Genomic DNA, 72,089 nt, shown 5'->3' with positions numbered 1-72,089 from the left:
TAGTTGGGTGGTTCTATCCTTTTAATTTTGCCTTTTCTGGTCTTGGCTTCATCTTCAGGTTGGCTTTTTCTATGTGGTGGCAAAGATGGCCTTCAGTATCCCCAGTTTTTATGGTCCCAGAAGGCAGAGAGACTTTTTAGCATCTGGTTGGTTCTGCCAGCATTTGCTTGTCCTTTGACCAGTCACTATAAATGGTGTCTTCTATTCTCACTGAGTCACATTTCTACCCTAATGAAGAGGGATGGAGCTTTGTGATCAACTCATTCTCCAGGTGGTGAAAGAGAAGTTTCTAGAGGAAAAGGGGTTCTGTTACTAGAAGCAGATGAAATGACTGCTTTTTAGGCAAAAACATAGATGTCTGGCTAGAGATGGATGAGGTATAACTTAACCTATTTCCCTGTATTGATGGGGAGTCAGGCTTTCAGTTTTTCATTATTACAAATAGACACACATAAAAGAATGCTCAGTGTAACACTTGGGACTTCTCTAAGATTTTCTGTGGTTAAGTTATTGGATAAAGAAGACTTCCAGTTGAAGGTTATAGATTTAAATTTTGATCGCTATTGCCAGACTTCTCCAAGAAATTGAGCACTGGTTTATACTCCTGCCCACAGTGTATGGGAGTGACACTTTGCCATATTCTGATAATAGCAAATATTGTCGGTTTAAAAAAAATGCTTATTCATGAGTGAAAAAAATATTTGGACTTGTGTTTATTTGATTACTATTATTGGTTTGACATTTTATCATTAACTATGTTTTCATGTATCTATTTTTCTGAAAATTGCCTGTTCCTATCTTTTGCCTATTGTTCTGTTGGGTGGTTTGACTTTGTTATTGATTAATAGGAGTTTTAGATACTGCATTTTTTTTTTAGTATTTATTTTAGAGAGAGAGAGAGGGAGGGAGGGAGGGAGGGAGGGAGGAAGGGGCAGAGAGGGAGAGAGACACAGAATCTGAAGCAGGCTTCAGGCTCCAAGCTCTCAGCACAGAGCCCAATGCGGGGCTCGAACTCACGAACTGTGAGATCATGACCTGAGCCGAAGGCAGATGCTTAACCAACTGAGCCCCCCAGGTGCCCCAGATACTGTATGTTTTAATCCTTTATATTGCAAGTATATGTATATACACACATACATATATATAGTATACATATTACATATAAGCATACTTATGGTTATATATAAGTATATATATATATATATATATATATATATATATATATATCTCTTGAGCCATCTGAGCTTTATTTATGGTATTTTGTTTTACTGAATTTTTAAGTTTTAATTGCAGTCAGATCTGCTCTTCTGGGTCTTGTGTCCTGTTTACATAGATCTTACCAGATTAAAAAAAATATTTTGTATTTTAGTACTTTTATAACCTTGTTTAATTAATCTTGTTAATTCATCTTGTTTAAATTTATATTTCTAATCCATTTGGTTTTGTGTGTGGTATGACATTGAACTCTTTTTCTCTAAATGGTTAGTGAGTTCTATCTATACCATCTACTGAATGGTTCATTCTTTTCCCACTTACTTGGAAGCATACCAAGTTCCCCTGTTTGTCTACTTCTGACACTCTGCTTAAATACTACTGGCTAATAATCTCCAGCTAAATGTACATTCTGTTACCAGGATCCAAATCACTAGCACTCAATCAAATGTGACTGGAAAAACTCTTTTCTCTGACACTACCCTCCATATATCAAGGTGTTTTCCTAGTGAGATGACTTAGGGAAAATGTAGTCTCACTACCACTCTGTTCTTATTTTTCAAAACCTTCTTGGGTATTGAACTTTTTTTTTTTAAATCAGCTTTTATCAGCTTTTTTGATATGAAACATTATCAGTTTTAGGTATACAATTCTCTGGGTCTTGACAAATGTCCTTAGTTGTATAACCACCACCACAATCACAGTATTGAATGTTTCTATCATCTCTAAAATTCCCCTCATTTTCCTTTGCAGTCAATCCTCTCCCCCAACCCTTGGACACTGGAGATTATCTGTCTGCTTTCTGTCATTATAGTTTTGCCTTTTCTAAAGTTACATATAAAAAGAATGACTCAGTAGGTAATCTTTTGTGCTCATCTTCTTCAGTTTAGCATAATGTGCTTATAATACATCTGCATTGTTTCATGTGTCAGTGGTTTGTTTCTTTTTATTGTTGAGTAGTTTTCCATTGTGTGGATATTGAGTATTGTCTATTCATTCACCAGTTGATGGGCCACATGGGTTGTTTGCAGTGTTTGGTTATTATGGATAAAGTTGCTAAGACTATTTGGGTAAAAGTCTTTGAACATATGTTTTCATTTTTGTGGGGACAAATACCTATGAGTGGGATTGCTAGTGCACATATTACTTTGTTGGAAAATCCCAAATTGTTTTCTGAAGTGTCTATCCCATTTTGCTTCCCTACCATCAGTATATGAGAGTTCTAGTTGCTTTACATCCTTGCCCAATACTTGATATTTGATATATCCTTTAAATTTTAAGTTTTCTAATGGGTATGCTGTGATAGCTCATTGTGCTTTCAGTTTGCATTTCCCTTATGATTAATGATGTTTAGCATCTTTTTAATGTGCATATGTGCCATTTCTTTATCTTCAGTGAAGTGTATATTGAAATCTTTTGCCTATTCTCCCCCATCTCCCCCTGCTGTCTCCAATCAGGTTGTTTGTATTATTGAGTTGTAAGTTTTGTTTGTTTTTTATTCTGGATACAAGTTTTTATCAAATATTACATTTTGCAAATATTTTCTTTCTATCTGTGGCTTGAGTTTCCATTTTCTTAACAGTATAATTTGAGTAGCAGAAATTTAAATTTTGATGATGTCAGTTTATTAATATTTTCTTTCATGGTTTGTGTTTTTTATGTCTTATCTGACCAATCTTTGTTTTTGTTGCCTTCTTTTGGATTAAGGGTTTAAAAAAGAGTTTTTTAATGGATCCATTCTACCCTTACTATTGGCTTATTAGCTATACTTTTTTTTTTTTTTTTTTTTTTTTTAAGTTGTGCTCTAGGGCAATAGTTATCAACCACAAGCAAGTTTGCCAAAAGGACATTTGCCAGAGTCCAGGGACATTTTTGGTTTTCACAGCTGGGAGTGGGGTGCTAATAGCATTTGTTAGGTAGAAGCCAGGGATGCTACCAAATATCTCATAATGCACAAGACTATCCTCACATCATGGAATGACATTTTGGCCTAAAATGTCAAATGTACCAAGGTTGAGAAATCCTACTTAAGGACCAAGCTTATTAGCAACTTATTCTCTAAAGAATCAGATAGTGAATACTTTAGGCTTTGTATGACATATATGGTCTTTTTTTTTTTAAGTTTATTTATTTATTTTGAGAGAGAGACAGTGAGTAGGAGAGGGGCAGAGAGAGAGGGAGAGAGAGAATTCCAAGCAGGCTCTGTGCTGTCAGCATGGAGCCCAATGTGGGGCTTGAACCCACAAACTGGGAGATCATGACCTCAGCCAAAACCAAGAGTCTGATGCTTAACCGATTGAGCCACTGAGGAGCCCTGACATATATGGTCTTATATCTCCTTTCCACTCTCCACTCTGTGAAATGGTACTGTAATGGTACTGTAAAAACCATTCTTCATTCTGAACTGTACAAAAATAGGTAGCAGGCTGGATTTGGCCTGTGGCTTGAGTTTGCTTGAGTTTGTTTACAATATACATGTACTACCTTCAAATAATATTTTATCACCTTATATGTAAGGTCAATTTCCCCCTTCTATCCTTTGTGCTATTGCTATCAAATATTGTACTCATATGTGTGTTATAAGCCCCTCAATATTTTGCTGTTATTTTTGCCTTAAACTATTCAACAAGATTTTTAAAATATGTCTTATATTTATTAACATATATACCATTTCTAGTGTTTTTCATTATTTTGTGTTGATCCAAAATTCTATTTGGTGTCATATTGTACTTGAATAACTTCCCTTATCATTTCTTTTGGTACAGATCTGCTGACGGAATTCTTCTAGCACTTGTCTGAAAATCCCGTTATTTTGTCTTCAATTTTGAAAGATGAGTTTTGCTGCTTAGAGAATTCTAAACTGACAGTTTATTTCAGTATCTAAGGATGTTGTTCCACTGTCAGTTGGCTTACATAGTTTCTGACAAGTAGACTGCTGTTATGTGTCTTTTTCTCCTGGCTGTTTTAAAGTTTTTATCATTGGTTGTCAGCAATTCATTATCCTGTATTTTGTGTGGTCTTCTTTATGTTTATTCTGCATGGAGTTCATTGTACTTCTTCATTGTGTGAGAATTTTTTTTCCAGATATTATTTTGTCTCAGTTCTTTTCTTGACTCTTAACACATGCATGCTGCTCTGTTTTGTTTTGCCCAATGGGTAAAATAATGTGTTTCATTTTGGATAATTTTTATTGCTGTGTCTTTAAGTTTACTTATCTTTTCTTCTACACTGTTTTAACTGCTATTCATCCCATCCAGTGAATTTTCATTTCAGATATTATATTTTTTATCCCAAGAGGGTGTTTTGGGAGGACTCTTTTTAATATCTTTTCTTTCTCTTTTCATCATGATCATATTCTACTTTCTTGAATATGTAGAGCATATTTATAATAGCTATTTTAGGATCCTTATTTATTAGCTTTATCATCTTGTGGTAAGGTCCCTTGCCTAAGGAGAGAAAAAAAAAAAAAAACGGAGAGAAAACTTCAAGGGAACCTGGCTATGCACCTTCGTGACAACATCCCTCATGACCTTGTAAACTGAAACTACTTAATCAGAGTACATGTTTGTGTGTGTTACCATATGTGGGAGACAAAGAAATAGAAAATGTGTAAAAATCTATGCCATGGGACATTCAGTGCTCAGTTCTTTGGGTACGAACCCAACTGAGCAGTGCCAGCACAAATAAAGTTGCTTCCTAGAAATTAAAAAGTCTTGGTGTCATGATTCTGTGCATGAATCCTGCTATAATCTCTGTTTCTATTGATTGGTTTCTCTCTTGGTTATGGATCATAGTTTCCAGCTTCTTCTCTGTCTCATTATTTCTGATTAGATGCTAGACATTATGAATTTTATGTTATTGCAGTAATTTGTTTTGTTCCTTTAAGTAGTGTTGGATATTTTTCTGGAATACAGTTATTTGGAATCAGTTGGATTCTTTCAGTGTTTGCTTTTAAGCTTTGGGCAGGACAAGAGCAACTTTCATTCTAGAGCTAAATTATCCCCACTTCTCCCCATTTTTAGAATTCTATCTGGTGCCCCGTGTATTATGAGATCTTTTCATTCTAGCTGCTAAGAGTTAATTTTTTTTCTCTTATTCTTTTCTGGCAGCTTTTCCCCAGCCTTGGGTAGTTCTCACACATACACAGGTTGGTACTCAACCAATATTCAAGGGGATCCACTGCAGGTTTCTGGAGCTCTCTGTGCCTCTCCTTCTTCTGGTATTCTGCCTTGGAAAATTCTGGTTGCTTAGTCTCCTAACTTTGATTTCTGTTTCTTTACCTTCCTGAATCACCTGGGGTCTGTTTCTCCTCCATGTACTGAGGCCTGAAAACTGCCTCTAGGCAGAAAGCTGATATAATTATAGAGCTCCCTTTTTTGTTTTCATTCTCAAGTATCACAGTCCTGATTTGACTGTTGTCTGATGTCTAGAAAACCATTGTTTCATTTATTTTGCCCAGTTAAGGCAGGAGGGTAAATCTGATACATGTTATTCAAGCTTCACTAAAACTGGAAGTCTTTTTGGATCTTACCGGTTGGAACCATTTCTAAAGGAAGTAAGGGACTCTGTTAGCAACCAATTGGTAACCAGCTCAAATTTCCAAGTTTCTTTAGCTCATTTCTGTTGAAATCTTTACTAGAATGGTTGGTATTTGAGCATAAAAATATTTTTGGAATATTTAACTAAAGGGAAATATGGGTGGGTGATATCACAGGGCATTAACTCTTTCAACTGAAAACATACAAATTCCAGAATCTCAGCCAACCCTAATTTGGTTTACTTATTGCCAGACTTACTTATTGCCTAATTTGGTTTACTTATTGCCAAACTTTACTTATTCTGCATTTAGGCTTATTTGTGTGGGTAAGGTCAAGGCTGGTTGGCAAATAATATTCTACCTTACTAAAGAGCCTGTGTGAGCTCACCATGTGTACATACTTTGGGAGTTTAGCTTTTACTACTTTCAGGCCAGGTGGGCTGACAGCTTTCTTACTGAAATATTGGAAATAATCTTGGTGTGTAGCTCTTTAAAATCCATTTTGAATGAAATTGGACCAATTTAGCAAGCAATTAAAAACTAAAAAAGATTAGAATCTTTGCATTATTTTCATGGGAAGCATAATACATTGCAGTTTCTTGTGAATGTTCTTGCAAAATCAAGTATCCCTAATTTATAGTTGGCCCTTGAGCTAGATGCAGCTCTCTAGTGATAGCTGGTGATATTTTTCATCAAGGCTTTTAGGAACTCACATGCTGTTTTATTTTAGATCTCTTAAAAAACTTTCTGAATGTGTTAGGCATGCTAACAGTGATGTGGCTTTTGGTACGTTAATAAAGTGCTCCAGCACTTAACTTTTCTTCAGTGCTTACAAGGTACCAAATGAGCTGCCAAGGAAGATGAGCAGACAGTGTAACACTTTCTAAAGTAATATTAAGCTTAATAGCACTAGAAATCTATTTAATTCCCTGTCATTGCATCTAAAATGCATTTAAATCTGTTGTCATGGGTAAAATGCTCACAGTCATTGGAGAATTATTTTTGACTTCGTGTTTAGATCTAAAATTTGCTAGTGAGACAAATCTCCAGTGCTGGAGGAAGTTAACATTTTGGCTTTTCAACATAGTATCGATATTAGGTTAGAGTTTATGGTTCCCTGGTGTCTTTCAATCATATGGGTTTAGAAAGGCTAAGGGATTTCATACTCCTTGTTTTTGGGAAGTCACATTGTTTTGGTCACAGAGTTTTCCTCTAAATCCAATATTCTCTTCTTTTAAATAATCATTTTGTTTAGCCAAGTCTGTGTAATTCCATATTACATAGATGTTGTCTCCTAATTTCAAAAGCAGAATCAACGGCTGTAATTCTTTTTTTAATCAGTGTAAAATGTGTATGTCCAGACGGTAATTGACTATTCAGCAGTTGACAGGGGAGGGTTCTGCTTGACTTTGTGGAATGTAATGACTAATTTGCTGATGGTGTTATTCTGCCATAGGGGAAATGTGGAAATCTGCTCTGTAGAACACAATACAGAAAAGCTTTTCTGAAGGGGAGACTGATAGGAACTAGTAATGTTAGACATATGCCCACACTATGAAATTAACTGCATAATTCATAAGGAAAGATCTGAGAATATTAAAGCAAACATTGACAGTAGTAAAGCTAAGTCATTTCCCCAAAATAAAAATGTTGGTCTACATGTATTTTTCTGTAGCATGTGTTAGGGCACCTACTAACTTAAGGAAAGAGATTGGATCTTCTTCCATATCCAATTTTTGAAGATTTAAGGGCATGGAAATGGCAGGGAATATAGGAGCCTCTCAGAAGATCCTATTTTTGAGATGGTGGAAATGTCTGAATATCTCATGTCTATCCAGCACTTTTGCTTCTAGAGAGTCTAGGGATAATTTCCTTAGAACATGAAGGCAGAATTTTTTCAGGTTTGTCACTTATGTTGGTTATGAATGCATGTGAATTTGAATCTCTCATCATTGCTCTAGCTATTTTTAGAGACCACACATGTAGGGACATTGTTTCAGCCCGTTTATGTTCCATTTCCATGCCAGCTTAATAAAATGATACCAAGCTAGAGCATTAGGTGATATTTCTCAGCACTTGGCTGAACATTAGAATCACTTCATGTACTTAAAAAAACAAAAAAAATGACCCTATACTTAGGCCCCCACACTCCTCCTGAGATTCTGAATTAATTGGTCTAGAGTTTGTTTAGGCATAGGTAATTTTTCAACATTTTTTATTTATTTTTGGGACAGAGAGAGACAGAGCATGAACGGGGGAGGGGCAGAGAGAGAGGGAGACACAGAATCTGAAACAGGCTCCAGGCTCCGAGCCATCAGCCCAGAGCCTGACGCGGGGCTCGAACTCACGGACCGCGAGATCATGACCTGGCTGAAGTCGGACGCTTAACCGACTGCGCCACCCAGGCGCCCCTAGGCATAGGTAATTTTTAAAAACATTCCAGGAGATTCTGATATGCTGGTGAGTGTAGCTGTAATGAGGGTACAATCCATAGCAATTGCACTGGAGAACCTCAGATATCAAGTAAATTTCTAAGAAATGTTTTATTTTTAATCTCAAAACTCACACGGGCCTTGTTATATATTAAGTTACTACCATTGATTTTTGTTTTGTCTTTTGAAGTTTTTTTTTTAATTACCTTTTAACCCATTCTCAAAAATCATCAGTTTTCTTACAAAATGGGCTTCTGAACTGGCTCCAGATCTCCTATCCTCTGGGTAGCGGATGGAAAGGGTACCAGGAAGTTTTGGGGGCAAATCTTATTTCATTTTCTTTAAAAAAAATTTTTTTTTAACGTTTATTTATTTTTGAGACAGAAAGAGACAGAGCATGAACAGGGGAGGGGCAGAGAGAGAGGGAGACACAGAATCTGAAACAGGCTCCAGGCTCTGAGCTGTCAGCACAGAGCCCGATGCAGGGCTCGAACTCATGGACCGTGAGATCATGACCTGAGCTGAAGTCGGACGCTTAACCGACCAAGCCACCCAGGTGCCCCAATCTTCTAACACTGATGAGCAGCAGAGTTTTGGGGGCCAGGACATGGGGCTAGTTTGAAGGCCACTTGTGCAAGATTCCTTTGGCCTTTCCCAACGTCTTTCTTCATTAGTCAACTTGCCTTCAGAGCTGCTTGGTCACAAAGTTGGCCCTCTCAGAAGGTTCTGAAGAATGGAGCTCAGTGTTTTTAGTGGGAAATAACTTAGTCTATTTGGGTGGAAGATCTGGACCCCCAGTCCTGGATTTTCTGCTGTCTGACCATGTGGCTTGGGCAAATCCTTTCACATTTCCCTAGCAGGTTTTCCTGCCTGTGGTGGGGGAATATGGGAATAATCCTGCCTGTCCTGCCTCTTTTCACACATTTGCCGGAATAGAGGTAGGCAATGTCTCTGAGGGGCTCTCCAGTCTGAAAGCAACATGCTTTTTATGTTAGTTTCTCTCTTGATTGATTCTAAACCTTTTATTTCTCCTCATCTTCTTTTGGGCAGTTAAATGCCCCTTAGTTACTAATGATGATGATACTCAGTCCTCAATGAATGTTGGCTAAATAATTATGTTTCAGGAACTGAGCTAAGAACTGTCATGTTGGCTTGTGAGGCAGAACCTGGGCCAGTGAGCCTCAGTGAGGTTAGGCCACCTGCCTTGGGTCACACAACTGGAAATTAAGCCCAGACTCTCAAACAGACTCTCAAGCCTGAACTATTAACCCTTTTATTGGCTGGCACTTAGGTCAGACCTGACTATAAGAAGGCATCCTGGGATCTATAAGGGAAATAAAACAATGACCCTATATTATCCACCTTGGGACAAAGTGGACAAGCCAATTGGGACTCTTTTTTTTTAATTTTTTTATTTTTTAAATGTTTTATTTATTTTTGAGAGAGAGAGAGAGACAGACAGAATCTGAAGCGGGCTCCAGGCTCTGAGCTGTCAGCACAGAGCTTGATGTGAGGCTCAAACTCATGGACTATGAGATCATGACCTGAGCCAAAGTTGGACACTTAACCAACTGAGCCACCCAGGCGCCCAGAGACTCCTTCTTTACCACACCACTGTCACTGGCTCCTTGTTCTTCTTCTTCTTCTTTTTTTTAATGTTAATTTATTTGAGAGAGAGAGAGAGAGCAAGGGAGGGGCAGAGGGAGAGAGGGAGGGGGAGGAAGAATCTCAAGCAGGCTCTATGCTCAGTGTGGAGCCAGAATGTGGGACTGAATTTCACAACTGTGTGATCCTTACCTGAGCTGAGATCAGGACTATGGCACTTAACTGACTGAGCCACCCAAGCGCCCGGGTACTCCTTTACCATACCATTGTCACTAGATTATCCTCAGGAAAGTCATATGTGGGCATAAATCTGATTTTCTGCTAGGGGTGACAGTTTAAAAGGCCAAGGGATTGGGGCTGGAAATGCTGCTTTGCCACTTTTCATCTTTAGGGTATGGTCCCAAGTTTCAAGGGTCTTTTTTGAAACCACTGGAAAACCCCAAATCCTTGGTGAGTGAGGTGGAGCAGGACTTTGGGCCAGCATGGAAGTTTAGAAAGACAGGACTGGAATGATGAATTAGAAGTGATTGAGTCCAGCTGGCAAGCTCAAAGGCCTCTTCTTGCACAAGAAACAGTGCAAGTGACATTCTGGCGGGGGGGGGGGGGGGGGCGGGCTGTAGCTCACTTTGCTAGTTAGGGCTTTCCTTGACTGGGGTGACTCTGCCCTGCTCCCATATCTTGAAAAATTCCTTCCTGGAGAGAAGCACTTCCTAATTTAGATTTTGTAATAAAAAGGCAGGCTCTCCACTGAAGCTGCAGATATTGGGAGAGTGAACTGACTGACCTAATTTTTTTTTTTTTAAGTTTATAGAAACGGAATTCATGGAATGAACCACCCAATCATCTCAGTCCAATTTCCAAGTTTTTGTTTTTTATTAAAAAAGAGGAGATGTGGTTAAATATTTAAAAACAAAACTAAAAACTTATTAAGTCTAAAAGCAAAATGCAAGATAAATGAATAATGGCCTCCAGCCTGGAATGATTTCATCTAGAAGAAGGGAAATGAACTACACAGGAAGCCAATACCTGAACAGTGAACTGGACAGACCCTTCTGCCCACTGTCTGCCCACTTCCTGTACACTGCTTGCTATGTGAGGTCTCCATGTGCCTGGGGAAGTATGTATGGTAGGATTTTACTGAAGGGAGAGGATGATGAGCTGAGATGTGCAAGTTCAGCATTTCTCAATTTGATCTTCATGATATTTTTGTATCTTGATGTTTACAGGCATTCTTTGTAGCAACAAATATGTAAGTTAATTTATTTAACTCAGTGTTTCTCAAAGTCAGGCCTTTAACATGTAAAAGACTCTGAGAAGTCCTACAGAAAAAGTCCCTTGTCAGACTCCCAGAGGAAGATGTATGCAGTTTTTCCTAAAATTTCTGGTCACCAGCTCTTTTACACACATTTTCTAGCATATCTGTCACTGAGAGTAGTAGAAACCATGGTATTGCTAGTCAACATTTACTCTGCACTTTGTACCTGGTACTGTGCTAAGCCCTTTCCTCTCAATGTGAGGATTGTTTCCTTTACAAACTGGAGATAGCAATAGCAGCTACCTGCAGGATTGTTAAATTTCCCCAAGATCACACAGTTGATGAGTAGTGGGTGTCCATATCTGAACCCCCAAAATGTTGCCTGGCATTTGGGCTGTTTTCCTGTCCTGCCTCACTTCCCCAGTTCCCAGGCTCCAACCCCTCATTACTTGGGGTCACTTAAACAGGAGTCAGTTCCTAGCAGCTTGGCAGAGCAGCTGACATTCTGTAGGTGGTCACATGTTCCTGGGCTGTTAGGTCCCAGGTCCCCTCAGACCAGTGCCATGCTCACATCTTCACCAAGCCCTGTTCTTCCCTAGCCCCGATGGAGTTGCTGTGGGCATGTAAGAGAAGAAACGTGGTTCTAAACTCAAACATCTTTAGTAGCACGGAGCCTTTCCCCTTTTCTGGCTTGTAGGAGACATCAAAGATGGGTGGAAGTTTGCCGGTCTGGTTACAAAGTTGCCTGGAGGAGCTCTTGTTGCCAAGCTTCTCCCAAGGTCAGAGACCCCTTTGAAAAGGCTGTGTGGGGTTAGCCAGGGAGAAAATAGCAACACCTCTGAAGTGTGCTGAACTTGGCTCTAATTGAGCTCTTCGTGATGATTAGAATTTATTTGCATTCATTTTCCAGCAGAAGGGTTTCTCTGCCTCCTCAGATGGCATAGCATCAGAGCAGGGCCACATGTGCCACTGATGATTCTTTTTGGCAAGATTAGCCAAGGTACATTAGGCAAAAGAAGAAAAGATCAGAGATCTTGGGAGGCTCATACATCATGTTCTGTGAGCTCGCTGCCTCTGGTCCTCTTCTCTTGGAGACAGTGGTCTTGGTGAAGTTGGAAGGACCAGCTGATGGAGGGGGTAGGAAGAGAGAGACTATTTTGGGAGATAAAAGGCTGTTTGGAGGTGGTGAAGCTGCTCCCATTAGAGCACCAGGAAAGCTTCTGAAAACATTAACTCATTAAGCCTCCCACTCTCGTTGACTGGGAAGCCACTCTCTCAAGCCCCATTAAGCAGCCTAGATCCTAGGTGATGATCACCCCTTATTACCCTGGGCCACAGCTGTGCTGGGCGGGTGTGTCAGCAGGATTCCCAACTCTGAAGACTTTTTGAAATCTCTCATTTTCAAGGGATATATTTTCTTTTTTTTTTTTTTTTCCAACGTTTTTTATTTATTTTTGGGACAGAGAGAGACAGAGCATGAACGGGGGAGGGGCAGAGAGAGAGGGAGACACAGAATCGGAAACAGGCTCCAGGCTCCGAGCCATCAGCCCAGAGCCCGACGCGGGGCTCGAACTCACGGACCGCGAGATCGTGACCTGGCTGAAGTCGGACGCTTAACCGACTGCGCCACCCAGGCGCCCCTCAAGGGATATATTTTCAAATTCTCCAAGAGGATTTTTGAGTTCAAAGTTTGTTGTTTCCTTGTTCACTTGGCAATCACTAATGAGTTATTTGAGCATTGCACTGAACTTTGAGCATGACCCCAAACTCATCTCTAAGTGTCTGCTCTGCATCTGGTCTCCCCACTGCAGGTGGGGATTTGAGAAGAAGGTGGGAAGGGAACACAGTCTGGGTTCCATATCATAATATGCTTTCTTAAATGAGGAGTCATACATGTATTCCCATGAAATATCCTCCCCCAGAATCAGTGTGGCTATCTGTGGATGGATGGTTAAGGTCACTGGAGAAACATCTGATTTTGCTAAGACAAACTGTTGCTCCTTCTCTCCTTGGATGCAGTTTTGGAGGGATGGTCATTGCTGGTTTCTTGTTCTCTCCTGGCCCAGATGTGGACCAGTGATGTAAGCTCAGGCTATCACACACAACTTGGATATATATTTTTTTCCATAGTTCTAACATTATTATTATATTATTATTATTATTATTATTATTATTATTATTTTAAAGATAAAGCTATAGTTACATTTCAAAACATTTCAAGGTTGTTAATTTGTTACTTTGGATGAAATTGTGGATGGTGGGCATAAATTAAAGTGTCTGACTTGTAGGACCAAAAGTGGTCCTAGATTGGCATTGGAAACAAAAAATGAAATTGCAACAAGGTAAAAGGAAGATGCAAAATAATAAGTGTTTTACTGTGTATAAAGGCTCATCCTGTTTTATGCAGAAAGAAGTCATAGTACTTCCACTGTGGAGGTTCAGCTCTACATGAGCCTGTGGGACTGTCCTGAGGGTCCAGGCCAGTAAGGTATCAATTCTCCTTTTCTGAGTTAGGATAGCTTGGGGACCATGTTATTCCTGGTCTTGCCAAGTTGTGGGCCCAACCACTTAATCTTCCTCTGTAAAATCAGGATATCATTGGCTCCTTTCCTGTGATCTTGGGAGGGTCTTCCCAGAGATATATCTGTGAATTGCTACAGATACTCAGTCAAACTCCCAAGAATTTGGTTCTTGAGCAGGATGACTGAAGAATGAAAATGGGATTTTGCTCATTCCAAGGGTCATGCTGAATCCAGGTTTCTGCTCCTGGGTCTCCAGGATGACTCTATTTCTGTCCTTTCAGACAGCTTTGCCTTAAGCAATGAACATAAAGGAATCTCCTGGAAAGATACACGGTAGGAGGCTCAGACTCCTCTGTAAAAAAGGCTATAAAACTTCTCAGAATTTTTGTAAGGATTAAAAGAAAGATGGCATGTGCACACAGACTTATTTCCAACAAACATGGTACAAGTGTAAGGCTTTGTTGTTGAAAGTAATGGTTAAGTGGCCATAGGTCCAGCCTCTCACTTGGCTGTGCTGTCAAAAAGACTTCTGCGCAGTTAATGTTTGAATACCTTTGGTGATGGGGAGCTCACCACTTGTAAAGCATTCTGCTTCATTGTTGGATGCTTCAAGTTAGAAAGTAGAAATGGCTTAAGACAGATGTCATGGGTCTTTATTCCACCTTGTTCCAGGGAATGGAACTGGCTCCTGTGTACCGTGTATAACGATCATATCAAATTCCTCCAGTTTAAAGGGAGGTTCATTTTGTTACTTAGTGCCCTGGAAGCCTCTCCTGAATGGAGAGGGAGTCTGAAGCATTCTCCGTGTGCTTGGTATAAGAAACTTTGGGGTGGGGAGGAATTCAAGGGACAGCAGGGGCCTCAGGCATTTGGGGGAGGGACAACAGTCTGGGCAATAGCCAGCATCTGCAGTGGCTATTAGACCAACACATCATTCCTCTGTGCCAAGCTCAGAGGAGAAGTCATTTATTTCCTGCTCTGCCAAGCTGTTTTAGATCTACACTGGCTGCCCCATCTTTGTTGGAATCTGGGGTAACGTGAGGTAAGGGAATCCACATCATGATAATCTACTAATAGTTTCTTAAGCACCTCTTCTAGGAATAGGGCCTAGAATTCTATTATCCAGTTGACTAGAGGGGAAAATTGTTTTCGGGAGTGTAATTAATGTGACTTTCAAAACCAGAAGTGATCCAGAGAAGACGATGACTTGGTCTTAAGAAACCCCTGGCCCACTTCCTGCCCTGGAGTGTGTTAAGAAACTCAGGAGATAAAAATGAAAACGAATTCAAGCCCAAAAGGTCCTAGGATAGCAATTTATTCAGGTGACTTGTTAGGAGTAGAAAGATCTGAAGTCAACATCAAACTTAAGGTAAAACGCTGAGACTGAAAACTCGTGGCCTACAGATGTTTTTTTTTTGTTTGTTTTTTGCCTACACAGTGTTTAAAAGATCTAATTAGCAACTAAGAGAAAAAAAGAATGGGAGTTTACATAAAAATCAGAATTTCCATTTTTTTTTTTTTTTGTAAAAACCTAGAAGACCTGGCCCTGGGACCCCAAGTCTGGCATGTCCGGAGCTGAGAGGCTGCAGGTCTCTCTGTCTGGCACAGGATCTCCCACCCACAGTGTCTCTGAGATGGGTGAGGCAGCCAGGTGGGAGAGGAGCCTCTGCCCTTCACAGTCTTCCTCTCATCCAAGTCCTGCCAAGCCGATGTTATGTATGGCTAGACAGGACTGCACTCTGGTAGACATTCCTTATTTAACTGCTCCAAAGCAGGAGTCATGGAGAACAGAAGTGACATAGAGAAACTAAAACAATATACAAGAAACTGTTGTGTCAAATGAAAAATTGTTCCTGGGTTTGCTCTTCTGTTGTTCCCAATCTGAGAGTCAAAGAAAATGATGTTTGTTGTTATTAAGACCCTTTAAGAGAGAAGTAGCTTTCCAGTAGCTTGGAAATAGCAAGCTAGTGGATTGTTTTTCCATTAATCATTGACACACTGGGTTGTTTCTTCCCCCTACTGACACACACGTGGGGGCTTTAGCCAGTCAATGTCAGCCGCTGGAGAATTACTGGATAGATATCAAAGAGCCTGTTGTTTATTATACCTGAATGCAGACAGATCCTCGATAACTGGGTCAGGAGTGGCCCACCAACACCTGTGGCTGTGCTTGAACATTATCATTTGAATTTCACAAGTAGGTTTGGATATATTTGGGTAAGTCCTTTATGTCAAAGAGCTAAGTGGATTTAGACCTTCAGAACAACTAAAGCAGTTCAATAAAAGCATCTAACATGTCCAGTTAGCAGTCTTCAAAATTATATTGTAAGCAACATTATGAAAAATTGTTAGAAATGGAAGTAGTTTCATCGTACTAAACTTCCTCTTGAAATTTAATGGATGTTCATAGATATATTCATCTATCCAAGATTCATTGAGCACATGGTATGTGCCAGACTCTAGGAGCTCTAGGAGCTACAGATTTGTGAATACAGCTGAGACAGAAAGCAAGTCAACTTTGCCCACAACTGACATGTGAAATGAGTGGTCAAATGTGTAGTGTCATTTTGACTGGTCAACAATTATATTTATTTATTTAAAAAAATGTTTGTTTTTTTGAGAGAGACAGAGAAAGTGTGCCAGGATGGGAGGGGCAGAGAGAGAGGGAGAGAAAATCCCAAGCAGGCTTTGTGCTGTCAGCTCAGAACCAGATGTGGGGCTCAATCCCATGAATCATGAGATCATGACCTCAGCAGAAATCAGGAGTCTGAGGCTTAACTGACTGAGCCATCCAGGTACCCAAGCAATTATTCTTATTATTTATTATTTATAAAGGTTTATTTATTTATTTTGAGAGAGAGAGCATGAGTGTGCACAAATGAACAGGAGAGGGGAAGAGAGAGAGGGAGAGAAAGATCCTCAGCAGACTCTGCACTGTCAGCACAGAGCCCAATGTGGGGCTCAATCCCATGAACCATGAGATCACGACCTGAGCTGAAATCAAGAGTCATACACTTAACGCACTGAGCCACTCAGGCGCGCCTATTTAGCTACTCTTGCTAGACATTTAAGTTATTTACACATTTTCACTATTATATGAAGATAATAGTGAACATGCTAAAGTGAACACTTGTACCCATGTATCACTGTGTGCTTGTCTGATTATTTTCTTAGAACAGGGTTTTTAACCCTGGCCACTTTGGCCTGGACAGTCTCTTGAGGGGAGCTGTCCTGTGCAAGGTAGGATGTTTAGCAGAATTTCTGGTCTCTTTCTACTAGATGCCAGTAGCAGCTCTCCAGTTGTGACAACCAAAAATGTCTCTAGACATTGCCAAATGTTCCCTGGGAGAAAAAGTTGCCTTCAATTGGGAGCCATTGCCTTAGAATAAATTCCAATAACTAGAAATTGCATCAAAGGGGATGTATAACTCCAAGGTTTTGTTTACGTGCTCCAAATTAAAGGCTGTGGGAGATTATACCTTGTTGTTGATGAAGGTGTGGGGGAGCAGGTATCCTCCTGCACTGGTGGGGGTATAATTTTTTTAAGGATTTTTTTTAATGTTTATTTATTTTTGAGAGACAGAGATAGAGTGTGAACAGGGAAGGGTCAGAGAGAGAGGGAGACATAGCATCCAAGGCAGGCTCCAGGCTCTGAGCTGTCAGCACAGAGCCCAATGTGGGGCTTGAACTCCTGAACCGAACCGTGAGATCATGACCTGAGCCGAAGTTGGACGTTCAACTGACTGAGCCACCCAGGCACCTGGGATATAGTTTTTTTTTTTAATTTGAGTTGAAGTTTACATAACACACAGTTACCATTTTAAAGTGTACAGTTCAATGAGATTTAGTGCATTCACAATGCTGTGCAACTATCAGTTCTGTCTAGTTTCAAATATTTTCATTATTCCAAGGAAAATACCCATTAAATAGTCACTCCAGGTTTCTCCCTTGCCCTATCTACTTTCTGTCTCTGGATTTGCCAATTCTGTCAAATATTTATTTTGCCAAATAAATAAATCACACAACATGTGATTTTTGTGTCTGGCTTTTTTCACTTAGCAGAGTATTTTTGAGGTTCTTCTAAGTTGTAGCATGTATCATACTTTACTTCTTTTTATGACTGAATAATATTCCATTGTATGTATATATCACAATTTGTTTATCCATTCATCATTGATGGTCATTTGGTTTGTTTACATTTTTTTGGCTATTGTGAATTATACTGCTACAAGGTGCATACATTTAAACATTTTCAACCTATCAGATTGACAGAGGTTAAAAACAACATTGAGATATTTTAAATGCCTTTGTTATAAGTGGCCAGTAAATATGTTTAAGAATATTCAGATTCCTTGGTGTGGACAATGGCAGCTATTTTGATGTTTGTCATCAATAAGTGAATGTGAAAATATGTGCTGAGATTTTATTTATTTATTTATTTTTGGTCTGGTCCTGTGTTAAGTGTTGGGAATGGTGGGATTTTCAAAAGAAGCATAGAGTTGTTTATTACTTTACTCACCCACTGCACTTACCCTCAAGGAGTTTATTCTCTGGAGTTGCATGGGGGACAAGAATTCTGAGTTTGATTTGTTATTAGGCTATTGCTTTTGTACCTCTTGGCCTTAAACATCTGTCATGAGGCAAATGATCCTCCCATGAATTAGCCCAATGACTGAAGTTTCACAAAATTCATTTCCTCAAAGGCGCCAGGCAGAATAGCCTGCGGACATCATGTTTGTAGAATTCTGGGCAGTAATCTTCCAATGTTTACCTTCTGTGCATCAGTGGAATTTGCAAGCTGCTTTAAAAAAATATTCCATTGCTTTAGAAAGAATTTCAGTTTTACCTCTGTGGAGAAAAAAGCCTCCGTAGAGTTCAATGTTACATTAAGGATTTAGGGAAATAGGATTAAAAACCCTGGTAGTGGTTGGTTCACTCTTTGCTAGTTCACTATTATATGCTTCAGCATATGATAATTATAATTTAAAGGGAGTCAGATACTGAATTTAATACATTAATACTTCCTATATTTGCTTACTATGGCTGCCGTAAAGTACCACAGAATGGGTGGCTTAAACAGCAGATATTTATTTTTTCACATTTCTGGAGGCTGGAAGTCCAAGATCAAAATGTTGACAAGGTTGATTTCTTCTGAGACCTCTCTCTCTTTGACTTACAGATGATTTTCTTCTCTGTGTATCTTCATATGGTCTTCTCTGCTTGTCTGTTCCCTAGTCTCTTTTTGTAAGGACATTGGTCATATTGGATTAGGGCCCTCTCATATGACATCATTTTACCTTCATTATCTCTTCATTAAAGACCCTATCTTCAAATGCAGTCACATTCTCAGGTACAGGGATTAGGACTCCAACAGAAGAATTTGGGGGAGATACAGTTCAGCCCATACTCTTCCTAATGTGGACAGTGATTAGAAGCCATATAGAATGTAAAAAAAGGTTGGTACTTGAAAATCTTCAAAAGCAATTCACCTTTATCACTTTCAAGTCCATTTAGTTAACTTTAAACTATCCACCTCAAGGTGTTGCTAAATTGGGCTAAATTGGACTTGCTTTATTAAATAGATCTCTTATTTGTATTTGCTGCATTATTTATATTTAAGATGATGAGAAAATACATCTGCCAAATAGGGTAACCGCTCCTATCACAGATATTCTTTCTTTTTATTGAGATACAATTCACATATAATAAAATTCACTCTTTCAAAGTGTACAACTCAGTGGTTTTCGTATATTCTTAAAGTTGTACATTCTTAAAGTTGTACCATGGCTTTAATCCCAAGATGTTCATTACCTCCAAAGGAAAACTGTACTCCTTAGTAGTCACCCTTGGTCACTCTCCACCTTTCCTTCCCCAGCCCTGCTAATGACTAATCTACTTTCTACATTCTGGATTTGCCTGTGTTGGACTTTTCCTATAAATGGAACCATACAATATGTGGTCTTTTGCATCTGCTTTCTTCCACTGAGGATAATGTTTTCAAGGGTCACCACAGTGACAAGGGTCAGTACTTCGGTGGGTTTTTTTTTTTAATGCTGAATAAAATTCCATTGCATGGAAGTGCCACATTTAATTTATTTATCAGTTGATGGATACTTGTTTCCACTTTTTGACTGTTATGAATAATGCTACTATGAATGTTCATGTGTAAGTTTTTATATAAACATTTATATAAACAATTATTTTCAATTCTCTTGGATATATACCATATACTGGGTCATATGGTATCTCTGTTCAGAGCTAAGGAGCTGCCAAATGGTTTTCCAAAGCAGTTCCACCATTTTACGTTCCCAGCAGCAATGTATGAAGGTTCCAATTTCTCCACATCCTTACCAACTTCTATTACTGTCTTTTTTATTATTATAGAAAGACTAGGGAGCCCATATTTACTTTAAATTTGCTTACCAAAGCTTTATTTTATATAAACAGAGTACTGTGCACTCTGTTTCATCTTCATGACATTTATTCCTTCTATTCTTCAATAAATATTGAGCATCAACTAGTAACAGGTACAGAGGTAGGCACTGGGGATTCAGCCACAATCAAGAAAAAAATAGTCCATGCTATTGGTAGAGGGTATCATTGACATTGCATAACAGATATTTTATTACAATATTCGATATTTGCATGCTAGGAAAGAAAAGTACCTTGAGCTATGAGGAAATGGTATGCAAAGAACCTGAGGTGAGGCAATTGGAGTTAAAGCACTACAAACAATTACACAAATGCTTTTTCTCCCCAGCTCCAACCCCTCCTGACAGTACACAGCCCAAGGAGTCAGTGCCCTGGAATCTGCAGCTCACACCAGGGTGCAAGGGAGGAAGCAAGGGGGCCCCTGCAGAGGCCATCCTCAGCTAAGGAGGAGAGTCTAAACCTTGGCTTTCTCTGTCCTTCCTCCCCAACCATTCCACAATTCATTTCTCATAATTAATTTGACAAGTGAGAAAACTATTTTCAAAGTAAACAAAATAAATCAAAATGGTGCTAACTTCTCTCAGTAATGTCCTCCATCAATCACAGATGACTCAGGCTTTTTAAACAGAAAGACAGAACGAAATCTTTAAACTCAACAGCTCTCCCAACTCTGTAGTATTAAGGTGTTGGAATTGATTTGTCATTAAAGAGAAAGCTACAAGTACTTTATATGCCTAGAAGGAGGGAAAAAAAATCAATGTTAAACTGCATAATTGGGAGAAGGGTGAGACAGTAGAAGGGGGTAAATTCCTTATTGATTCAGGAAAAACAACAACAAAAATAAAAAAAAGAGTTGAACACTCATTTAATCCCTCCATGCTGCACAAGGCAAGGTGACAACACAGGAGAGGAATGCAAGTCTGCATGCCAGAAGTGTGAATTCATCAGTCACACACCCCGCCCCACTTCCTCCTCACACCCAAGGGGTGTGGAGGGAGCCTGTCTGCACCTGACTCTCACCAAGCGCAAAGGACGGGCTGGAGCTGCATTGTTTGCTGCAGAACCAAAACTCACCGAGGGGAAGTGGGAAAGGGACGATAGCAAGTTAGGTCCCCCGAGGAACAAAACAGAGCAGCTTGAACCTTCCAAGTCAGGAGTCAGGTGCTTGCCTCCACAATGAAGGATGAGCAGGAGTTGATGATCTGGGTAAAGAGTTTCAGGGAGGGGAATTTTAGGAATGGAAATGAATGAAGTCACAAAAGCAAACATGAAACATTCAGTGCCTAAGAAGCTGGAGCCCCAGGGAGTTCCAGCATTTGGTGGACTTGTCTTTTTCTGGCATCATTTTCTGCAGGATAACCTATGAGCTGATGAGACAAAGAGGATTCTGGAATTTGGGTGCTAGAAAGAATCTACAACCCCAAAGTCAGGGGACTGGTGGATGGCTTCAGAGGGCTGAGGCCTGAATACTTAGTCCAGTGATGGTATCTAAAAGTGATCCTGGTGAGCCAGACTGCAGAGGGCAGTTTCCCTTAACTGTCCCAGTGAAGCCCAAGGTGGGAGGCCTCTGCTGCTATCTTAAAACTCCTTCCCTGTAATTGCAGGGCTTTGCCTTTGTCCTTTCTCAACCAGAAACAAGGCAAGGCTGATCCTTTATGGCTGATTCAGCTTGGGGTTGGATTCTTTTGGCACCATCCTGCAGCCTCCTTGGTTCATCCCCACTTCCTGGTAGGCTACAAATGCAGGTAGCTGATTTTGCTTCCCTGGGGAGGAGGCCCTCAGTGCCATCCTGGCTCCTCCTGGTGCCTGAGGGCTGCTGGCTGTCACCTCCTGTTGCTATCTGTAACAGTTGGCTTCACATTTGCCTGTCTTCTGTGCCTTTCCCAATTTGTCATTATTATTTTAGTGATAATAGAGAGACCACTGGGAGAAGAGGCAGCAGGCAGCAGCTTTTACAGTTGATTAACTGCCTAAAGAACTAAAAGAGATGTGGGCTGGCTTGCCCTTTGCTCACCTGGAGCCTGTCACATGTCATCTTGCCTTTGGTTTCCTCTCTGCTTGGTGGTCACAACCCATCTTACTCGCAATGCAGATACTTGTTCTAATTAGGGAACCTGGCTTAACATTTCCCTTGGTGTAAACATTTTGAAAATAGATATTTGCAAGTGTGTAGTTTCTTGGGCTCATTTTGGCTTGCAGAGCATGTTAATACTTCTGATCTCTAAGTGGAGAAGCTTTTAAAAGCACCCTTGCCTAGAGTGAAGGCGAGTTGCAGGCAGAGACAGGGTGACACTCTGGCTGAGATGTGGCAAGGTTTTGGTAAGTGAAAGTTAACCTTTAGTTTGGTTATCTCGTAAGAAAGAAGATAGCATGCATTTAAATTTGCCTCCCAGAAAATTACTGCTCTGACTGATGGGATTTCTGTTCAGTGGCTCACATGGGCATAACTATGGGGTTTGCTCACAGTAGAAACAGGGGCCACCCCCTGCAGAATGTTTTCATCTTGCTCTATGAAGAAGCTGATATGCTGGGTGTTTCTTGATTTCCTACAAGGTGGGCTACTTGTATTCTCTACTGCAGTGTGAGGCTGAGTGTCCTGTGACAGAAATGGGGTACTCTGAAATCTAACCACTCTCCTTATGCATTACTTACTTTTTTGTAAAGTCTCTTCATTCATTCAAAATTGTCCTGTTCCCCTAGCACATCTGAATAATTGAAATTTGACTGTAATCGCCATAATTCACAATTTTACAGCAATTTTGAAAGACAATTCAGAATTGTGTGCTTATCACATGGAAAGGTCCAGATGACAAAGCCAAGAATGCAGTAAATTTTAATTATGGTATAGGACAGGCCTTGTCTGGGGAGGTTGAGGCATGGCCAGGCAGATTGCAATAGTTAATTTGGGCAAGGGGGACACCCGGGCATTTGTTTCACAACAAGAGGAATCAGAATGAGACCATTTAGAAGCATTAACATGCAGGCAGCACTGAGTAGAACTTTCTAACCAGCTTTTAATGTCCACAGATGAGAGGAAAGTCCTCATGGGCAAGAATGAAACTTCTGAAAGAATGGGAGATGAAAGAGAATTACAGAGAGGGCCCCCACATCCTGTGGGCAGGGAACTCTTGTTTTACACAGATACAGCTGTGCATAATGGCTCCATTTGTGGATGTAATGCCCAAAGCCATGTAACACTGCAGTTCTGTTGCCCACACTGGCAGAGTAAGAGGAGCATGACCTGAATCACAGGACTGGCCTGGGAGGTGTAGAAGCATCCAGAAAAATGAGCAAACAGCTGCAAAGAAGGATGGAAGGCACCTGGATATCAGGAAAGATACGCAACCCGGCTCCCCCAGGTCTGTGCTGGGAAGAAGGGCTGGGGTGGTTTTAGAGCCATGTGCAAGGAAGGAGTCAGACACAGATGGAGCCACATAAACTGGTCTGCTGAGTGCAGGGCCCAGGGCTGCAAGATGCCATGGCAGATGCAAAGACGCAAGCCTTGTGGGGGATCTGGGATGTTGATGCAGGTGCAGGGCAGTGTGTCAGGGATGCTGAGGGCCGAGGTGCACAAATAAATGGTGGAATGCCCATCTTTTAAAAGAAGGCTCTGGAGATAGAGTTGAAAAAACCATAGGCCTTGCTCTCAAGGAGCTCAGAGCCAGGGTAAGGGACACATGCAATATAAGATTGGAGCTTAAATAAAAATACATTTGCTGATAGTGATAGGCTTCATGGAAATATAAGATTTAACCCCCTGGGACAGAACCTAGACCCCATCTATATGTTCAGGGAAAGTGTGGGTGTCTGTCCTTCCTGGACTCCACAACACACCCATTTGGGTGACCTTATCATTCAGAGCTGAATCATAGTTACACTTGATTCCAGAGATGGAAGTTTAACTTATTGAAAATTTCCTTACTTTCAGGTTTTTCTTTTTTAAGGCTGAAGATTTCAAATCCTTTAGTTCATCTTCATAGGCATGGTCTAAGCTAATGATTCTAAACCTTTATATGTTAATGGGCCCTTTGAAGATATTACCTAATTCATGCAATTGTGTGTTTCTGTGACTGTTTGCAGGCAAAGCTGAGACTCTGATGAAGCTGTGGCATGAATGTGAATTGGGAGCAGACTCTCCATGGACCAGTGAGATGAGGCAGGGGGAGAGAGAAGTACATGGGAAATATGCAGGTAAATACTGAATTTTGTAAAGCTTATTTTTCTGTTTGGGAGTATAGCAGTGGTAGAAGAGGGAAAGCCTAATCTTGAAAAAAAACAATTTGTTTCTCCTTCCCCAGGCCAGGTCTCTGGGAGTGGTGGAAAGGAGAGTCACAGAGGAATGGTGGAGGGACCAGGATATCCTTCCTATGGGGGGAAGGAGAGGGCTGGAGGAGGAAACAGCCCCCACACCAAGGACAGGGGTGTGGAAGGGAGCAGGCCCAGAGGACCCCAAGGGCGCTCCTCCCCAACTCATAGCTCGAGGACAGTCCACTGTCTGATGGGTCAGGGGGCTCTGGATAAATGGACCGAGGGTGGGGCCTTGGACACCTTGGGTGGTGGGGTGGGGCCTTGAATAAGGGGAGCAGAACAGAATGGCTGCTTCTCCCAGGAGTCTTGCAGTGTGGGGAGTTCACAGTCACATTTGCCTGTACTCTGAGAGACTCCCTCTCCTTCCCAAGGACTTCACTGTGGTCCATGGACTCAAGTTAACCCCCAGGTAACCTCTGACCCTTGAATAAAGGGTGGGCCACCTGCTGGGTGCCCAGCAATCCAATTACCACCCACTTTGGAGTGGGGACTGCACTTAGGAGAGAGGGTTTCTCTGGGCAACTATTTTGTTGTCTTTTAAAAATTAACCTGAAAAAAAGTCATTCAAATATCATGTGATGTTTAAAAATTAAGAGAATACTGAAGGGAAAATGAAAATCTCTTGTATTCTCACTCCTCCAGGGATAATCATTCTGAACATTTTGATGTTTAACTGACTGGACTCATTTGTGTTTATAGGAACAGTTAAAAATCAATCACAGTGGGGCAGACTGGTTCCTGCTGTTCCCCCACTTTAGGTTTCTCATCAGTCATGCCACCTTCTTGTGGGATGGTGTGCAGGGCCCCAGCAGACATAATTAATTCCCTGTGATGGGCAGTTAGCACGTGGTTAGCCTTTCACTTTTACAAACAGTGCTACAGTGAACCTCACTGCAAGCTGAATTCCATTTCTAGGAATATATTTAAAGGAAATAATTAAGGAAAGATGCAAAGAAAAGGTATTTTTTTAAGGCTTTGGATACATATCACTAAATTACCTGACAACTTTTTAGCAAACTCCCACCCCCAGCAGATGTACATGAGTCAGAATATGACTGACGGTTTCAGAGACGTCTTTGGGGATTTTGTCTTCCAGGAAACTATTGCTCATATGGTTTTCAAGAGACGGCAGCTTTCCTCTCCTTTATCAGGCACGACAGAAAAAAAATGCAGCAATAGCAATAACAACAACTTGAAATCAGGTATTTAACCTAAATAGCTTCCCCTGTTGCCTACTGGGGATGAAGATCTGCTTTATCGGGTATTAAAATCTTTACTAGAGGTTTTACTTAGATTTTGGCAATGGTCTCAAGGGTTACATCTAGCTTTCCTGAGCTTGAAATTGTTATTTCCAGAGGGGGATGGGGTAGAGACTTTTGGACCAGGCAGGTGGGAGGAGCCTCTTCAGAGAGCTTTCTTTACCTGTACCCAAACTACATGAGTCACCTGCCCTTCCGCTCCAGTCACCCAGGTCACACTCTGTCTTCTTAGTGTGTCCCAGTCAGCAGAACTTCTGCTCTCATCCATTGAAAACATAAACTCAGATGAGACAGAAGTTCTAGTCCCAGCACCCAGAGCTTTACCTGATACAGAGTAATCAACCAATACATTGTTGAAAGGATGAATAAAACCCATTCCTTCAATTGTAGCTTTGTTCTTTGTTGACTTTCTGTGTCCTAAAGTGACATAGAGGTATAAAGTATGCTGAGGAATGCCAACAGAGATGGGTGGACTTGGCCTTTTCCAAAATGAAAAGCAATCTGGCATAGACATTTCTAAGGTTATGGATATTTTTCTTGCCTTCTTAAACATTTTATGTCTGGGCTCTGCCTTCTGGGTGCAGCTTTCTGAAGTTTTCTCTCTTCATCTTCGCTCAATCCCAGCATCTCAGAAAATCTGTGCAGGTAGGGCAGGAGGTGGGGAGGGGAGACATCAGAGTGTCTGGAGACACTCATCTCTGAGGTGGAGAGGCTCCTAGTGCTGCCTTTGCTACGAGGGTGTCCTCCAAGTGTAGACAACTGAGGGTTTTGTGTTGTGAGTAAGGGTGAAGGAGAGCCCTGGAAAACAGCCTGGCTGGCTTTCCCCTGGTGACACGGACACTCAGAGGAACCAGGGCAAGCCTGGAGAGCTCATGCTCCAAAGACGGAGGGCTCATTCCTTCATCTCAAGGGGTGGGATCAGATCACAAAACCAAAATGGAAGTGGAGATGGATGGAAGAGGTGGGAAGAGCTCAACATCATGACGGGTAATTACATATTGATCACATGGAGGAAAAGAGATTTTTAATAAGGAGAAATAATTACCCAGTGAGTCAAGTATCTGACTTTCCTGAACATTCAAGCTAACCTGAGACCAGAACAGGAAACAGCTGGCAAATGTTTTAATCAAGGGAAGGTAGTTGCTCTGTCCCCCAAAGAGGGAACTCTTTAAGCCCTGTTGCCTTGTTTATCAGCAGAAGTAAGAAACAATCTGGCCACCAGGATAGAGAGCAGCTTCAGAGAAACCCAGCAGTGCATGAAGATGCTGGTGCCCCTGGGAAGGGAGACAGAACCTGGGAATGTTTCATGACCAGATGTCATCTGAGACACAGGATGCTGTTATGATTAAAATGGCAGTGTCGAGGGTGGGTCAGGTGCTGCCACAAGAGGCAGGCACAGGCCCTTGTGGTGGAGGGCCAACGCCAGCAGAGCCCTCCATGTCCTGCGGACTTCGGATGCAGTCACAGCAAGATGGCCCAGCAGCTGTACCATAGAAGACTTGGTCACTGAGCTGCGAACCGTAACTTCCTTTCTTAGGCACACAGAAAATGAACACAACTGTTAAAGCAGTGGAAATTATCATAATTTTATTTCTCATTTGTCTTCTCTTTTTCCCTTCTGACATTGTAACAGACACAGCTGAATCAAGTTTCAGCAACAGAAGGCAGTGGAGATGGTGCTATGTGGTGTGGCCCAGAAGGGATTTCCTGCAGAATGTGCTAAGGCAGAGGCAGGCTAGTCTTTCCCTGGACCTGGAAACCAAAGCCTGCCCATTTCCTTCAGGATCTTCTGGCTCTGATTATCCCTCAAACCTTCCCTCCTTTCTAAAACCATTCACTTGTTTGTTCATTCATGTGTTTGTTCGTTCGTTCATTCACTTATTTATTCATTCTTGTGTATTTTACTGGTAGAGAATTTTCATCCATCCACTTCCATCTTTTCCTCTATCCCACAGGCATTGGAGGAAGGCTACTTCTGTGGGGGCTCTGTGCCCAGCATGGGAACCACCCCTTGAATAAAACATTACCCCCCCACCAAAAAAAAAAAAAAAAAAAAACATTACCCACTATTTTGAAATCATTTCTTCCCTCAAGGAGATCAGAATTATTTGGATGAGTAGATTAACATTTAAAACCTCTACCTTTCCCAGAAAGCTTATTAAAGATGTGATTACAGAAATAATCACAAAACTTTACTTATTTATTGAATAAGGTTCTTTCTCTTGGTCCTGAATGTGAGATTTGAATGCTACATGACTGAAGGTTTCTTTTTATTTTTTATTTTTTTATTTTTTTAAATTTTTTTTTTCAACATTTTTTATTTTTATTTATTTTTGGGACAGAGAGAGACAGAGCATGAATGGGGGAGGGGCAGAGAGAGAGGGAGACACAGAATCAGAAACAGGCTCCAGGCTCCGAGCCATCAGCCCAGAGCCTGACGCGGGGCTCGAACTCACGGACCACGAGATCGTGACCTGGCTGAAGTCGGACGCTTAACCGACTGCGCCACCCAGGCGCCCCGAAGGTTTCTTTTTAGAGTTTACTTGGTGCCCCGTGTTATAGTGCTCAGAAACAATTCTCAGTGTTTGTTACCTGGGGTCATTGCCAGTTATGGAACTGCACAGCCTTGTCTCCAGAAGTAAAATGGTCTGAAAATGACATTAGAATATCTGCAGAAAGCCTCTGGATGAGGGAAAAATCAATATGGCCCAATCCAGACCTGGCTCTGGCTCTTTTTGGGGTGGAGGCAGCATGGGGGGCCTCCACTGACTATACCCTTCTTGTCCAGAACCATCCAGTTATGACCCCTGTCAATCTCCACCTGCAAAATGAAGAGTTCTGACCTCATTCCTGGGCCCTTCCATGCTGACACACCATGATGACTAATGGCGCCCAGGAACCAGCCAATCACTGGGGACAATAGGAACTCCAGCTTTAAGAGTTGAAATAAAGAGTAATCCCACCCACTCAATTTGGGAAGTAAATAGACTTGAGCCCCTGAGGATCTTTGGAATGACTACAACACAAATCAGTTCAGGGACTTCCTGTGGAAGCTGATCCCTCTTTGCCATCTTGCTTTCCACTTTCTTCTGGAAGTCACACATACACACTGGGGTGGAGAGCCAAGGAGGCAGAGGGACTTGGTTATATTTGTCCGACAGCATTATGATATAAACACCCATCTCACCTGAGATACACTCATATTTTATATGAAAGAAAAGATCTTTCTGCTTATACAGTACAATTACACATAAATACTTCATGTCATCTGCTCTTGAAATTTTAGAAGCAGGACTTAATGCTGCTGGTTACTGTGGCAACAGGCAAAATTGGTGATTTTGAAAGTTAGGGTATTGTTTCATGCTAGGAAATTTCATTTCTGTGTATATGTGTGCATGTACATCTATGAAAGTGCTGTGTGTGTGTGTGTGTGGGTGGATGTGCGCGTGCACGGTTTTGCTGCATGGCAGAGATAGTTTTTTTTTTTTAATTAAAAAAAATCTGGCTCAAATGTGAATGTATTTTTTTTAATATGAAATTTATTGTCAAATTGTTTCCATACAACACCCAGTGCTCATCCCAACAGGTGCTCTCCTCAATACCCATCACCCACTTTCCCCTCCCTCCCATCCCCCATCAACTCACAGTTTATTCTCAGTTTTTAAGAGTCTCTTATGGTTTGCCTCCCTCTGTCTCTAACTTTTTCAGAGATAATTGATAGACCACACTGTCAGAAAAGTCAGGAGGTGAGACTGTCACTACTGTCCAGGTGAACACATTAGAAAAGTCACGCATAGCATGGATATTTTCTATTCCTTGTTACATCCTTTCTTGAGAAAGATTGAATTAAGCTTACAATGAACACATGACAGATTTTTTTTTGTTTGTTTTTTTTAATTTGGTAATGGAGACAAAGATGCTGGGATGAAAGACACCTACACTGGGCTCAGATAATTCTTTTCTTCCTTTTTGGTTCTATGGCTTCTCTGTGAACTCCACAGTCTTGGGCCTCCCATTTCTCTTTCCCTCACTGGTGCTGACACCCCCATGAGCCAGTTATTGGGACACTACTGTCTTTAGCTCATTTGACACTTCTCCCACTGCTTCTCACCTACAAACATCAGTTACTAGTTTGCATGTCCATGTTACAGACTTCCTTCCATCTTATTCCAGAAATGCCCATTTCTCTTTCTCTTCCCATTCTGTTTGCTATCATCATTCTCGATGTTTCCATCTTGTGCTCAGTCTCTGTCTCTCACACACATCTCAGTGTGGCTTGATTGTTTCTCACTACAGACAGATGTTTTCTATGTGGTGGAAAAGGTAGCCTCTGGCAGCTCCAAGTCAACATCTTTTCATCTCAGAAGTTTTCTTTTCTCCAGTACTTCTTCTCTTTGACTCTGTACCTAGGAAAGGACTCTGATTGGTCTAGGTTGAATTATCTCTCCACTTCTGGGTCAATCACTGCCCTGGGTAATGAGATGTTACGACTGGTTAGGCCTGGGTCACATACACAACTGCAGAAAGGGACTGGGGCTGCCCAGTCTGAAACAATAGCTGATGTGTTAATCACAACAGGTGATGTGTTGGAAAGGTGTTGTGTCCCTGGTGCTGTGGGACCTTTCCTCCTGTCTGTAGTTCCATGGGGGAGGATATTTGGTTGGTTTCAGGAGACTAGCAGGGGAGTAAGGTGTTCTCTGAGTCTCCTTGTTAACTCAGGGCTGAGATTTCTTAGGGTTGAAGGTCAGTTTAGGTTCTAGGTAGAGATGGCTGACAGAACATATACATCCATTGGCATGCTAGTCAAGTTTTGAGAGTAAACAAAAAGCAAGAGTTAAAAAAAGATATAAGTTTAGAAAAACAAAGTAAAAGGGAAATGAAACAAAAATATACACATTTTGAAAAGCACGGAGACAAGTGGTAACTGATTTGGGTTTCCTGACTGCTGGCTTAAGCAGTCTCTGGTCAGAAGCAGCCTGAATTACACTGAAGATCCAGGAAAAAGCTCAGAAATTGTCACTTTCAGGTATCTCTGGAGGTGGAGGTAAAGACAATGCTTGAAAAAGCAGAAAATCTATTTTAGAAGCAGTTAGAATGGGAAATCCTCTTCCATTCCATGGTGTTGGTGATTGGTCTTCCCACACGGGTGGGAAGGAGAAGATTTTTTTTTTCTCAGAGAAGATAAAACAGATGGTCTCTGGCCTGAGATGGGGAAGATACCATGCACTATAGACACAGGTGTGCTGTAGTAAAAACGGTATCATTTTGAATATTTCTATAATAGCTTCTTCTCCCACTCAGCTTCCAGGTTGCTGACTGCCAGGCCTGTAATGCTATGGGCAGGAGTTTAAAGGAAACTTCTTTAGGGTCTCTTTTTTGTCACTTCTTCAGAGATACTGACATTGGAAGTTCTTTAGTGGACTGACTGCTTGGTTGTCCTACAGTTGGTAAGTCTTACCATGTGATTGAGCTTCCAATCAGCATGCTAGTGCCTTGACCTTAAATAGACCTGACAGGTAGGGATCAGAAGATATCTCAGGAAAGCCTCTAATAGGAAGCAAACAGCATTGTTTTCACTACATTGGAAAGAAAATAAATGATGCCGAGAGCTAAAAGCACACGTATGGCTCCTTCTTGATATTTCAGAGATATCTAGGTAATATCAAATAGATCAGTAGAAACAGTTGAGAGTGGTTGCTTCTGGGAGTTGGGGATATTTGGGTTAGAGAGGCATAAGGCTGTTATTTTTTAGTAAATCTTGTAAAGTTCCTGAGTCTTAAACTGTGAGCATGTATAACTTTTTGATCAAAGCCAGTTTGGAGATAATGCCTGGTTCCCTCTGTAGTTGCTGGCCTGATGGTCAGTTCACACTGCTTCCCCTGTGAGCCAGCAGGTAATATGTGTGAAGCTGCTCATTGGAAGTAACTGCTGCTGACAGACACCCCTTGTCTTCTTGCCTGCTTCATCTCGTCTCTAAAGCCAGTTGCTTCCTTGTGAATTAATCATGGTTTCTCTTGTCTCATTTTGGTATTGAACATGGTTTTGAACATTTCCCTGAGTTGGAGCTGCATGGCTCTTGACAGGATCTATTAGGAATGCTAATGGAGTATGGGAAAGGAGGGCCACGAAGTCTGCACAGGGGAGCAGGGAGGTAGGAGGACTTGGCTCCTGGCTAGACATTTTGGGTTGTGTCTGGGTGTCCAGTAATCTGGTCTCAAGGCCACCCAAGTGGAGGTGTGGTGCTCCTTGTCCTGACCAGCTTGACACCCTCTTGAAACTTTTTGGTGCCTGTGACTGGGAGGGAGTTTGACTCACCCATGAGTCTGAAGCTCTTGGGTGGACTTTTGGGATTTAGGCTTTAGTTGCTGTGCCATTAGGAGTGGGGATGCCTTACAGACACCACTCTCCCTCAAGGCCTGATCCCAATACTATCTCTACCAGGAATGCACTGGCCCCCCTGCTCTGGTGAGAAGCGATCCATCCTTCCTTCTTTGTGCTCCTACATCTTTATATCTTGGCCTTTTTGAGTATGTGTCCTTTTCAAACTTATATGGTCTTTGGGAGTCCCTACTATACCCTTTAAACCACCCCAATCTCAGTGACTTGAAACAACAACCATGACTCTTGCTTGAGCCTAGGGGTCAACTGGGCAGTTCTGCAGATCAGGGGTAAGCTTAGCAAATCTCCCCTGGGCTTGCTCAGGTTCTGTGGTCAGTTGGGGGTCATCTGGAGACTGAGTGGCTTCACTCACATGTCCAAAAGTTGTCTAGCTTCAGCTGGAGTGACTGGGGTAGCTGTGCCACATGGTCCCTCATCCTCTAGCAGACTAGCTTGGGTTTGTTCACATGGCAGCATCAAGGTCCAAGACACAGGAAACTCACACTGTCTCTTAAGGCCTAGGCTCAAAACTGACACATCATGTCTGCCACATTCTGTTGTCCTATGGCAGTTGCCAGTCAGCCCAGCTTTAAGAGGTGGGGAAATAGAATGTCTTTTGACGGAAGTGGCTGTTAAATGGCATTGCAAAGGCATGGGGGCAGGGAGTGGTGAAGAACTGTGGCCATTTTTGCAATCTACCACAGGGTATGGAAAATGAATAATGGTTTTGAATACTTATAACAGTGCCTGACATATGTCCTTTATATGAATTAACTTCATTGTGCCTCAGTTTCCTCATCTTTAAAATAGGGATAATAACAGTACTTATTTTGTAGCATTGCTGTGGGGATTACATGAGTTAAGAAACATGCCTAGGGTCATGTGCCTGGAAAGTGGTGGAGGCTCTGGGACTTGATAGAGGACAGTAATTCTCCAATTCTTTTCTGTCTCCCACATGGAAGGGTCTGGCACAGAGGAGGCCCTTCTAAAATATGTAGCTAATTGAATGAATATATGCAGAAGTGCCACAGCTAAAAGGAGTACCTGAGAATTTGCAGAATGTCTTCCCATTCCACATTTTTTTAATTTAATTAACAACAACAACAAATAATTTATCACTGATAGGGACAAATGGCAGAGACAAATGGTCTCAGAGAAGCAGAGAGGAGGGGGGCACTTCCTCACTTGAGGAGGAAGAGATGGGGCCTTCCCACCCCATTTCAGCTCAATGTTTTGTTCACTTTGATGAATGTGCCAACCTCCCCATAAACCCTTCATGTGTGACTGCAGTCCAAACTGATGTCACCTTTCAAGGTTTCACACAGTTTGTTACCTCAGATGCCTTCTGACACTAACATCCCCAGTTAGAAGCAATATCAGGCTAGCCTGTAACATGACACTCTGTGTGCCACATTCTATTGTATTAAGTTACATACAATGTCTTTTAGTATATGCTTATTCTCTCTTACCACTTGTAACTTGAATTTTAATTTATCAATTCATCATCCATTGATCCAGATATTCATGCAATCCACTCATTAATTGATACACTCACAAATCTATCATTCCCTCCATCAAATGAAGCTCCGTACACCCCTGCCTCTACTACTTTAGCCATGCCTTGATTTGTCTACTCATCTGTGTTCCTGGTCATCAGTGTATCCACTTTGCATTCACCCACCTATTCATCTAGCTATGTTTCTTTCCAAACATCTGTTCAAACTTTCCTACTTCAATCTTTTTCTTCCTCAATTATTCTATCTATCCCTCAATCTCATTTATTTATTTGCATATCACTAATCACTATATCCACTCATCCATACATTCATTTATCCTTATACCACCCACCCATTCAACCCTCTGCATCCATTTTTCCTGTATTTCTATATAATTTTTTAGTAACACATCTGTCCATTTATCCCTCCATTCCTCTTTTCCTTAATTTAATCCTTCCTTCCTCTCTCCATCCACTTATTCATCCCTGAAGTCAAACTTCCATACATTTATCAATCCATCTGTCCTTCCATTGATCATCTGTTCTTGTTGCCTTTCATTTTTTATCCTCCCTTCTTTCACCTATTCATCCAAACATCCATCCATCCATCCATCCATCCTTTCCTCTATACTTATGATGTCTTAATGAGAAAGACTGTATTCTAGACCTGTTGGAATGAAGATTCTTATAAAAGGAATTAATGGGGGCATTAAGGTGAGGATTTGGGAACTGTGAAGTTCGGGGGTAGGTTATGTGTGCTATGATGAGCATCACAAAAAAATCTTAGATATAGCGGGGTGCCTGACTGGCTCAGTTGGTAGAACATATGACTCTTGATCTCAGGATTGTAAATTCAAGCCCCACATTGGGTGTAGAGATTACCTAAAAATAAAATTAAAAAACCCTTAGATATGGATATATATACCCCTAGTAACCAGGTAATTATAGCCAGGTAAGATGAGCACTTTGGTTACATATTTCTCCAATTAGACTTTAATCCCCATGAACACAAAGAATACGTCTACCTTGCCACAACTGTGTTCCAGTAGTTTTCAGAGTATCTGGCCTGTACTAGATAGTTAATGAATCTGTTTATTAAATAAAGAATATGAGATCTATGAACATTTTCAGCCCCATACTCAGTAAAGTATTAAGAATGATTTAGAAAGATCTAGTGTGGGATGGAGGAAGATTCTTGGTCATGAATGGAAAGAAAGTGGCCTTAGATTTCCTCCACAAAGCATACAAATTTTGATGTGGTGGGGGGTGACTCAGAGCTGCTCTATGACTTTCATTATTATATTTAACAACTATGTTGGTACAAAGACAAATATATATGTTTACTAACTAGAATTTAAATAAAAACTTGAGATAAAAAGACAATATTATGTATTATACATATACATAATATTATACATTTTCTTAAACTTAAAAGTTCATGTTTTTTTCTTCTGACTTAAAAACATTTTGTGTGCCTATTAACAGTCTTGTGGACCCTGGACAGTGTGCCCACTGTGCTTAATGGAAACATGGACCTGGAGTAGCATGGACAATGAATTTTGGGCTGTAGCAGGAGGCCAGGACTCTTCAGAAGCATTTGCCAGTGATAACCCACCTCTTTATTTCTTCCACTGAAAAAAAAAAAAAAACAAGCCATTTCAGATGCCCTCCCTGGTCCACCAGAAAATCTCACTTTTATGAAGTCTTGGCCAGATAGCTCAAATAAATATTCGTTGTTGTTTATGATGATGATGATGATGAAAGTAATGATAATGATTTGTTTATTATGTATCAGGAACTGTGTGAAGTGCATTTTTCTTTTTTCTTTTTTTTTTTTTTTTAATTTTTTAATTTTTTTTTTATTTTTGGGACAGAGAGAGACAGAGCATGAACGGGGGAGGGGCAGAGAGAGAGGGAGACACAGAATCGGAAACAGGCTCCAGGCTCCGAGCCATCAGCCCAGAGCCTGACGCGGGGCTCGAACTCACGGACCGCGAGATCGTGACCTGGCTGAAGTCGGACGCTTAACCGACTGCGCCACCCAGGCGCCCCGAAGTGCATTTTTCAAACCTTTCATATATTGTTAGAAAGTGCTAGGGAAACACTGGAACTTCAATGTGTTTAACAGTGTGCCTTTGATTTCTGAGAAGACTTTGCTCCTCTATGGTTGCTCACCAAGCACCCACTCCCCCTTCTTTCAGTCACAGCACCTTCATATCTCTACTGGGAAATTTTCCTCACTCACTGAGTGCAGTCTTGGGATTGTCAAATATTGTGGACACATGACCCAAACATGGACAATTAGATTAGTTTTTTGGAGACTTTGAATCCTGAGTGAAGTAATCAGTTGGGGTCTCTTGTTGGAATGAATGAACTCTGACAAACCTGTCAACTATTCCATACCACCTACCCCAGCCCTTTCCTATCTATGCAACACACTGCATGGTTCCTGTTCCAATTAAACCTGGTTCTCTAGCTCAGCTGATTCTTTCTTTAATTCAAATAGAGAAAGAACTTATAAGAAGGATGTTGGGTTGCTCAGAGTCAGTTTTCTTTGTTTGCCATCAAAGAACCTTAATAGATACAGCCTCTAAAAGAGACATAGTTGCAGTGGTTGGAATTGTTGAAAAGAAAACCCTGTGCCCAAAATGGGGTCACTTAGGCCAAGTCACCAAACTGGGGCTTAATACCTAACTTAACTGCAGTTTCAACCTCCCCCAGAAATGCAGACTTAACTAGCCAGTTATGAATTTTCTGGTCAGCACCAGTAAGGTAATCTTTCACATGGCTTCTCCATCCCCCAAAGGAAGATGGGGCAATCCACCTAGTAAGACTCTTTTGTTCCCAACATAAATAAGTGACCACACCTGAAATAATCATTTTTCTGTGTATGACTTACTTTCCTGCCTTTAAAAACCTTTCTCTTTCTGTAGCCCTTTGGAGCTCCCCTCATGGGATGTTGCCTAATTCGTGAATTTCTTAATAAAGTCAGCCGGATCTTTAAAATTTACTTGATTGAGGGGCGCCTGGGTGGCGCAGTCGGTTGGGCGTCCGACTTCAGCCAGGTCACGATCTCGCGGTCCGTGAGTTCGAGCCCCGCGTCAGGCTCTGGGCTGATGGCTCAGAGCCTGGAGCCTGTTTCCGATTCTGTGTCTCCCTCTCTCTCTGCCCCTCCCCCATTCATGCTATGTCTCTCTCTGTCCCAAAAATAAATTAAAAACGTTGAAAAAAAAAAAATTTAAAATTTACTTGATTGAATTTTTGTTATTTAACAGAACAAGGGTGCATTTTTTCTTTAACAACAAAAGCTGAAATTCTGCAGGGTCGAAGCCTAAGATCCTATTTAGCTAGAGAAGAGTTCATGGAAAACCTCCTGAGCTAATGCCCCAGAACAGGAAGATAACTTTGGAGCTTAGTTTATTTCCATACAAATGGGATTTTAAGTCCTTATCACGGTAACAGAAACAAACAAAAAAATGTCATACAAACACATTTAGGGTAGCCTGGTTAATTCCTTCTTCTTTTGGAACAACTATATTATCAAGATTATGCTTCACTGCCTGTTAGACTTGCTTCTGCTGGGAAGCAGATGAATTGATTTTGAACTTCTTCTGTGATACGCTTAGTGCTTTGTCAGTAAAATTACTGTAATATCTTATGCCATCTGTCATATTCCCTTCTTGCAGCAGGAGCCCTCTCCAACCACAAAGTTCTCAAGCTGAATTTCAATCTTCAGAGTGGTTAGTATTCCCGCCCACGTTCTGTGGTGCTCTGCTGGCCGGCTGGGGATGGGGCTACCAAGTGAGTGGTGGCCTGGTTTTTGATTTTCATGCGGGAAGAAACACCCTTACCTTGGATGGTTGGGTCTGGAGGCACTGATGAGCTGAGGCAGTTTTGCAGATATCCCATTCCCAGAGACCTGGAGGCTTTGAGACAGCTGGATAGTAGTAGGAGTAGGTTAGTAGCAGACTAGGGTGAGTTGGGTGGAGTGAGGCACTCACCTGGGGTTGCAAAATGTAAAGGGGTTTCAAAAAACTCAGCAAGGACAGATAATATTTTAATATGATATTTAAAGCATTAAAATTAATGAAAAAAATTCATGATGAACAAAATATCAAACACTTCCACAAAGTCAGGATCAGTGATAGCACTGTGCTGTCAGCCTGGGGTCTGAGGCAACAAGGAAAATCAGTAGGGCTTCTCCTCCATTCCCTACTACCACCCCTCCACCTTTCCAGGGTATTTCTGTACATGGCCTGTGCATCCAGCTCTGCTTTGTGTGTTTCAGCCATGAACCTGAACTGACACAGCATTTCAAAGTTGGTCTGCAGCTTGTATGGCTGTGGGTATCTTACTTTGTTATCATGTGTAAGTGCTGGTTGAACTAGATATAAAATTCTGAGTTCAAAATTTTTTTCTTTCATCACTTTGGGTGGATGAAAACACTGGAATTACATTTGAGTGTTACTGTCTTATTATTGTTCATATTTGAATGATCTACTTTTCACGCTACATCTTTTAAAGGCTGCTCTTTATCCCTAATGTTCCCAAATATCAATATATTTTTGTATGTGAATCTTTTTTTTAAAAAATCTATCCCTTTTGCACTCTTTCAATATATCAACCTGAGGTCCTGAATATTTCTTTTAATTTTGGAATTTCTCATTCATTATTTTCAAAAACCATTTCTTCCTTTCTCTTGTGTCTTTCCATGTAGGACTTCAATTATATGGATGTTGATCTTTCCGGTTCTGTGTACCATATCTCTCACATTTTACATTGTTTTAATACTATCTTTTTCCTGAGAGGGCTTCTCTAAGTCAAATTTGGCTACACATTAGAATCTTCTGTGAGCTTTCACAAATGCATGTCTCAAACTAATCAAATGAAGCTCTCTGGTGGGTACTTTTTTTGTTGTTATTGCTTATTTATTTTAGAGAGAGAGAGAGTGCAAGAAAGGGAGGGCAGAAAGAGAGAGAGAGAGAGAGAGAGAGACAAAGAGAGAGAGGTAGAATCCTAGGTGGGTTCCATGTGCAGCACTGAGCCCAATGTGGGAATTGATCTTACAACTGTGAGATTGTAATCTGAACCAAAATCAAGAGACAGATGCTTAACCAGCTGAGCTACACAGGTGCCCCTGGTGGTGGGTACTTTTAAATCTCTTAGAGAACTCCAGTGTGCAGCCGGTGTTGAGAACCATATCAGCACTTCTCAGACTTTGGCGAACATACAGATCACCCAGGAATCTTGTTAACATGTGAGTTCAGATTTGGATAGATCTGGGAAAGGTCTGAGAATTTGCATTTCTAACAAGTTCCTAGATGATGTTGCTGCTGCTAGTCAATGGATCATATTTTTTGAGTAGAAAAATTCTATATGACCTACCAATTCACTAATTTATTTTTTAGCTATATCCATTCTGCTATAACTCATCTATGGAACTCTATATTTCTATTATTACAATTTTCATTTTCAGTATTTCTAATTAGGTATTACTTATAATTGCTTTGTCAACTGCCTCTCATATATCTTTGACTTTATTATGCTTATAAATTTTTGTTCTGTAGAGTAAAGGTTGTTGGGTGTGATGTTCTTTCACAGAATGAGACTCCTCAAATGTCTCATTATTTTTCCACTCAGAGTTCACATTCTCCTGGGGTAATTAGCTACTTTGGATGCTAAATGTATACCGAGGAGTATACACTGGGCTAAATCCCAAGCCCTAGTTCATGTCCCTTCTGGTGAATTTAGGAAGGAGAGTAGTGAGAGAAGAAAAGGACCAGAAGAAGGGGATTGATGGGGGAGGGGCAGTGCTGTGGGAAAAAGATTCAGGTGTTAGTGTCCAGGCTCAGCAGCTCCATTCTTTCTCTGACCCCCATCTTATTCCATTCCCTAGATAACAGTCTTAGTACTTTTGCTGTGGGCCCTGTTCTGTTCCTAGAGCTGTCTTCCTTGCTCTAATCACCTAAACCTGAGGAGTAGGAAGAGGTGGGGAACACACAAGCCTGTTGGTCTACCTACATCTGGTTTTATCTCCTACTACCCAGCCAGGCTCCAATGATGTCATTGTCTTGTCATACAACTGCAAGACAAAAATCATCCTAGCCAGATCAAAGGGATAGGCATTGACAGTCCAGTGAAATGCTGGGGTGAAAAAAGAGCTTTCTTCCAACTGTCCCCTGAAAGTGATTCTTGGACATTTGGGCAGCTGTTTCCCCTGAAAATCAAGACCCCGACCCTTCCTGATTTTCCTGGGTGTTTCTTGCAGTTTTTCTTTTAGTGTTTAAGATCCGTTGACCTCCACCTCATGGCATCCCTGGAAGAGATGTGGTTTCAGGTGAGGGAACCAGCAGCCAGTGTGTTTCCCACCTCAGCAGGACACATGTTTGCATGTGGACACATGTTTGCATGTTGACTCAGCTTGGCTTGGTGCCTATCTCCAGGCAGCCTGGAAAGGAGAAACCACCACAGCCATAGTCCCAACCACAACCCCAGTCATGGGAAGAGTGGTGACCATGAGCCAGCCTCCACCTTCATGGAGCTTATAAGCTGGACAGGGAGACAGTCCGGCAATAATAGTGGAGTGTGATAAATACTACGGAAGTTGTTCATGAGGCACATTGTGGGGGTATCAGTCCCAGGCTTGTGTGTATGACTGGATGGTACAATCATTATGAACATCACAGAAAACTTGCCTGGAAAAGCTGATACCAAAGCTGATATCTGAAAGATTATTTACAGGGAAGAGTCTTCTTGGTATAGAAAATGGCACAGGCAAAGTCCAGAAAGTCAGAAAGTGCACAGTGTGTTTGGAAAACTAGAAGGAGAAGATGGGTCTGGAATTAGGAGGGGGTGAGTAAGGCAAGGTTATGCAAATACAGGGAAGATTTTGTCTTCATTTGAACTTTTGATATTTTGTTCAATATGAATTTCTTGCATTAATTTTGATTTTTAAACATATTGCATTAAAATATTATTTTTCTTATTTACTGAGATTTTTGCTGTTCCTTTCAATTTTGCCCCTGAGCCTAGTGCCTCACTTGCTTTACCTTAGTCCTAGTAGTTGGGCATAGCTGCAATATAGATTTCTGAGAGGCACAAGGTGAAAGATGAAACTGGCATAGCGCAGAGGCCAGATCAGGAGGAACTGTATGCCTCACTAAAGAATTGGACTTTACATCTCAATTCTGCTTAAAGCTGTCCAGTGGTGCATGGTTGCTCTTGAAGTGTCCAATTTGGCTTTGCAAGGATCACATTGGTAACAAGGGATTGAAGGGAGCAGGCTGGAGAAAAAATTTTTCCTTGTTCCACTGACTCCAAAGGGACCCTTGCTTCATGCTCTGGCAGCAGGCTGTCTGGGCTTGGATGTTACCACCCCCAATGGGACCTTTGTGTAGCCCTTATTTCTCATTACCCATTTTCCTGCAATGTGCATAAGGTGGATGCAAGATTAGCTCATTGATTAACGGATCGTTGGGAGCCCCATCTTTCTCACACTGCCTCTCACATTGCAGAGGGTCTGTTAAAAGAATATCAATGAGGTTGTTAATGTAGCAATCAGGATTTTCTGGTGGAGCCAAAGCTTTGAGAATCAATAAAACATTAAAAAAGGTTAAACACTTTATTGGATAAGTCAGAACATATTCTTTAGTTAATGATACAACTTTCGGGGAAAATGGAATATGAAAAGGCAAGGTAATATCACTCTGTAATGGGAAAACACTACATAAAAGGATTATATTATCAGTCTGACAATTGAATTCAGTGTGTACACTCATTATGACTAAAGTTGGAATAGCAGGATGAAGTCTCCACAGGGAAAATAGCAAGATGGTTGGGAGATAAGAATGCCAGGGGGCTCTGGTGCTTTCACTGGTTGTGTGACATCAGGCAAATCATTTAATTTAACTTTTCTAAGCCTCAGTTTCCTCACTTAGAGATGGGGGCTAATGTACCTACCATGTTCTGCTTCTTCATAGGGATATTATGAAGATCTGATGAAATGAAAGTTACCAAGTATCGTATGCATATTAAAGTTTTTGTCTATAGTCATACTGAGTAATAATCTCAGGGAAGAATCTCTGAGAATGCAGAGGAAGCAGAGAAAGAAGCTGCGGAACAATGCAGCTGCACTGGTAAGGGTCCCTTGTCTGGCACTTCTGATTTGTTCCTTAATGGATAAGAATTGCTGCCTCCATTTATTTTCTCTAGGATTCTCACAGATTTCTTATGCATTTCCATCTACAGAATTTCACTTACTCCCTTTCCCTGGAAAGCACTCCTCTCTCCTCCTTTTTATACAAACCCCACCCATCCTCAGGGGTCAGTTAAACCATAAGAGTGGGGGTATGTTCCTGCCCATCTCCCCCAACTCCTCAAAGCTGGGAAGGGTTTATGGAAGCATGACAGTCCTTTCAAGAGTAGTTGATTCTAGTGACATTAATTGAAAATGTAAGCTCTTACTTAAGACATTGTTCAAGTGTAGAAGTTGCAAGATTTCTTAGATAATAAAACAAAAAAATCCCACAGGCAAGTTGGAAAAAACTCAACATCAGTAAGACTTAAGCTATGCTCTGCCCCTCCTAATATTGCTATCCCTCTGTGTCTATGAAGGGTGAGGCTCAGTGTTCCCCTGCCTCTTCCAGGAAGCCTTCCTTGACCATTCCAGTCCACAATGACTTCTGTACTCTTTAGGCACTTACTGTTTGAATTACACAATTTAGCCCTGACAATGACATGATTCTGAATGAATCCCTGTGGTTGTGCAAGCACAAGTCTTGGTTTTCTAAAGGAGACTGGGAGTTCTCTGAGACAGGACTGAATCTTCTCTTCTACGCAGTGAGGCAGGGCCAGGCCTCTCTAAGCACATATTAACCAATGGTCTAAATGGACACTAGTCCTCCCAATGACTTTCTACTGAAAAAGGTACTGGAAGTATTGCTGCTAGAAATAATGGCAGAAAGGTGGAGCTACCTTGTGATGCCAAAGCATGTCAATAATCTGACTTCAGGCTGGGAAAACAAACAGGGACATGGAGAGGCACTTGAGCTTCACCCTTATTAAGACAAGGATGAGATAAGCATTAGGTGCAGTAAAGTCTGAAGTTGCAGAACAGAACAGCTGCAGAAGAAGCTCCAGGATAATGTGAGAAAGCCCTGGGATAATGCAGCTGAGCATGGGAAGAAGCATGAGGGGAAGTGGCTTGTTTCTGGATGGAAGAGGAGCTTAGAGGTGGGCAACCTGCCCAGGCTGGAAAGAGTCTTGAGACACCACTCAGCCTTATGTTCTTCTGCTTTAGTTCCCAACGGACACCCAGGTTTGGTCATCTTGTTTAAAGGCAGGGCACATCAGCAAATATCTTTTCCCATTCCGTTGGTTGCCTTTTAGTTTTGTTGGTTGTTTCCTTTGCTGTGCAGAAGCTTTTTATCTTCATAAGGTCCCAGTAGTTCATTTTTGCCTTTAATTCCCTTGCCTTTGGGGATGTGTCAAGTAAGAAATTGCTATGGCTGAGGTCAGAGAGGTCTTTTCCTGCTTTCTCCTCTAGGGTTTTGATGGTTTCCAGTCTCACATTCAGGTCCTTTATCCATTTTGAGTTTATTTTTGTGAATGGTGTGAGAAAGTGGTCTAGTTTCAATCTTCTGCATGTTGGTGTCCAGTTCTCCCAGCACCATTTGTTAAAGAGACTGTCTTTTTCCATTGGATATTCTTTCCTGTCTTTGTCAAAGATTAGTTGGCCATACGTTTGTGCAACATGGATGGAAATGGAGAGTGTTATGCTAAGTGAAATAAGCCATACAGAGAAAGACAGATACCATATGGTTTCACTCTTATGTGGATCCTGAGAAACTTAACAGAAACCCATGGGGGAGGGGAAGGAAAAAAAAGAGGTTAGAATGGAATAAAGCCAAAGCATAAGAGACTCTTAAAAGCTGAGAACAAACTGAGGGTTGATGGAGGGTGGGAGGGAGGAGAGGGTGGGTGATGGGTATTGAGGAGGGCACCTTTTGGGATGAGCACTGGGTGTTGTATGGAAACCAATTTGACAATAAACTTCATATATTGAAAAAAAATAAAGGGAAGGCACATCATCCCTATGGGTGGGGTGCATTCATTCATTCAGAAACACAAATGATATACCAGTGATCAAAACAGACACAAGTCCTGCTGTCAGAGAGCTCACATTCTAATGGGGAGACAAGAAACAAATAAACAAAAATAAAGTGAAAAAATCTCAGAGTGTTATAAAGGAAATAAACCAGACTGGTGTTACTGTGATTGGAAGGTGAGAGGCCTTTCTGAGGCCAGTGTTGAGTGATGAGAGGAGCTAAGACTGTGGCTATCTGGGAGAGAAGTGCCTTTTCAGGTGGAGAAGAGCAGGGGATGAGGCCTGGGGCAAGAAGGAACTAGGTGCTTTCTGGTGTTCCAAGGAACAAGAATGAGGTCAGTGTAGCTGGAAGAGAGAGAGACAGAGAGAGAAACAGAGATGGAGAGACAGAGAGAGAGAGAGAAAGAGAAAGAGAGGAGGGGTGGCCCAGACACCCATTCCAGGGCAAAGGGAAGGCAGATTACTCTGCTGAATGGAGGATGGTAAAACAGGCAAGCAATGATGGGGGCCTAGGCCATGGTGACTCCCCTCCTTCACCCACCTGGACCTGCCCCATTTGCAGCACCTCACCTATAAGCTGTGCCAGGCATTGCAGCAGTAAGGCCTATGGTAGAACTTGGCCAAATCCCTGAGGCTCTGATCTCCAGCCTGCTCATCTGGAAAACAGAATTGGCAACAGCACCTTCTTCATAGGATGCTGGTGAAGGACATTAGAACACATCTGCACCAATCATGGGAACAAGAAGCTGATGCAAGGTGGCAGCTCGTAATTCTATGCCCCACATTTCCCCCACATCATGGTGTTGCGGAGATCAGGATGTGTCATATAGTTATGTTCATTTAATATACATTCGGGAAGCTCATCCAAAAATTAATGTCATCCTAGAATTGAGGAAACACAGTGTTATGAGCCCACTCTGCTCATGTTAACCTCTGTATTTTTGCCCCTCCCCCCACCTTTTGAATGCTTGACTTTCTGCCAAGGCCCTCCTTTTCCTAGCAGCCCTCACTAACTCCCAGTCCATGGAGGCCACCCTGGGCCCTGCCAACTCTAAAACTGCTTACCTTCTCTCACACTGGAGAGGCAACCAGCCTTCCAGGGTCAGCCTCAAACTTCTTCACTGTCTTCCACCAATACTGAGCCCCCAGTGAGTGATCAAGAAGCCTCTGATGAAGAATCCTCACCGCAGTATATATCACCGGAGCCTTTTCTGTCAGGAGCTGTGCTGTAGTCTACAGCTTTCCTGATGCTTTGCCAGGCTTTCTAGCTGCCAACATCAACCCTGCCTCTAACATCAGGGGAAAAGTAGGGCCTTCTTCCTTCCTCGATGAAAAGAGAGTCATGAAAAGGCACTTCTCCTTGACGGCCACCTCCATGGGCTTGCTTTCATGCTGTTCCCCTAGTGTCTTTTCATGACAGTCTAATACACATCATATGAACACATTTCCTTTAAAAGCCCTAGGGAAAAAGGTTATGTGCTGCTGGCTACCTCCAGCCTCTCTCTTTCTACAGAGATGATAATTTGAAGATGCTCTCCATTGGTTCCCACTGAAGCTGATGTGGTACTGAGTTCTCAATGATCAGGAAATGCTTCCTGCAAAAGGGAGTAGTTTGAGGAATAAGATCCTCAAAGTGGGTGATTCAGAAGAAATGATGTAGAAGATGATGTAGATGATGACATCTGTGTGTCATCCCTGACACTATATTCCCATATAGAAAAGCTAGTCACAGTTTCTGCTGCTAATGGGGGGAGGTTTCAATCAGATAGATGAGGTTGATGTCACCTCTGCTCTCCTTTCCTGCCACGAATGTAGATGTGATGTTTGAATGGTGGCAGCCATCTTGTGACCATGAGCAATTACTATATGCCAGAAATTGTGTCCAGAGTTATACCAAATCCTCATTGCAACCCTATGAGGCAGGAGTCATTATCCACCTCATTTTACAAGTAAGGAGCCCAGGCCTCAGAGAGTGGAAAGCACACAGGTTTAGCTAGTAGAGATGGTATTTGAACCCAGGTCTAGACCCCAGGGTCAGCACTATTAACTATGAACTCTACACTTTTCATAAAAGCTGGGGACAATGGAAGGCAGAGAGGGATCAGCTTCATGGAAGCCACTCCCTGTGTGTGCTGTGGTGCTGCTCAATTTCTCTCTTTCTTTCTCTGAGAACAGGTGGGATCAAAGCAGAAAACTGAAGCAGAGCATGTTGGGAGACTCCCTGTGAGGTTGATATTTAATCATTTGTCTGTTTAACTCCAATGAGTGAGGGTGTAAATGCAGCCCAAGGTGTGTTGTTTTAATAATAAATCAGAGGTGAGTGCTCACGATTCCTTAATTATGTATATTTTTCTCAGGAAAAGTTTAAGGACCTCAGCAGGTGCTTGCTCTCTGGGCCTCATTATTGTTGACAAAGCCAGGATTTATGTGTTCAGAGCAGCATGTGGCAAAACGTGTGCAAGGGTTGGGAGGCTGCTCATGTTTCCCTTGCTATTAAAATGTCATCTCGGGGTAAATAATATGTGTTAACACACCAGACAAATCTCCCAGGCTTGTTTCTTTTGCCTAGTCTGGAAATAATCTAACAGCTTAAAACAACTTCATGACTAAATGTAGTGAGTTATTTAAACTTTCTTAAAAAATGACATTTTTACATCATTCTTATTCTATCTCATTTAATTCAATTGTGAAATCTACAAATTAACATGAGAGTGAGTCACCTTCAGTTCTCCAGGGATGCATTTTCCCAAATCATTGTCTTAACACTCATTGCATTGGGAGTTGCTGATTTGGCTGGAACAGGGGAAGGAAACTTTTCTCTGGTGGCCTGGTTAACACTTCTTGATACTTGTGGGTACTGGGTGCATCCTGTCCTTCCTCTTTCAGTTGTCATGGCTCCTGGAGATAATGCTCAGTGGGCAACACCAGAATTTGGTTCATTAGAATAACTGTTCCTATCTCTGCTCACCTGCTTCTCTGCTATAGAGGCTGAAGGGGTATGTAGTCACTTTTCCAAACTCCCTTGCATCCAGGTCATGTGATCTGGTTCTGTCTAATGAGATATAATTGAAAATCCTGTGGATGTTTGGGGGGAAATTTCAGGAAAAACTTTTGCTTTCCTGAAAGGATAAGACAGTAAGGTTGGTATTGCCCCTTCTCTCCCTTTTTGCCTTAATGTGAGTATGATGTTTTTGCTACAGCAGCCATCCTGTCACCAAGAGGCAAGACACACATAGGAGAGAGCCACCATTCTAAAGATGGTGAAATGAAAATGAGCCTGGGTCTCCGATGTCATCATTAAATAGCTGAACTAGTGCCAGTAATTTTCTATCATTAGATTTCTTATTACTGAGAAAAACAATTGCTTATCTTTTAGCTTATTATAGTTGGACTTTGCAGCCTAACACATTTCTAACTGGTACTTATTCCATGGGAAAACATATCTGGCTCAAGTGGTGACCAAGCCTCAAGCTGCAAGATCTGGGCAATTCTGGAGAGGAAATTAACCCTATTTTCTTCCTTCCTTCCTTCCTTCCTTCCTTCCTTCCTTCCTTCCTTCCTTCCATCCTTTTATTCATTCACACATCTACCCAACAAATATTTATGTACCATATACAATGTGCTTTCCTGATGCTGGGAAAACAGTAGTAAATAATAGACAAGCCCCTTCTCTTCTGGGGCATAAGCTCAGAAACAGAGAGAGAGAGAGAGAGAGAGAGAGAGAGAGAGACTGATAATATAAATAAATATATAAACAAGATAATTTCACAGTAGCAAGTGCTAAGTAGGAAACAAAACTGGGTGATGTGATCAAGTGTGAAGGGGCAGGAGGGAGAAGCCCACTTTAGATGGAGTAGTCAGGGAAGTCCTTTCTGAGAATGTGGTATTTTTGTTGAGCATTGAATGCCAGAGGTGTCAGTCACACAAAAATCTCAGAGAAGTGTTGCAGGTAGAGGGAAGAGCAACTGCAAAGATACCCAGGAGGGCAAAGTCTTGACTGGACAAGGAAATGGAAGGAGGACAGTGTGGCCAGAGAGTTATAAGGGAAGAGGATGGCAAGGAGATGAACTTGGAGAGAGGCAGAGGCCAGGTCATGTGGGGCCCTGAAGGACTTGATAGGTCATTTATGGGGTGGCCTCCAGAAGTCATGAACACTGGGGTCTTCTGGTCGAGTGGCAGAAGTGGGGAAGCTAGTGTTGCTCTCTCTTAAGCCATGGCATATTGACTACAGAGTGCTCAAAGGTCCTTCCTGGGGTTTCTGTCCCAGCAGAATCCTTGAACCCCCAGTGACTCTCTACTGGATACCTGGTCATCTTGGTCCCCAGGTCCCTACATGGAGAAGTTGCTGTACAGCAGCCTACTGAGATTAGTCAGGATTCTTAAGTTGCAAAGAATAGAACCCAACTTGAATTAGTTTAAACAAAAGGGGGAATATTTTGGAAACACTTCCAAGGTACTCCGACTGAGGACTGAAGGAGCTTATTTACCAACTTCCCATCTATCTATGCTTGAGATCTGCCTTGGAGGAAATGTTCAATTTGTCTTGTTTGGCCATAAAAATCTGCTGGCAGAGAATATTTGAAATAAGCAACTTTGGATTCTAGAGGTGTGTGCTCAGGGGCTCAGGGGATGCTGTGCTACAACAATGCTCTCCTTTGAGTGCTTTCCTCCCTCTTCTTGGTATGTCAGCTATGGAGACAGTGGGCTAGACAGAAGCCCTGCTTGGCTCTGTGTTATTTCACAATGGTATTATATCCTTTTGCTGAGTTGCTAGTTGCTTTAGAATAAGGGTTGGCACATTTTTCTCTATAAAGGGTTAAATGTTAAATATTTTAGGCTTTATGGACCAGATAGTATGTCTACTCAACTCTGCTGTTGTAGCATGGAAGCAGCCACTGATAATACATAAAGGAATGAGTGTGTCTGTGTTCCATAAAACTGTATTTAGGAAACAGACAGAGGTTGGATTTGGTGAATGAGCCATAATTTGCCAAACTCTGTTTTGGAACTCCTCTGTGGTCATGATAGGAGAGGTGAATAGGGGGTTCTATAAAAAAAGTTTCCTTCCTTAGGTGAGATAAAGAGGCTTCTCTGTCAAGGGATGTCAGATGTGTTCTGCGGGTCTGCAAGTTGGAGATGTGAGGGGAATTCCCTTTAGAAGTGGTGATGGATTCATTGAAAGGTGAACTTTAAAGAATTTGCCAGCATAAGGGTTATTATAGTCCAGTCCCTATAGAGATGAGTTTGACTTCTGCCCTCTTCCCTTTTTAAATTCCTTTCCAAATTCCCTGAGGAACAGACATGCTCTGGCCATAATTTCTCCCCTGGACCTTCCTAATATGCCATGTCATGTTATGCCATGTGACCCTTCATAAATTGAAATGGCTGGCTATCCCTACTTTCCTGCTGACTGTTATCTTGTTGAATTGACCATCCCCTGAAAGCCCTCTAGAATCTGTAAAATTTGTATTTGACATCTTTTGCACACCATTACCTGCTTGCATTTTGATAAACCATATGGGTCAAATATGTGTATTGGATCATGGAGTAATGGCAGAACTAGAGACCATAGTAAATAAATTGGCACATTCCAATGGTGCCAGCCACCTGAATGGCCATAAGAGACAGTGATGAACACTTTACAGGTCTCAACAGTAAGTTGAACACATGTGTGTGGATGTCTGATATGGGTGTACTGTACAAATACACACCTGTTTAAGGGTCTATTATATGCAGCAATTCCCAGTTTTGCCTGACTATGGAATTCTTAACTGTGGAGCAGAGCATAAGTTTGTAAGCCCTTGTTCTACTCATCTTACATTTTCTGACTGATAGATTATGGCTCTGCCTTAAGGAACTCTATAGTTCCTATCTGATATATAAAACTGGAGAAATTTGGAATCTTCAAGGCACAGAGTCAGGCATAAATTATGGTAAGTGCTGGAAAGCCTGGCATACTTGAACATGTCCAGAATTAATGGACAGTGCTGTAAACTGCGAGGTATTAGAAAGATAGATCAAACTCCAGAAATGACACCCAGAAGCCTCCCCTCCCACTGACCCTTTAGGGGAAAAGTGGGGACAAAACTGGGATGACACTGGAGAGGACCATGTAACTGGATGGAGGAATTTTCTCTGAGACAGGCTTGAGGCACATTGTAAGTATGTTGACTGATGGCCTTGTGAAGGTTGTAGTCAATCAAGGAATGCAAAGCAAACAAGCCTGGTCATCAACATGTGTTTATTTTGTGCCTACTATGTACTATTCTAAGTACTGGGGATACAGCAGTGCAAGACAAAGTGTCTGTTCTCACAGAGCTCACATGCTGTTGGGGGAAGTACTACAAATAAACAAGTAAGTGTAGAATATGTCAGATGATGAAAGATGAGGCAGAATAAATTGGCTGAAAACGGGGGTGATGGGGAGTTTGCTTTTAACAGAAGGTAACCAGTGAAGGCCTGCCTGATAAGCTGACATTTGAGCAGATACTGGAAAGAAGGTGTGGTTATCTTGGACAAGGCTTTGTGAGGCTGAGGGAATGACAGGCACAAGACACTGGGGAGCAGGGAGGCTAGCATGGCTGAAGCAGAGCCAGTGAGCTGAGGAGGAAATGAATCAGAACATCAGGCAGGTGTCGGATCATACAGGGCCTCCAGGCCTGGTTAAGGACTTTGGATGTCCATGTAAGAATGAAGGGAAGCCAACAGAGGGTTGAGAGCAGGGAGTGACATGGTGTGGTCTATGTTCTAGGAGCTCCACTGCAGCTGCTGTGTGGAGACCCCATGACTGCCAAGGCTGGGAGATCAGTGAGGGATTATTAACAAAATGATAGATCAAGGGTCATGGCCTAGGCCACAGATCTGGAGAGGATAAATGTAGCCAGACGCAGAGTAAGTTTTAAAGCTAGAGCCAAATGGGGCGCCTGGGTGGCTCAGTCGGTTAAGTGTCCTACTTCAGCTCAGGTCATGATCTCACACTCTGTGAGTTCAAGCCCCAGGTCAGGCTCTGTGCTGACAGCTCAGAGACTGGAGCCTGCTTCAGATTCTATGTCTCCCTCTCTCTCTGCCCTTCCTCTGCTCATGCTCTTTCTCTGTCTCAAACATAAATAAAAACATTAAAAGAAATTTAAAGCTACAGCCAAATGTTATTAACACAACCAATGAGATGGTTGTGTGGAGACAAAAAGAAAGAGTCAAGGGGGACTGAAAGGTTTCCTTGAGCACCTGGAAGGATGGCATTACCTATTAGTTCTTTTCATTCAGTCAGTCAGTTGACACATTATCATCAAGTGCCTTCTCCATACCAGTGTTGGGGCTAAAACCATCTGGGAGTGGGGTGCCTGGGTGGCTCAACTGGTTGAGAGTCCAATTCTAGATTTCTGCTCAGGTCATGATCTCACAGTTCATGAATTTAAGTTCCGCATTGGGCTCTGCGCTGACAGTGCAGAGCCTGCTTGGGATTCTCTGTCTCCCTCTTTCCCTGCCCTTCCCTCTCTCTATCTCTCAAAAATAAATAAATAAACATAAACATTTTAAAAAACCATCTAGGAGATTGACATGTTTCTTCTGTGATGGAGCTTCCACTTTTAGTGGGAAGACATAGAACATGAATGAACACACAGATATTGAGATGGAGGTGAGTGCTATGAGAAAAACATGAGGTAAGATAGAGAATGACCAAAGAGGAGGTTGATTTAGCTCAGCTGGCAGATGGCCTGCTCAAGGGGTGTCATTGTAGCCAAGACCTAACAGAGAAGGAGTCAACCAAAGGGTGGGGGGAGTGTATTGAAAAACTTGAAAAAAGCGATGAGGAAAGGCATGCTCAAAGCACCAACGAGCTTGGCATGCTCAAGGCACAGAGATAGGCCCAGTATGGTTGGAACCTTGAAAACAAGGCAAAGATAGATTGCAATGAGGTTACATTGGCAGGAAGGGCCAAGATACCAAGGATGAGAGTGTGGACTTTACCCTAAGGGCAGTGGGCCTGAGGAGGGACAATGGGCCTTGGATGAGTCTGTAGGAGGAGGCCATGGGGTGAGTGCCATGTACATCTGGCTCCAAGGCCTCAGATCATCTACTCTTTCTGTTTGGAGCTGGTTTTCTTTGGTACTGGCTGCTTCTAGGAGGGACAAGATGGCAACGAGCCCTGAAAACCCACCTCAAAGCCAGCCCCACCTCTGAAGGCTGCTCTGATTTTTCACCTGCATTTTACAACATATTAGTTTCATTAGCCTCTGATGCTATTTTAAATGCTCTAATTAGACAATGTTGGGTCTGTGTGAATCCATGAAGAGTGATAGAGTGAAAAGAATAAGTAGGAAATTAGCTTAGCTTAAACCGTTAATTGCTTCCAGGAAGACAGAGAACATGGAAATACCCACCTGCAGTAGTTTGTCAGATCTTAAGATTAAAGAAGATATTTCACTAAGCTGGTAATAATCACTCCTAAAGAAAAAAAAATTTCCCTTCAAAACAGAAGAAAGAAAAACAAATGAGGCTGTTACAGTTCTTTTTTGTTGCTACACCAGTGTCTTCAGGCCTCTGGATGAAAGGACTCCATTGATGCATTAATTCTAATAACCAAGCTTCAAACCACTAAGAGAGGTGGGTCAGGGTGGGGAGGGCTGGGAAGAGGTGAGAAGTTTTTCAGTGACAGCCCATGAGCCTTCTTAATGTTTTGACAGACACTGCTCCTTTTCTCTCAACATTGTCGCTGCCACAGCCACTAGGCCATATCTCAGTCCTTCCTGCCCTAGCGTTGTCCTGGCTGTGCTTGAGACCCTCTCCTTAACCCCGGGGGCTGTACCAGCAGGGCCCACTCTGAGCCTTAAGAGGGTCATGTCCCAGAAGAGCTTTTCCAGCTGAGCTGCTTGCACACTCTAGTGGGGAAGGAAGATATGTTTATTGAGCAACTCAAATCTATGTCCTTTTCTCACATTGCACTGCCTGTGGCACTCTGTGAATTAATATGCATTTTAACAAATTCTGTAATTAGCTTGTGAGCTCCAGCTTTATTACAGTTTTTGATCTTAAAAAATCTCTTTGTTGGCTGTATTTTAAATATACATCAAGGTGGTGAAGTGGGAACAATAGATGAAACAGGGCTGGGAAAATGATAATTATTAAAGCCAAGTAATGGGTACACAGGGGTTCATTATTCTATTTGATATTTATATATTTGAAAATATTTCATATAAAAGGTTAAAATAAAATAAACAAATATACCACTATGTTTTGTACTTATTCTGTTTTTATTCTAGGAAATGGCCCCATGTGTCTGACAACTCCTGAAGGCAAGACTTAACATTTTTGCCAATCCACATGAAGGAGAACTTTCTGGAAGAATGATGTGTGTCATGGGAAGCATTCCAGCAGAAGGCTTTGAGATGACCTGTAGCTGCTAAATAAACATGGTCTCCATTTGGTCTCCCCATCTTACTGTTTTCCCAAAGACCTAGTGCATCTGTAGGACTCCCTCAGGTGGCACTGGGCTGGAGGAAACCTCTGTGAGTCTACCTACTGCTGGCGTTGACTGTGCTGTGTGATGCACTTGGAAAACCCTGTCTCCTCATCCTGTTCTCTTCACATCAAAATTCCTCCCTGACTATCCCAAGTAAAAGTGGATGTTGCCTCCCGTTTGTTCTTCTCTAACAACATTGGTTTCTGTTTATCTGGTGTTGGAATGAACTGTGTGCTGTCCTAGGGGGCTGGTGCCATTACCTGAGGCATGACTTGTGGTCTTCTGTGAACAGCAGGCTCCAGCTCCAGCTCCAGAATGCTGTCTCCCTTTGGCCTCCTTTTCCCCATAAGACTTTCCTGACATGGAGTGAAGGGCTGGGTGGCCCTGTTTTAAGGACAGGGGAGACCTGAGTAATAATCTTGGCCCTGCCCTGCATAGCCTCCCACTGAAGCTCTTGTATCGGAGGCATGCCGGTGATCTCCTCTAGCAACCAGATCCCCACCTTCCTGTGGTATCCCTGGGCCTGACCACTTGGTTCATTTTGCTGGAACTGGTGTCTAGCTGCTCCTCTGCATGGCAGAAAAGTGTGATACATGTAGGAGGGAGAGGCTTGTCTCCAGAGGTGCTCACTTCCCTGCCTGCTCATGACGCTAATTAGCAGAGACACATCTGAACACATCTGTGGTGTGGGGCACCATGGCAGCCTGAATCCAGCTCCTCCCTAGTGATGAGCTGTCAGAATCCCCAACATGTCAGCGGCAGAAGAAAGCAGACGGGTCCTCTTCTATTAGTGAGGGGTCAGACACATTTTCTACTTTTTTCTTCTCTGAGAGCGTCTCTTGGAAAGTCCCTGGAGGAAGGCCCAGGGAACAACTCTGGCAAAGGTGTCCAAACTCTTTCTTCCTTTCACCCTGGGCTTGAAGAATTAAATGACATTGCTTTATTTGAGGAAATTTCAGGGGCTTCTTTTGTCTCCAGAAACAATAGAGGATGGGAAGAAGAGAAATAGCCAGTGTCTTACTGCTGTTCCTCCAGTGGCTGATGGTCTGTAGGGTCCCTTTCAGACCAGCTCAGAAGTGCTGAAACCTACAGCTCTCTTCAGAGAACTCCTGAGATTGTAGAATGCACCATTATTTTGTGGAAGAAAGAATACATTTAACCTGTGACATAATGCTTTGTTATCACTTGGAATTTTTCTTGTGCCCATATTGGGAAGAGTTCTTACATTATTGAGAAGAGATTTATTTAGATATAGATATTTTTCATCCTGTGCTATTTTTCACACACACAGATAAGAAAATATAAGCAAAATAAATTGGTTAAAATACTTCACAAACTTCTTTGTGTTCAGAACCTGAAATTTCTGAGTTGTATTTTGATGAGAGTCTTTGATGTCTGTGCTTTTCTACACATTCTTGTGCTGGGTGCTATGAACAGCCTCAGTGAGCAGCATGTCTGGGATTTTCTTCCAAGCATGGTCACCTTTTCTTCAGTTTTGATGTCTGTAGATAGGCAATCACAACTGGGTCACAATTCTGCCTGGCCCACTGTGGTGGTTAAGCCACACCCCATTTTCAGATAGTTTTAGAGTTAAAGGAAGATGATAACACAGCATGTTACCAGAAGAAGTGTTATCAAGATATAGGAAAAAGGGAATGGTGCAGGTGGCCATTGCTGTGAACAGGAGATATGAAGGGAGATACAGAAGGCTTCATGGAGAAGGTGGACCTGGATCTGGGCCATGACCAGGTGGAGAGCAAATGGCAGAATGTTTTATGTAGGAGCACTGGTAAGTTCACGGAGGCTGGAAGCCCCATGAGCATAAGGGAGTGGGAGCTAACTGTGGAGTTAGTCTGAGTGGCAAGGAAAGCCACAGAAGTTTTTAGTCAGGCAGTGCTAGGTGAAAAAGTGTTTTAGGAAGAATGCCCTGGGGTGTGGAAAGAGACTGAGGCAAGGGCAACATTCAGGAAGCTGAGGAGGGAGCTGAGGGATGAGGACAGAGAACCTGGAGCAGTAGGGCAGAGATAGGTCAGAGTCATGTTCATGGCTGTTTCCCTGTGTGGCCTCCTCTCCCCCAGAGATTCTGCGTTTGAACCAGTGGCTCAGAACCTTGCTCCCACCCACTCTCCAGTCCCATGATCCACTTATGGGAACATTGTCTCTTCCAGCAGCTGAAGCCCCTGAGCTGGTGGTTCCATGTCTTCCATAAACAGGGCAGCATGCTGCCTGTAATGACCTAGGCCTTTCAGACACAAATGTACTGATGTGGGTTAAGAGGCAGCCATAGTCACCGGAAACTGCGTTTTCATCATGAAAATTAGATAACGCCTCCTTCTTTTAAAGCAGTGCTTGACTGCGCTGCAACAGGGAAGCTTATCCATGTGGACCTCCCAGCTCCCCACCCAGGGATGGCATCTGTGTTGTCCAGAAATGCCTTCCCTCAAGGGTGACCAAGACACTACAAACTAGACAAATAAGCCAAATCTTCAGTGGCTGCCAGTCTAGGAAGCAAGAAGAGGAAAATTGAGGAAGCTACAGGAGTGCTGGGTTTTTGAAGAGACCTCTAGCTCAAAAGAAGGGCATTAATGTAAGGATGACATGGTGGAGAGCCCAGTCAGTGCCCCTATAAACCCTAACAGTTGTCCTGTCTAGATCAAGGCCACTTGAGGGCTTGGTGCCAGCCCCAGAGGGCCCCTTCATCCCCGCACCCTAATTCCTTCCTGTGGTAACCTCCCTGCCACCTCATGGAGGCCTCCTTGTGTGTGCAGGCCCGTCTCCAAAGTGACTGGATTGAAGCCGTTAAGCTTAAGTCTATTATGACTGAAGATGGATTTAATTCACCACAGAGGTGAAAGCTAAGTGCACTGATTAGCAGTGCCATCCTGCTCATGAAAAAGGGTGGTTGAAGGGTGTGTTAACTGCTTAATTTTTACATGGGGTTGAAAATAAACATCTCTTTAAGTTTTGAAGGCTTAATGAATCATAAGATCATTCTAAATTACACACCACAATAATATTCAATTTCTACACATTTCCCCACGTTTCACAGCATACTGAGATTCCACAACTCTTAGTAGTGAGGGCTAGATTTCATTGATGGTAGGAGGTAGTAGGGATTTGTTGAGAATTTCCCTCAAAGAAGATGTGTGCCACATGTATATGCAAGTGTGAGCAACTGTACACATGCATGTGTGTAAGGTCAAGGTTTTGGGGAGTGGTGTCCCCATGCACACCATTGTTGGCATTGTTTCATAAAGGGGAAGCAGTCACAGCTGTGCCTCTCCAAGTCTACCAGTGGGCACACATTGGGTGCACATGAAGGTGTTTACAGACCCTGATACTGTATCAAATGCACACAATGCCATGATGCTTATTGCTAAAACTGGCTTTGAAAAGTCCCTTACATGCTGGCCCAGTGGAGTGCACAGGGCTTTGTATGTGCAGCACTGTGGAGTACTTCCTGGGCACACCATGCTGAAGGCACTGAGGACAGTGGAGACACAGCTGTGTGACCATACTTTCTCAAGAGGCATCAGGTTGCTCCAGGGCCATGGACATGGATGTTTATCCTGCAGGTTTTACTCCATTCAATTTGAATAGTAAGTCCGGTGAATGTTAATTTCTGAAAATAGACTTGTTGCTTGATGTCCAGATCAAATAAGACAGTGGGATTGCATCTTCTACACTGAGTTAGAGTCTAAGGGTCTAGCATTCAGTTTGACATCTGGCACACAGAAAACACTCAGAGGCTGTAACAGTTACAGGAGAGTGTCAGAGCCGGCAGCGACTTTAGAAATGAGGGCAATGGAAAGGAGTTTTGGCAGAGGCAATGCTTAAACTCAGGCCTGCTGGCTCCTGGCCACATCATCAAGCTGCCTCCCTCACACACCGTCTGCTGTCACCTTCAGTCACTTTGGTTGATACTCCCTACCTTGTTATGGACAGACATGAAAATGACTGCTTGGTGTTGCCACATATTGTGGGGACTCTTTTGATTTGGGGAAGTGGCAATTGGTGAAGAGAAGTCTCATTGGCAATCCCCAACCCTGTATTTGTCATCTAATATTAATTTATTATATTTATTGATTATTTCGCTGCTAGAATGTAAGCACCAATGTAAAGGTAGGATTCTTTATTCATGTTTTTTTCACTGGTAGATTCTAAGTACCTAGAACAGTGCTGGCAAATAGTAGATGTCCAGTTAACTTTTGTTGAAGGAAGTGAAGTCAATAGCACATGCAAACAAGTGCATGCATGCATGAGCACACACATGCACATGCACATACACACACACACACAATGGTGGAGGGTTGACTTTAGGGAACAAGCCAAAAATCTGCCAATTTAATGAGGCTTGGCAACCATTAGCTCCAGGAACAGATGTGGTGTGATCTAGGTTGAAATCCCAGCTCTACTACTTATAGTTTACTTCTCATCCTACTCTGGAGATGAGGAAACTGGGAGACTAATAACAATATCAACCTCATAGGGTCCTTGTAAGAATGAAATGAAACAATGGGCATAAATTATGTATAGAATGTTTCCTATGTTCTGTGACTATGTAAGCACATTTTATATTACCTTATTTAATCCTCATAAAGATCTTGAGACACACACGATGATTATTCCCCTTTTAAGAGATAAAAAAAAACCCTGAGGCATAGAGAAGTTGAGTGATTGCTAAATGTCACATAGTTTGTCAGTGGTGGGGCAGGATTCAAACTCAGGCCATCTGGCTATAGAGTCTTTATTCTTGTCAAACTGGGAAATTTCACCTAGATGAGTCCAACCAATTTCCAAATCCAAGTGCTCTTTTGGAGCTTCCTAGTCTTCCTAGGAAAGGTTTTGCCATGCTGTTTTTTGCCATGTGGCCTCAATGTCAATATCAGCTGCCATATCTGTACATTCTGATCTGCTGAAAACACTGATTGCCCTTTTATTCAATCAGGCACCATGTGCCTAATTCTTAAAAGAAGGCCTTGAATATTCATAAGGAATATTTCTTTATGAGTATCACAGTTGCTTTGTCTGTTACTGCTGTTCTCTGCAATAATTAGTATTAGCTACTGACTTTGTCAGCTGCTATTTGGTCTCAAAGTCTCAAGGAGATTCTATGTTCCATAATGATAGTGTCCTACATTTATCTCATTAGGATTGATGTCTCAAACATCCATAAGGTAGGAGAGTGGAAATCAGGCCTAAGGTCCTAATGTCTTAGGAATACTCCATCTAAGTAAGAATTGCATTTTCTGATTTCATGGAGGTTTCTTTGTGATCCTCACTGGGTTTGCATTTGTGTGACTTCTTTGAGTTTGATTTCATGAAAAAGGGGCATGTTACTTCAGATGTATATGCATGTACACACAGTCTCATGTGGAGCTAAATTGACAGTCCAATCCCATAAGATCAGGGAAGATTTCTTAGTAGAGACCTTTGCACTGAAGAGAGGGGGGCAAATTATGAGAGAAGAAGGGGAGGCCATCATTACATGCATGTGATGAGGTGAAAAGGCCACCATCAAGGATAATAGGAAGGATTTAGGATGGAATAAAGAGAAGAATGAGACAGGACCTGCAATATGAAGCAGGAGGAGTTCAGTATGTCTGAATTTAGGAGAGGCAAGAAGGGACACAGTGCTTACCTAAGAGTTTACCTGCTGGACAGAGCCTACGAAGTGAACATTTCACCTTGAACCCTAGCTCACTGTGTAATCCTAGAAAATTACTCAGCTTCCCAAACCTCCCTTCTCTCATTGGTTCTGAGCTTGAGAAATGTAAGACCTGTCATGGAACTGGCCACTAGTGATTGAGGAATGGTATGTACCTGGTGCTCTGCTACTGGTGTTATTTGGGCATGCAGTGCATCTCAGTATTGCAAGGGGAGTTTTCCAGACTCAACTCTGAATACAGTGTTCTCAAAAAACAAAAAATCCAGGGGTGCCTGGGTGGCTCAGTAAGTTAAGTGTCCGACTGCAGCTCAGGTCATGATCTCACGGTTTTGGGTTTGAGCCGTGTGTCCAGCTCTGTGCTGACAGCTCAGAGCCTGGAGTCTGCTTTGGATTTTGCGTCTCCCTCTCTCTCTGCCCCTCCCCTGCTCACACAATTTCACTGTCTCTCAAAAATAAATAAATGTTAAAAACAAAACCCCCCAAAAAATCCAGGGCTGGAAGTAGATTTATCACCTGAGGATGTGGTCTCCCTGGTTGAGTTTCTCACCATGTTGTGATTCAATGGTTTTACAGCCTTCAGCATGTTCCGGAAAGCTGACACCACAGTTGGCAAGACTGTCTTTCTTTTCTTTTCAATTTTATTTATTTTTAAAAATTTACATCCAAGTTAGTCAGCATATAGTGCAACAAAGATTTCAGGAGTAGATTCCTTAATGACCCTTACCCATTTATCCCATCCCCCCTCCCACAACCTCTCCAGTAACACTCTGTTTGTTCTCCATATTGGAGAGTCTCTTACGTTTTGTCCCCTTCTCTGTTTTTATATTATTTTTGTTTCCCTTCCCTTATGTTCATCTGTTCTGTGTCTTACAGTTCTTGAGTGAAGTCATATGATATTTGTCTTTCTCTGACTGACTGATTTCATTTAGCAAAATACCCTCTAGTTCCATCCAAGTAGTTTCAATTAGCAAGATTTCATTCTTTTTGATTGCCGAGTAATATTCCATTGTGTATATATATATGCCACATATTATCCATTCATCCATTCATCCATCGATGGACATTTGGGCTCTTTCTATACTTTGGCTATTGTTAATAGTGCTGCTATAAACATGGGGGTGCATGTGCTCCTTTGAAACAGCATACCTGTATCCCTTGGATAAATACCTAGTAGTGTAATTGCTGGGTCATAGGGTAGTTCTATTTTTAACTTTTTCAGGAACCTCTGTACTGTTTTCCAGAGTGGCTGCACCAGTTTGCATTCCCACCAGCAGTGCAAAAGAGATCCTCTTTCTCCTCATCCTCGCTAACATCTGTTGTTGCCTGAGTTGTTAATGTTAGCCATTCTGAAAAGTGTGAGGTGGTATCTCATTGTGGTTTTGATTTGTATTTCCTTGATGATGAGTGATATTGAGCATTTTTTCATGCATCGGTTGGCCATCTGGATGTCTTCTTTAAATTTATTTTTTATTTTTTAAATTTTTTTACATTTATTTATTTTTGAGAGACAGAGCACAGGTGGGGGAGGGGCAGAGAGAGAGGGAGACACAGAATCTGAAGCAGGCTCCAGGCTCTGAGCCATCAGCAAAGATCCCGACGCAGGACTCAAACTCACGAACTGTGAGATCATGACCTGAGCTGAAGTCGGACGCTCAACCAACTGAGCCTCCCAGGCGCCTCTACCATTTGGATGTCTTCTTTGGAGAAATGTCTATTCATGTCTTTTGCCCATTTCTTCACTGGATTATTTGTTGTTTAGGTGTTGAGTTTGATAAGTTCTTTATAGATTTTGGATACTAACCCTTTATCTGGTATGTCGTTTGTAAATATCTTCTCTCATTTCATCGGTTGCCTTTTAGTTTTGTTGATTGTTTCCTTCACTGTGCAGAAGCTTTTTATTTTGTTGAGGTCCCAATAGTTCATTTTTGCTTTGGTTTCCTTTGCCTCTGGAGATGTGTTGAGTAAGAAGTTTCTGCAGCCAAGATCAAAGAGGTTTTTGCCTGCTTTCTCCTCAAGGATTTTGATGGCTTCCTGTCTTACATTGAGGTCTTTCATCCATTTTGAGTTTATTTTTGTGTATGGTGTAAAAAAGTGGTCCAGGTTCATTCTTCTGTATGTCTCTGTCCAGTTTTCCCAGCACCACTTGCTGAAAAGACTTTATTCCATTGGATATTCTTTTTTTAGAAAAATTTAATGTTTATTTATTTTTGAGAGAGAGAGAGAGAGAGAGAGAGAGCGAGAGAGCAGGGGTGGAGCAGAGAGAGAGACACAGAATCCAAAGCAGGCTCCAGACTCTGAGCTGTCAGCACAGAACTTGATGCGGGGCTCGAACCCATGGACTGTGAGATCATGACTTGAGCTGAAGTCGGACACATAACCGACTGAGCCACCCAGGCGCCCCTATTCCATTGGATATTCTTTCCTGCTTTGTCAAAGATTAGTTGGCTATACGTTTGTTGGTCCATTTCTGGGTTTTCTATTCTTTTCCATTGATATATGTGTCTGTTTTTTGTGCCAGTACCAAGCTGTCTTGATGATTAAAGCTTTGTAATACATCTTGAAGTCTGGGATTCTGATGCTTCCTGCTTTGTTTTGTTTTTCAAGATTGCTTTGGCTATGCGGGGTCTTTTCTGGTTCCATACAAATTTTAGGATTGTTTGTTACAGATGTATGAAGAATGATGGTGTTATTTTGATAGGTATTGCATTGAATATGTAGATTGCTTTGGATAATATCAACATTTTAAGAATATTTTTTTCTTCTTATCCAGGAACATGGAATCTTTTTCCGTTTTTTTGTGTCTTCTTCAATTGCTTTCATAAGCTTTCTATAGTTTTCAGTGTATAGATTTTCACCTCTTTCGTTAGATTTATTCCTAGGTATTTTATGGTTTTTGGTGCAATTGTGAATGGGATTGATTCCTTGATTTCCCTTTCTGTTGCTTCATTATTGGTGTACAGGAATGCAACCGATTTCTGTGCATTGATTTTATATCCTGCAACTTTGCTGAATTCATGGATCAGTTCTAGCAGTTTTTTCGTGGAATCTTTTGGGTTTTCCATATAGAATATCATGTCATCTGCGAAGAGTGAAAGTTTGACCTCCTCCTTGCAGATTTGGGTGCCTTTTATTTCTTTGTGTTGTCTGATTGCAGAGGCTAAGACTTCCAATACTATATTAAATAACAGTGGTGAGAGTGGTCATCCCTGTCGTCTTCCTGACCTTAGTGGGAAAGCTCTCAGTTTTTCCCCATTGAGGGTGATATTAGCATTGGGTCTTTCGTATATGGCTTTTATGATCTTGAGGTATGTTCTTTCTATCCCTATTTTCTTGAGGGTTTTTTATCAATAAAGGATGTTGCGTTTTGTCAAATGCTTTCTCTGCATCTATTGAGAGGATCATATGGTTCTTGTCCTTTCTTTTATTGATGTGATGAATCACATTGATTGTTTTGTAGATATTGAACCAGACCTGCATCCCAGGTACAAATCCCACTTGGTCATGGTGAATAATTTTTTTTAAATGTATTGTTGGATCCAGTTGGCTAATATGTTGTTGAGGATTTTCACATCCATGCTCATCAGGGAAACTGGTCTATGGTTCTCTTTTTTAGTGGGGTCTTTGTCAGATTTTGGAATTAAGGTAATGTGGGCTTCATAGAGTTTGGAAGTTTTCCTTCCATTTCTATTTTTTGGAACAACTTCAAGAGAATAGGTGTTAACTCTTCCTTGAATGTTTGGTAGAATTCCCCTGGAAAGCCATGTGGCCCTGGACTCTTGTTTTTTTGGGAGATTTTTTTTTATTACTAATTCGATTTCTTTACTGGTTATGGATCTGTTCAAATGTTCTATTTCATTGTGTTTCAGTTTTGGTAGTGTATATGTTTCTAGGAATTTTTCCATTTCTTCCAGATATCCCATTTTATTGGCATATAAATGCTCATAATATTCTCTTATTATTGTTCGTATTTTTGCTATATTGGTTGTGATCTCTCCCCTTTCTTTCGTGATTTTGTTTATTTGGGTCCTTTCCTTTTTCTTTTTGATTAAACTGGCTTGTGGTTTATCAATTTTGTTAATTCTTTCACAGAACAGCTTCTGGTTTCATTGATCTGTTCTACTGTTTTTTGTTTGTTTTTTGTTTTTGGTTTCAATAGCATTGATTTCTGCTCTAATCTTTATTATTTACTGTATTCTGTTGTTTTTGGGTTTTATTTGCTGTTCTTTTTCCAGCTCTTTATGGTGTAAGGTTAGGTTGTGTATCTGAGGCATTTTTTCCTGCTTTAGAAAGGCCTGGATTGCTATATACTTCCTTCTTATGCCTGTCTTTGCTGTGTCCCAGAGGTTTTGGGCTGTCGTGTTATCATTTTCATTAGCTTCCATGTACTTTTTAATTTCCTCTTTAACTTCTTGGTTAGCCCATTCATTCTTTGTTAGGATGTCCTTTAGTCTCCAAGTATTTGTTACCTTTCCATATTTTTTCTTGTGGTTGATTTCAAGTTTCATAGCGTTGTGGTCTGAAAATATGAATGTTATCATCTCGAACCTTTTGTACTTGTTGAGGGCTGATTTGTGTCCCAGTATGTGATCTGTTCTGGAGAGCGTTCCATGTGCACTGGAGAAGAATATGTATCCCGCTGCTTTAGGATGAAATGTTCTCAATATATCTGTTAAGTCCATCAGGTCTGGTGTTTCATTCAAAGCCATTGTTTCCTTGTTGATTTTTTGATTAGATGATCTGTCCATTGCTGTGAGTGGGGTGTTGAAGTCTCCTACTATTATGGTATTACTATTGATGAGTTTCTTTATATTTGTGATTAATTGATTTATATATTTAGCTGCTATCACATTTGGAGCATAAATGTTTGCAATTGTTAGGTCTTCTTGGTGGATAGACCCTTTAAATATGATATAATATCTTTTTCATGTCTTGTTGCAGTCTTTATTTTAAAGTCTAGATTGTCTGATATAAGTATGGCTACTCCAGCTCTCTTTTGTTGGCATGATAAGTGGTTCTCCATCCCCTTACTTTCAATCTGAAGGTGTCTTTAGGTCTAAAGTGGGTCTCTTGTAAACAGCATATAGATGGATCTTGTTTTCTTATCCATTCTATTACCCTATGTCTTTTGATTGGTGTATTTAGTCCATTGACCTTTAGAGTGAGTACTGAAAGATATGAGTTTATTCCCATTATGTTTCTTGTAGAGTTGGAGTTTCTGGTGGTGTTCTCTGGTCCTTTCTTGTCTTTGTTGCTTTTGGTCTTTTTTTTCCCCCTTCTTTTCTCCCCGTAGAGAGTCCCCCTTAAAATTTCTTGCAGAGGTTGTTTAGTGGTCATAAACTCCTTTAATTTTTGTTTGGGAAACTTTTTTTAATTTCTTCTATTTTGAATGACAACCTTGCTGGATAAAGAATTCTTGGCTGTATATTTTTCCAATTCAGCACATTGAATATATATCCTGCCACTCCTTTCTCGCTTGCCAAGTTTCTGTGGCTAGGTTTTCTGCAAACCTGATCTGTCTTCCCTTTTAGGTTAAGGACTTTTTTTCCCCCCTTGCTGCTTTCATGATTCTTTCCTTGCCTGAGTATTTTGTGAATTTGACTATGATATGCCTTGTTGATGGCCGGTTTTTGTTGAACCTAATGGGAGTCCTCTGTGCTTCCTGGATTTGATGTCTGTGTTTTTCCCCAGGTTAGTAACGTTTTCTGCTATGATTTGCTCAAATTACCCTTCTGCTTTCTTTTCTCTCACTTCATATTCTGGGACCCTTATGATTCTGGCGTTCCTTTTTAATGAGTCACTGATGTCTCTAATTCTTAAATTGTGCTCTTTGCCTTAGTCTCCCTCTTTTTTTCTGCTTCGTTATTCTCCATAAGTTTGTCCTCTATATCGCTGATTCCCTGCTCTGCCTCATCCATCCTTGCTGCCATGGCATCCATTCGAGATTGCAGCTCAGTTAATATTTTTTATTTCATCCTGACTAGCTTTTGCTTCTTTTATCTCCACAGAAAGGGATTCTAATCTATTTTCAACCCCAGGTAGTATTCTTATTATCGTGATTCTAAATTCTGGTTCAGACATCTTGCTTGTATATGTGTTGATTAAGTTCCTGGATGTCATTTCCTCTGCTCTGTTCTTTTGGGGTGAATTCCTTCATTTCATCATTTTGAAGGAAGAAAAGGAATTAATAAGGTAAAAAAATTAAAATTAAAAAATTAAAAACAACACACACATACACACACCACAAATATCAAATAAATGATGCTGGATCCTAGGTATGTTTTGGTCTGGGTGTTGCAAGAGGCTTGATAGATTAGAGAAAAAAGGGGGGGGGGGGAGGAAAACGTTTTAAAATTTGAAAAAATGAATACAATGAAATAGAATAAAATGAAATGGTGGAAGTAAAATAGAATTTTGTAGAATTTACAAAGAAATAAAAAATATAGTAGAAAAAAATTAAAGAAAAATAGTTTTAGTAAAAACAGGAAATAAAAATAAATTTTTTCTCTTTCTGTATTCAAGAAAAGAAACAAAAAAGAAAAAGAAAAAAGAAATTGAATAGATGGACCAGCAAACAGACTGAAATACGATTGAAATTACATTGTGTTCCCCTAAAAGTCAAACTATGAAGCACTTTATAATCCATAAAATAAGCAGGTAGAGAGACTTGTGGTGTTCCTGAAGAGCGAGTTTGGCCCAGTTGGGCAGGGCTTAGTGTAACGGCTCCATTCTCCACTAGATGGTCCTGCTTAGCTTACAGGGGTGGATTGTGGCGCTTGTAGGTGTGTATTCACGTGCATGAGAGGGGTGAAAATGGTGTCACCCAGCTACCCAGTCTCCAGTATTGGAACTCTGTTCTTCTCAGTCATCAATCATGCACCTGTCCTCTGTATCTGGCTTCTGTCTACTCCCTGAGTCTACACTGTCTGTGACCAAGCCATCAGGTTGTCAGGTGACACCTCCCTCCTGAGTTTTATCTCAGATGCAGCTGTGTTTTCTGACCCTCACTTCTGAGGGACTGTGTGCTACTGCCGATGCCCAGAGACTGTGGCTGGGTGCCAGCCCACCCCAGAAAAAGTTCACACAATCATGTAGCAGAAGCGTTTCAGAAATTATGGAAAATCACAACACATATCTGGAACCAGGCTTCAACCTTAATGACCTTGTTCCAGCACCAGCGAATGTGGTTATTCTCTGTGGTCTGCTGGGACCTCTGGGGTCTGCTGGGGTGGCCAGATGGACTCTATGAAATGTCCTCCCAGCAGCGGAACCGCCTCTCCCTGTGTGGCCTGAGAACTCTCTGGACTTCATTCTACTCTTGGGGATTTGCCCTTCTCACCAGAGCACCACCAGTTATCGAGCTGTGGAGTTTCAGACTGTGCACTCCCTCTGTTTATAGAGTCTTAATGGAATTTAAACCCTCTCCTTTCTCCTTCTCCCTTTTTTTTTCAGTCTCTGCAGCTGTTCCCACTTTTCCACTTTCTCTCCAGCTACTCTTCTTTTTGGGGGAGGGGTGCTTTTCCCATATTACTCCCCCCCCCCACTGGTCTCTGTTCTCTCTCCACAAGCAAAAACAGTCTGCCTTGCAGCTTCTCTGTCTCCCAGTTCACCTGGATGTGCCCCATACCTGCCGAGTTCTGTGGTTCAGGTTGTGCAGATTGTTGTGCTAATCCTCAAATCAGTTTTCTAGGTGTGTAGGATGGTTTAGTGTTGATCTGACTGTATTTCATGGATGCTAGCTGCAAAAAAATCTTCCATGCTTTTCCACCATCTTGGCTCCTCTGCCCTCAGGGAAAGCCTTTCTGAACAAGGTCTGTCAATATGTTTTTCCACTTACAGCATTTATAAATATATGCATGAATACAAATTGTGATGTGTTTATTTATTTGACATCTGTCTCTCTGGCTAATCTATAAGATCCATGAGGGTGGGGGGCACTGTCTGTTTTACCTTTCATGGTACTCCCTGTACCCAGTGCTGCCACAGCCCAAAGGGTGCAAAGTACCCTTTGTAAGGATGATTGATATATCTATAGGAGAATTATTTTAGTACACTAATTTGTTAGAACAAGGTACATTATTACCATCTGCTAGAAAGTTATTATAGCAAATATACCATATGCTATTTATGATGTGACTGGTGTTCTCTTAGATACAGTGTTCTTGCACAGTGCACAAACTGAGCAACTGTACCTGGCAACCCTCCCCACCACCTACCAGTGGTGCATGGACCATAACAAATATTTGTTAAATGAATTAATTAGCTAATGGGGAAGCTACTCCAGGACTAGGGTAAGATCAATGGATTTGGAACATAACAAACATTTATTTTTTTTAGATATTATAATAATATTAATATTATTAATATATTAATATATAAGATATTATAATATCTCATATATATAAATATCTCATATTTATATATGAGAAATATCTCATATATATAAATAATATTATATTATTATTATCCAAACAAAGTTTGGATCCTGATATCTCTACCAACTTGCTGGCTTTGGGTGTAAGATGACGTTCATGACCCTGACCTCCTTTCAGGTTTATGAGGATCCAGTGAGACCAATGTGCAGAGCTAATCTACCTGGATCATAGAGCTTCTGTGTAACAGACCCAGTTGGTCCCACACTGTCTCCTTGCCCTCCCTCTGCCTTTGGCTATAGGCTACAACCTTCTTGCCTCTCATCTAGTGCTTCAGCTGCTCTGCCTCAGAGCTTTCTTTAAACTTTTCACTTACTCAACCCTTGAAGGCAGTGCAGGGTGGGATTGCAGGGGGTAAGGAGGAAGGTTGTTAATAGACCAGGGACACCAGTCCTCGGTGGGGAAGCAGTGCCTGGATAAATGCCCAGCCTTTCATTCTTTGGAGAGACAATTCTGAAGTGCACACCCTACAGCTTCCCAGAGAGTCCCCAGCAGGGTAAGCATCGGTTGCCCACAGTGGTAACCAGTCCAATACCATTGCCAGCTGTTTCTCTCCCTTTCTGCCTCCCTCTCCTCCCTCACTCCAGCTTCCTGGAATATAATCCTAAAGAAACCTACCATACCCAAGTCCTTGCCTCAGCTCTGCCTTCAGGAGAACAACTAACATACCCATAATCAAGGAAATCAGACTCTTAGGATCTTTTCTATTTTCTTCCACTGCAATGTCCTTGAGGAAGAAGCTGTGTTTTCAGCCTAGTCCTTGGGATGCCAGGGACTTTAAGGACAGAAGTGTACTGTGTGAGTGTAAGTGTGTGTGTGTGTGTGTGTGTGTGTGCATGTGCACATTCCTAATGGGATCCTGGTGGGGCTTGGGCTCCTTGTAGGGGAAGAGGGGAAGAAATGAGAGAAGTGGAGGTAAGGGTGGAGCCCAGGAGATGCCCTTCTGATGTTTTTGCCTTGGAAGTGGTTGTCAACTGCTGGGAGAATAGCTCATTATTTCAGACTGGGAAAGAGGTGGCAGCTTCTCTGAGGAGTGCTGACTGGTCTGCCTATTCTTTCTTGAATTTCCATATCAGCTATCGCAACAGAAATTCTACATAATGAAGCACCACACAAGTCAGTGACTAAAAAAAAGTCATTTATTACTATAATTCATACTGATGGCACTTTGCTCTAGCCTGGGCATCTATGCTCCATGTGTCTCTGTTCCTTCTCCTGGCACCAGCAGGCTAGCCTGTGCTCACCCTTCTCACAGGGACACCAGAGCCCAGAAAGAGAGCCCTACTTTGCAAGTGCTTTCACGTAGGTCGTGTTTGCCAATATCTCATTAGCCAAAATAAATCACATGACTGAGGCTGGGTGGGGAATTACTTTCTGTGCATAGCAGATTAAATTGCAAAGGTGGACACAACAAGGGGGAAGAATTGGATCTATTAAGCATTCTACCTTGGGATAGGGGAGCCTCTCCAGCTTTTCTCCAGAGGAAAAGTCTTTTTCTACAAAGTGTAATTTCAGGGGCTATGACAGTGATATGGTCAGAGCCAGGGAGTGGCCATTGCCTGACCTTTAGAACAAGGTTGTCCACCATTAACTTTAACCTTGGCAAAGTCTGCTTCTGCTGGAACAACTTACCTTGCATCTGTTTAGCATACCCACCAGCCTGAGATACAGGTGCAGCCCTTTCACCAACTTTTCTGATTATCTGTCTAGCAGGAAACCCAGGGCTCCCTGACACCCTTACCCTGATGCCTTGGCTTTGGAGTCCAAGGGCCAGGAAGATGAGAGTCTTTGCTAGTCACTGCTTATTTCCCTTAGAGAGCAAACAGTAATCATGTGGCCCTCCATTGCCTGCCATTCCAGAGCTGACCCTCTTCTCCTTGCTTTTTCCATAGTTACCAGTCTGGACTCTTTACTTCATGGGAAGTTATTTTCTGGAACCCAGAGGCCTTTTGTCACCCATAGGCTCAGGAAGGGACATCTTAATTATCCCAAGGGTCCTCAACCTGTCAGAAGTCTAAATGCAAGGTCAGTCTTAATGCTTTTCCTCCCTTTGCCCTTTTGTGAGTTTGCCCTCCATCTCCCTACCTCCTTTTCCCTGGAGACAGTGGGCCAAATATCCTATTACACCTTTCCTCAGGGCCTCATCTTCCTTCCCCTTGAAGGGGCCACTTAAGCGACTTCTCAAAAACAGAAAGACTTTTTTTTCATTAGCTTGAGAAGCTGGCTGGCAGCTTTTCTTGAAAACAAACATAATCACTTTTCCATTTCAGCATGTTGGTGCATTTGTTTATGTTTTGCTTAAGGTTGTGTTTGAGCTCAGGGCCCTGAGGTGAGAAAAAAAATGGAAATCTACAGGTCTGGGTCCCTCCCCCACCCCCAGGGCCTGTGCTGCTGTGACATTCCACACCCCACACAAGAGAATCCTTTAGCTCATTTTCCTGTCATCTTTCCCAGGCCAGGATCCAACTTGTTTTGAGTGTGTGGCTGACCCCAAATGTACAGCCCTGCTCTCTGTCCCTGGGCTCTGAAGTCCAAACATCCCCCACCCTCAAAACTGGTTTTAAAAAGCAGGATAGGGGCACCTGGGTGGCTCAGTCAGTTAAGTGTCCAACTTTGACCCAGGTCATGATCTCACGGTTCGTGGGTTTGAGCCCTGTGTTGGGCTGTCTGCTGACAGCTCAGAGCCTGGAACCTGACTCCGATTCTGTGTCTCCCCCTCTCTCTCTGCCCCTCTCCCACTCATGATATGTCTCAAAAATAAATAAATATTACAATTTTTTAAAAAAATAAATAAAAAGCAGTATTAAAAGGAGGCTAGTGGAAGGAGGAAAGAAGAGGTGTGGCTGGGGGACTTCAGAGCTGCAAATATTTAGGTATCTGCAATTGATTTAAGACCATTCTAATTTAGCAGCTGTCTTGGCACAGCTGGCCATCCTGGCACATAGCAGCCATTTAGCAAAGAATGTATTTAATATGATTTATGCAAGCAATGCCATGAAAGAATCCTAATCAAAATATGGTCTTGGAGGTGGCAACAGCATGGAGTTTTTCTCTGTGTTGAGGCTTGGTTTCCCCTTCACCTTTGGAGGGTCTCTCTCTCTCTGTGTGTAGCAAATTGTCTCAAAATTATAAAGACAGTGAATTTTGTCTGTCTGGGCCTTGAGTCTCCATTTTAAACTTCCTTCAATCCCAGATATCTCTGCATATCCAGTTTTCTACTAAGTTATTTCTATCAATCCATTCAAACACACATCTAGGGCTAATGACCACCCTTGTGCTAGATGAGGTGGATATAGGCTCTGTCCTCAGGAGCTCACATTTTATCAGATAATGCCAATTCCCTACCTATATCCCCTGGCCATGAAAGAAGACATATGCATGGTTGGTGAACAGTTTCCATACATACCTACCATGAACCCTTGAATCTCTGAGCACTCTCTCGGGCCAGATACCCATAGCCTATGGTATATGGGGTTCAGTCCATGGAAAGGGAAGCAGAAGGGCTGAGATCTTAGCAAAGCAACCCTTAGGCGTTTAGGGGTTCAAAATGAGGGGGAATGAATTCCCCAGATTCCTTGGTCTTTGGTAGGATAATTCCAAATTGTGTCCCATGGAGTTCTTCCTAGGGTCCCCTTCACCGTAGTGGTGATCAGCTCACTGTTGCCTACTTGGTTTCTCCCTTCCATGTTTCACTTTCCCACCCCTTCATTGATTCTTGGGATTACCTCCAAAGTTAAGTGGAGCCTGAAGATGCAGGTTTGAACCCTGGATCAGCACCTGATACATGTGTGATGTTGGGCAAGCCATTTTGACTTCTGAACCCATTTTCCTATCTTTAAAATCTGTTTATATTATTACTTTTTAAATTGAGACTCAAATGAGATAATGCATGTGAAGTGCAAAAAAAGTACTTTCATTTATTCAATACATATTTTTGGAGATCCTACAATGTTTCAGGCTTATAGCTAACACTTATAGAAGACCTACCTGTTTGGGGCACTGTGCTTAGGGCTCCATGCACATTATTTCATTTAATCCATTCAACACCCTGTGCAAAAGTACTGCCATTATTCTCAAAGATGAAAATAAAGACCATTGGAAATTTAAAAAATAAAGCTGAATCCTTCACCCTTCCCATTGAGGGACTGACTTAAAGTTGTTAATTCTCCTCCTGGAAGAGCTAACAGGGTGTGTCCATTGGCATCACCTGCCTTTTATGTATCTTTAGCCATCATGAGCAGCTCCAAGAAGTCCAGGTGGCCACCTTCTCACTGTGTCCTCAAAGGTCTGCCCTCTGTGCCCACACAACTCAGGTGTTTCTCTGCATCCAAATTCCCTCTTATTCACCATGCCCTGGACACTGCATGACCTCTTCTTCATAAGGCCATTACTTCCATGACATAACTGGCTTTTATAGCACACAGAAGAAGGCAGACACTTAGAAAAAATGCCAAGACAGAGGAATTTATCCCAAATGAAAGAACAAGATATGGCCATGGCCAGAAATCTAAGCAAAACAGATATAAGTAGCATGCCTTATGGAGAATTTAAAGCAATAATCATAAGGATACTTGCTGGGCTTGATAAAAGAATAGAAGACATCAGTTAGACACTCATCACAGAAATAAAAAAGTTAAAAAAGAATCAATCAGAAACGAGAAGGCAATAAATGAAATTGGAAACAGGCTTGATATGAACAGCAGGCTAGAAGCAGACAAACGAATTAGCAACTTAGAACACAGAGTAAAGGAAAGTAATCAAGCTGAATAAAAGAGAGAAAATAGAATTATTTTTCTAAAATAACCTCCCATGAAGTAAAGAGTCCAGACTGGTAACTAGGGAAAAAGCAAGGAGAAGAGGGTCAGCTCTGGACTGGCAGAGAGAATAGACTTAGGGAATTCAATGAGTCTGTCAAACATAATAACATTCATATCATAGGAGTCCCAAGAGAAGAGAGAGAAAGGGAGGCAGAAAATTTATTTGAAGAAATAA

This window comes from Neofelis nebulosa, chromosome 17 (assembly GCF_028018385.1).
Source record: "Neofelis nebulosa isolate mNeoNeb1 chromosome 17, mNeoNeb1.pri, whole genome shotgun sequence".
Taxonomy (NCBI): domain Eukaryota; kingdom Metazoa; phylum Chordata; class Mammalia; order Carnivora; family Felidae; genus Neofelis; species Neofelis nebulosa.
This window is presented reverse-complemented; position numbering follows the sequence as displayed.